At 38.0% G+C, this 72,089-nt stretch overlaps 1 protein-coding gene across 1 annotated transcript; it reads left to right on the top strand.

Annotated features, from left to right (window-relative positions):
• The first annotated feature begins 54,555 nt into the window (after positions 1-54,555).
• LOC148027673 (uncharacterized) lies at positions 54,556-56,214 on the top strand. The gene has a single exon (XM_087689364.1). It carries the CDS (start codon positions 54,665-54,667, stop codon positions 55,328-55,330), a length of 666 nt encoding a protein of 221 aa, XP_087545490.1. The 5' UTR covers positions 54,556-54,664; the 3' UTR covers positions 55,331-56,214.
• Positions 56,215-72,089: the final 15,875 nt, after the last annotated feature.

Here is a 72,089-nt window from a genome sequence, read left to right as displayed (position 1 = left end):
TTTTGTGGCCTCATGGATGGAATTTTTAGACCGGAGATAGATATCTTTGTCATTATCTACATAGATGACCTCCTAGTCTACAGCAAGACCTTAGAAGAGCACAAGCAGCACTTACGCCGAGTTTTTGAGAAACTGCGGCAGCATTAGTTATACACCAAGCCAGAAAAATGTGAGTTCGCAGTGAAAGAATTGGAGTTCTTAGGCTTTATTGTAGGATTAGATGGAATCAAAGTGGACCCTAAGAAAGTGGAAGCTGTCCAAAGATGGCCTGTACTGAAAACTATAAGAGAAGTGCGGGAGTTCCTCGGCTTCACAGTATTTTGTCGGAGGTTCATCAAAGATTACAGCCTCATCACTGCCCCCCTCTCCCACCTCACCAAAGAAGATCACTCTTTTACATGGTGTTACGCGCAACAGGAAGCCTTTGAGCAGATGAAGAAGTGCATGAGCCAAACTCCCATCCTAAGGTACCAAATTTCACAAAACCCTTTGAAATCTCTACAGATGCATCCGACTACAGCATAGGGGGTATACTGGTCCAAGAGGGTCACCCCATTGCGTATGAATCAAAGAAATTTACCGATGATGAAACAAGTTGGAGCACACATGAGAAGGAAATGTTGGTAGTCATCCACTACCTTAGAAAATGGAAGCACTATGTTCAAGACAAGCATACAATAGTCTTCACCGACAATATCTCCCTCAAATACTTCCAATCCCAACCCAAGTTATCAGCAAAGCAAGCCCCCTGGCTAGACTTCCTAGCCGAATTCGACCTGGAGATCAAGGCTCTACTAACAAGATAGCAGATGCCTTGAGCTGGAAAGCTGACCTGAAAGCTGTCAGTGTGGTCAGCATCAACTTCATAGAACTTGTCAAAGAGACCCTAGAACAAGATCAAGAAATGCACAAAATAATCAAAGATGTGGAAGCAGAGAAGACACCACATGGAATGTACACCTTAGAAGAGGGCATTCTATTTTTAGGCAAGAGATTGTATATCCCCAACAATGTGGAATTAAAGAAACTCATCCTGCATGAGATACACGACGGCAAGATTGGAGGCCACAAAGGGCAAAGCAAAACCTTGGAGGCCCTTAGGAAGCAGTTCTTTTGGCCGAACATGAAGGAAGAAGTGATAGACTACATCAAAACTTGCCCCACTTGCCAAATGGTCAAAGCACCAAGATCAAGACCAGCCAAACTACTACAACCATTACCAGTACCTAATCGCCCATGGGATGTCATCAGCATGGACCTCATTGTGGAACTACCTGAGTCCCATGCGTACATAATCATCTTTGTAGTGGTGGACTATTTCTCCAAACTGGCCCACTTCATCCCGGCCAAACCACCACTGAATGCCAAGGAGGTAGCACGCCTCTTCTTCACACATGTATTCAAACTGCATGGCTTACCACTGGCCATTGTATCAGATAGAGATGGAAGATTCATGAGCGACATGTGGAAGGAACTTTTCAAGACTCTGGAAACACAACTGAGATTCTCATCATCCTTCCACCCGGAGACAGATGGACAGACAGAACGAGTCAACCAAGGCATCGAAGATTACCTCCGCAGCTATGCTCGAGTGGACTAGAAAGATTGGGCCTTGTACCTTGATGTCTTGGAATTCCACTATAATAGCTCCATCCACTCGGCAACAGGGTACACTCCCTTTGAGTTAGCCACAGGAAAAGAAGTCATTACACCACTGGCCTTAGCATCCGAAGCGGCCAAAGTGGAGGATCAAGATGCAGAAGAATTCTTGAAGAAATGGAGAGATCGCAATGCAGCAGCTAAGCAAAGTCTCGAGTAGAGCAAGATAACCATGGCAGAGCAAGAAAACAAGAAGAGAAAGGATGTACTATTTGCCAAAGGAGACATGGTCCTAGTGAGCTCTAAGAATATGTCACTTCCCAAAAACATGACCCCCAAGTTCAATCACCGCTACTATGGACCCTATCGAATCACTCAAGTGCTGAACGAAGTCACCTACAAGTTGGACCTGCCAGACAGTGTTTGTGTTCATAATGCATTTCATGCTCGTCTTCTGCGCAGGTTCTATCCCGACAACCAATGGGGACGGCGCGTACCAATGCTCCATTCCAATGGTCCCTTCAAAGTAGAAGCATTCCTCCGACACCGGGAACAAAGAGGCTTCCCCGAATACCTCACCAAGTGGCGTGGGCATCCACTCGAGGCCACTTGGATCTCAGAAGCGGAGGCCCATGAACGCGGAAAGGACGCCTTCACCCTTTGGCTCGAGAAGAACCCCCTTGCTCCTTCTACCGACCCTTGAGCCGCCCCAGCACTCCAACAAATAATGTGATTCTCAATCATAGACCCCAAATGTGCCTCCACTCCTCAAATGTAATCGAGTCGAGGGTGGACTTGCATGGTAGCAATCATCACCAATAACTCCATCAAACGAAAAAGCCCTAATGTCTTAGTGCGGCAGACACTGGCCAGTCTGATAGTATAGACTGTGTTAAGACCCCGCGGTCCCCTTAAACTGGCAGACACTGACCAGCTTGCTAGGAAAAGCTGCGTTAAGACCTCGGATGAGTCAAATAACAAACACTACCCTTAGATTGCTGAGGTCAACAATCCAGTAAGCGGGGGTGAGTGTAAGGGCTTTGTAGCTATACCATGCCGTTGCTACCGATTGCACCTATATAGGGAGTAGTACTGACTCAAAGCCCTGCCTTATTTCCACTCTACGTGTGATTCCCTATACCCAGTGGTGAACCCTCTTATGTGCGGCATCACGAGGGTGTAGTCCTGGGATGTGTCTATGTTGTCCCACTTTTTGAATTGAATAATATAAGAGTATACCTTGAGCTCATATCGTGTTACCTTTCTGTGCCGTGTTGAGTGCGTAACGAGTGTAGGTTTATCACACCCCCCCACCCCCCCCAAATCATGATTGTGGGTTGAAAGTACCCCATGCAACAGACATTGGGCATCAACTTCTCCCTCTTGGCTGATCATATCGCCGGTCTTCACACGAGATATGGCTATCTGGATGAAGAGATCAGAATCTAGTCCTTCTCTCTCCTCCCTCTCTCTCTTCTCTATGGGCTGTTCATGTGCACCATTTTGAAGGAGGAATCGGGAGGGAGAACGAAGAAAATGGTGATGGAGATTGATGGAGATGCTGAAGATTGAAGTGCAGCATTGGATTGAGAGCAATGGAGGCTCAGTTTTCTGGTTATGCAGTCATTCAAGGCATCTCGGACTACGTAAAAACACGGTATGACCATTTTTATGAAGAAAATGAAGGATTTTTTATAGTTTATGATAATAATTACGTTCTTATTGGATGAAAATTTGTTTCTGTGTTGGTTGCATTATGAGTAATTGCTGTTCATAAAAAAATCTTGATTTTGCAATGATTTACATGCTTTATTTAATTCTCATAAACCCGAAATGTGGTTTTTTTAGCGGTAAAATGGTAGTTTTTTCGTTTCAGGTAGGTAAAAGGTGTTCCCATGGGGGGGAAATGGAAGATAAATTGAATGTTAGTATGTATAAGTGATTAGAACAAGAAAAACTAGAAAATAGCATATTTCATTGCTAAATAAATCAAGAAAATAAAAAAATAAGGAAAAAAATAGAAATACATATTACAAAAATAAGGAAAAATATAATGATTGTTTGTGGATGTGTGGTAGTGGTAAAGCATGAGGTTTAGCCTCATTTTGCCCTATCTCCTTGTCAAAGTTTGTAATTTACCGCTTTTATACATCAAAACATGATAAAATGAACCTCTACACCTATGCAACGAAAGCAATACCTAAACGTAGGGGGTTGGGATATTTGAATGGTGTGATTTGCGTGCTGATTATTGCTGATTTTCTTATGCATATCATGACATACAGTTCGTTGTATTTTAATTAAGAGGACAATAGCACGAGTGTTGTCTCGGTGCTATCCTTATATCGCCACAACAAGTTAGTGACTAAACATTGAAAAGCCTGGTTGTGCACCACATGTTTCTGATTTAAAATTATGTTTGAGCACTTTAGGATCATTCACTTTTGCATGTGCATGTCAACCATGGTGTCAGAATAAGGACTAGATGCATAGCACCTGTTTTCAATGACGATGACCCACACTTGAGTGTGGAAAGGCATCCTAAGCCGTAGGATAGACATTCGTTTCTTGGGGGATTATTTAGTAAGGACACATGGTATCTCCTGGAACACTTTCAAGATGAAAGAGTGGAGTTTGTTCGTTCGTTCTATATGTTGAGCAACGCATCAAGGGGCTAATCCCTGCGATGCAGGAGAGCTATAGTGGGGCTGTGGTGATTCCACCGAGAGGTTGCCTCCCATATATGTGATTATCGTGGCAGTTATTACCAATGTGTATGGGTTCTCCCTTTGTGGAGTTTATAGAAAGGGAAACGTTGGACTACAAAACTATAAACGCATAGATTAGGCTTTAGGATAGATAGCCCTTTAGCATTAAATAGACGCTCCTGGCCCGCGAGGCTGTGAGGGTGTGTTTTTCTATTATGAGCATGAGATCCGGCTAGTGCCATAGCCAGTGCGGGCCCATTTGAGGTCCCATCAGTGATGCGTTTGCCGGGAGCTACCAACAAGTGGTGGTTCTTGAATCTAGGGTTTTTAGGGACCAAAAAGTTGGTTTATGTCCTCTGACAAGGACCATCAAGCCGAAATACAAAAATCAGAACGTGCTGAGAGGGCTAGACGGCGGTTGGAGATTGTAAGTCGCTATTCTCCTCAAAGGAGTAGCCCGATACGCATAAGAGGCAGTGGTCTTAGTAACCCAACTGCTGCACATAGTTCTTTAGGTGAAGGAGGAAGCACGAGTTCTTCCTCTCTTCCACCAAGTCAACCCACTTCAAGTGGGGGTGTGATTTCATCAGTCCAAACTCCTATCGTCATGGCACAACCCATTGCAATTCTTGCAAGGACGCCGGATTTGCTAGATTTAGGAGTTCCTTTGCCCATTTTTAATGGGTTAGCCGAAGAAGATGTAGAGTTTCACATTTGTGAATTCCAAAGATTAATGTTTAATTACCGCATCCAAGATGAGGGACATCTTATGATGTTCTTTAACATGACATTAAAAGGAAGGGCTGCAATATGGTATCATGGCATAGAGACGGGAACCATAACCACAATCGACCAATTTTATGCAGCTTTCCGAGGAGAATATGCCCCTGAAAGAGGTGGCCAATATTGGTTGCATGTTTTGAATGTAAGACCCCAAGACCCCCATGAGAATGTGAAAGTCTATGCCAAGAAGCTTAAGGAAGTGTTTCGTAAGTTACAAACTTACATTCCTATTCCGTCGGGTGCCCTGTTGCAATACTTCTTGCATGGACTGGATTTCAATATTCAGGTGGAATTGAGTAGTGTGGCTTTGGCTGATATAGACACCGCCATCACGCGGGCAAAAGGAGTAGAGTCACAATTACAAACGGCCTACTCCTCTCAAATAAATCTTAATGCAGGCCTAGTACCTGGAGGCAATTTACCATTGATAAATGGAAGTCAAGGAATGCCTATGAATAACCCTAATGGGAGAGGAAGCATGGTTCAAAATGTACCTTTGCTGCTAGCTCCTCCTAGTGTGACTATGCCTATGGCTGGTCAGTTGGCTCCACCAAATGTTGGAGGCCAAGTTTTGAATCCTAATGTTGTTCTTGTGAGTCAACAACCAATGCCCAATCAAATTGTTAGGCCAATTGAATGACGAATAGACGATCAAGGCTATGAGTCAAGTGCATCTAATGTCCCTGGCGAAGTTAAGGATATGATGAAGCACTACACCGACATGATTTCTAAACAATATCGGCAAATAGTTGTTGACGTCAATTTCCTAAAGAAGCACCAGAATCTGATAGGGAGTTGATGCCTTGAAGAGGGTGGTCCCTCAAGATTCAGCTGTAAGTGGTGTGGCGGACAACATTTCCCTAGAAACTGTCCAAATGTTAAATGTGATATTTGTGGGAAGTCGGGCCACTTAGCCACTACCTGTTGGAGTAAGATTAGTTCCCTCCAACAAGGGAGTAAACAGCCAGGTCCAGTTAATCATAGAGCGCAAGGTAATAACCTCTAGCAAAATGATGGACCAAGACAAATATTGCAAAGGGGAAAGACCACTATAGAGGAGTTGCCACAAGGCAATGGAGTCAGCCTTATTGAGCCTGTATGTGTCAATGGCGCTGAAACCTCTAACCTACGAGCTGTGACAAGAGACCAAAAGGCTAAAGAGGATGATAAAGATAATGCAAAACCGGTCAAGGGAAACCCTAAGCAAGGCAATAAGGGGACGCAACTCCTGAATCCTAGCATGGAAGGTGGACCTCTAAGACCTATTGATAGAAAAGTCGATCCTAAGAAGGATGAGGAAGTGCCAAGAAAGAAGGCAAGAGCTAAAAGAGAAGCACCAAAGCCAGTCCCGAGACCAAAAGAAAGGAAGGTTTGGCGAGAAAAGAGAGCTTTGGCTACCTATCATGATTTTGATTTAGCAAGTTCTCTTTGCGAAGTAAAACCAGATGTCAACCTCTTACAGTTGATTAAATTATCTCCAGGAGTACACAAGAAATTCAAGAAGATCCTACGTATTGGGTATATTGTAGAACCTTTGGGCATAGCACGTGTAGGGGAAGATTGGTTTGATCATGCTGAAAAGAATTTCCCTAAGGTTCCAGCATACGTGGATGGAATATTAGTGGAGCATGCTATTGTAGACACTGTGTCATTCGTCAATATCATGAGTTCAGAGTTGATGGAGAGGTTGGGTCTAGGCATCCAAAAAGATAGTTCCACCCTTCTTAGAATGGCTGATGATAGTCTAAGGCAACCAGAAGGTTTCGTTACTAGAGTCCATGTTACAGTTGCAAGTGTAGAATGCTTCTTGGACTTTAGGGTGATAAGATTTGCAAGATTTCCTAGCTATCAAGTTTTGCTAGGTAGGCCTTGGATCTTACGAACAGACTATCAAGTTGATATACCCGCCGATCGAGTGGTTCTAGGTAGGGGTGCTAATCGAGTAATAGTCGATGCTTACCCTAAGTCTCCTTAGAGTGAGAGAGCTCCTCTATCCTCTACTAAATTAGAGATAGCAGATGATCCATCTGATAGTGAGACATCATCTAGTGATGAATCTAAAGAGGGGTCCACTACAGAGGATATTTATCAGATAACTCTAAACGAGTCGATAGAGTCGCAAGATAGGCTAAGAGACGTGGATGTGATTGAGTTAAACCTTAACACGCCGAATGATTCGCGGCCAATTAAATTAGGTTCCATGCTCAGTTTAGCAGAAAGGGAGGACTATGTGTCCTTGATTCAAGAATTCCACGATATCTTTACGTGAAATTATGATGAGCTGAGAGGCATTCCTCCAAGCCTGGTTGTTCATACTATTCCTGTAAAAGAAGGCAGTCATCCTGTGCGTCAGAAAGTACGGTGTATGCCTTTCGAATTGAGGGACGGACTGTTTGAGGAGTTACAAAAGTTACGAAAAGCTGGTTTAATCTTCCGTGTATAGCACACAGAAAGGTGTTCACCAGTTGTTATTAGGAAGAAGAAAAACAACCAGATCCAACTATGTGTAGATTTTAGAGAGTTGAATAAGCAAACGATTAAGGATTACTACCCATTGCCATTTATTGACCAAATTTTGGATCAATTAGCGGGTAGGGAAATATATTCGTTTATGGATTGCTTTGCGGGTTATAACCAGATGACAATTGCAGAAGAGGACAAGTTGAAAATGACTTTCATCACTGTCTTTGGTACTTTTATGTACCATGTGATGGCCTTTGGTTTGTGCAATGCACCTAGATCATAGCAATGAACAACAGACAAGACCTTTGGTGACATCTGCCCAGATGAGTTAAAAGTATTTATCGATGACCTGGGGGCAGCCACTGTAACGGAAAGGATGTTGATTATCTTAAGAAAGTGCTTTGAGCGCTGCAGACAATTTTGTATCGCTCTTAACCCACTAAAGTGTGTCTTTGGAGTGCCTTATGGGCTATTGCTAGGCCATGTAGTCAGTTCAGTAGGGATCGCAATTGACACTGCAAAGATCAAGGTTATAGTCACTATGAGTCCACCACGCACTCCGAAAGAGGTACATAGCTTTCTATCATCGATAGGGTACTATCGGAGGTTTATAAATGCCTTGGCAGAAAGGACGTTGCCATTAACGAACTTATTATCATTTAGCTGTCTATTTGTATGGAGCAACCCTTGTAAGGTAGCTTTTGAGTATGTAAAACAGGAGCTAGTAAAAGCACCAGTTTTAAAAGCACCTAAAAGAGGTGAGGTATTTTACATATTTTCAGCAGCCACCATGCATAGTATCAGCTGCTGTTTAGCCCAAATTTGGGAGGAAAAGTGGTACCATCCAATAGCTTTTGCTAGTCGAAAATTGGGCATATCAGAAATTAACTACACCTACATGGAGAAGTTGTGCCTTGCGATGGTCTTTGCGACTAAAAAATTCAGGCACTACATCCTCTATCAAAAGGTAGTTTTCTATACGAAGGCGGAGGGGCTTAGATTGCTTATGAACAAGCTACAACCGCCTGATCGTTTGGCAAAGTGGTTAATCACTTTGCAGGAGTTCGATTATGATATTAAGAGTAAGGCATCGAGGTTGGAGGGGATTGTGGAATGCCTTGTGGATTTCGGGGAGCTGAAAGAGACTTTGGTTGAAGGAAGTGATATTGAAGAAATATTTAAAATTGATATAGCTTCTATCCCATCTTGGTATGCTGTTATCACCCATTATCTATCAACGGGAGAGACTGGAGCTAGTTTATCAAAATCAAAAAAGAGGAAAATCGGACAACAGGCTTTGAAGTTTTCCTTGATTGTAGAAACACTATATTGGCAGGGTGTTGATGATATCTATCGCCGATGTGTGATGCCTGACGAGGTTCCTTTCATCTTGGAAGAGTGCCATGACTCTGCATGTGGAGGGCACTTCATTGGATGGTTGACGGCACAGAAAGCTTTAAGAGCTAGATATTGGTGGCTGTCCATCTTCCAAGATTCCTTTGAGTATGTTAAGAGATGTGATACCTGTCAAAGACATGACAGCAAAGAGAATAGGAAACGCCCATCTACGCCTATCATGGCTATCCTTCCATTTGAGAAGTGAGGCATTGACTTTGTGGGTCCTATCACCACGTCGTCTACTACCCAGAAGAGGTACATTATAGTAGCAACTCATTATTTTACAAAATGGTCAAAAGCGCGGGGCGACGAGGTAGGACAATGCAAAAGAGACTACAAGTTTTCTTTTAGAGCAGATTATTTGCCGTTTCGGTCCACCGAAGAAACTAGTATCGGACTGTGGAACCCACTTTTTGAATAAAGTGATCAAAAGCCTGACTGAAGCTTGGCAAACCAAGCATAACAAAACGACCCCTTATAATCCGCAAGCAAATGGGCAAGTCGAAAGTACTAATAAGCAGCTTGTGGGTATCTTGTCTAAAATAGTCTCGGAGAAGAAACGAGACTGGGACAGGAAGTTGTATGTGGCAGTATGGGCATACAATACAACGTTCAAGCGAGCTACTGACCATATTTCATTTAAATTAGTTAATGGGGAAGAGTGTGTGTTACCCCTCGAAATCGAGTTGCCAACCATACGGTTTGCAATTAATCACTCTTTGGGAGATGAGGATTCACTCTTTGAACGTTTCACGACCATACCCCACCTGGATGAGTTGAAATTGCAGAGCTTATTACACCAAGAGGTAGCTAAACGTCGGATGAAGCTGTTGCATGACCTTAAAGCGAAGAAGTATACCTTTAAAAAATGGCAATTAGTTCTGTACTACGATGCGCGTAGGGAGCTATTTCCAGGGAAGCTGGAACCTAGATGGGATGGCCCCTACAAGATTATCAGGATAGGGAAAAATAGGTCTACAACTCTACTAGCTGATCTGCAGGGAGTAGAATTTAAAAATAATGTTAATCTTAATAAGATTAAACCTTATTATTTTTGAGTATGCTAACATGGAAAAATGCATTGCAGGTCCATGCTGGGGCTGATTTGAGACCTGCAAAAGAGCTTAAAGCTAGTTGATGGGGCGGTTAATTTCTTATTTGGAGCACCCATATCTGGAGCAGAGATACCATCAGGGGAAACTTATCTGGTGGAGCAAAAGATACAAAGTGAGTGAGCAAGAGGACGGAACCTTTGTATGGGAGATCAAAGTCTTCTACCATCACTGCTTATGAATGTTGACAAGTATCCCTGTTGAGTTTAATGAAGAAGATGGGATGGAGCCGTCAGTTCATCCTCTAAACATGCTAATTTTGACTATCATAATTACGAATAGGGAAGTTCGTGATGGTAGGCTATGTAAACCCATTGTGGACGTACACATTATATTTTGACGGAGTGTCTAGGGGCCCTAATAAACAAGTTAGTGTTGGAGTAGTAATCCGAGATCCCCGACGTAGAGTTATGATGAAGTTAGTTGCTTATCTCGGGGTAGGATTCACTAACAACATAGCGGAGTATAAAGCCTTGATTCTGGGACTGCATATTGCCAAGCAAGGTGGTATTCGGCAGTTGTTAGTAAAAGGGGATTCCCAGTTGATCTTGAATCAGCTAGATGGGACATATACAGTGCAGAATCCCATCCTTTGTATGTATCATCGAACTACCATGACCCTACTTGAGGAGTTTGAGAGAGTCTCTTCAGCTGATTCCACGTTACTGGAATCAGTTTGCGGATTCACTGGTAAACCTTGCTTATGAAGAAGACATTTTCTTCAACTGTGGTCCTAGTTTGGATATTGCTATCAATAATGAGACAGGACCTTGTCCCTTGTGGGGAATGTTATTAGAACATGCAATATATGGCAGGCGATGGCTGATATGGGTGATGCAAAGAGTAGCTAAGAACCATCTACCTTGTTATCCTGGACCCATAGGCTGATTAGACAACATGTTATGCGTACGCCTCTTGCTATATATGCAGGAGGGATGGGTCATAATCTTATGCATTTAGCTTAGGGCTGTGAGCCCTATTTTTTCCTCCTTGGATAGGAGCCTATTATTGTATATCTGTACTATTTCGGGGAGGGATGTGTACGTGTTATTCTGTTTGATCTCGTTAGGCCAAGAGGGCCAATTTTGCGAGGTTTTAAATGTTTTATTTCATTAGGCCAAGAGGGCCAGTTGTCTGTTTAGTACAGGTGCAGTTAATGGTTTCTTGTTTTAGTTCTATGCTAGACAAGTTCAAAGAAGAGCTTGGAAGGAGCCTATGTCGCGTGGAGACTTCTCGTGGCCCTATCCAGGTGATATCTCTCCTTTACGAGTACCGTGTTTTTATGCTATATGTGCATGTGTACTTATAGGGGATTTTCTTTTCTTATTGGGGACCGGAGTCCAAGGCATGAAGTCCCAGGTTTAGGTTAGGTATGTCTAAGGGAGGTCTGAGTAGTTGTTGCCTCCTGTAAAGACATTGCCAGGCATCGAAAGACCTGTTTTAGAAAGTAGTCCTAGTGACCCTGTTCTGCTAGCCTACTAGGCAGCCGTCCTAGGAATTCTTGTTAGTTGTGAGGCAGTTAGAGAAGCCTGCCGAAGAAAAAAATGATGATAGAAAGAAAGGAAAAAACCCTGAATATCTCAAAGAAAATAAATATATACAAAGGTGTGTAAAAAGGGGTTCTAGCCCCTATAAAAATAGAAAAGAAAAGAAAGGAAAATGTGTAAGCAGTTGATCATCGCCTTGCGAAGGCCTGGTAGGTTCCTGGGAACGAGTCAGACCCGGGGCCGATGCCTTGTCTTCCTAGGGGTGGCATCTTGCTGGAAAAGAAGAAAGTAAGGAAGGTTGGAGCAAAAATAAAAGTGAGCGTCAGAAAAGGATTAAGTATTGCCTCGCAAGGGCTTGGTAGGTTTTTGGGTACCGAGACAGGACCTGAGGCCGATGCCCTGTTCTCCTTGGGTCACAAAGCTCAGCTCCCTCCTTTTTACATGCCCAAGTATGGGAAAATAAAAATCTAAAAGAAGAAATGTGCTTTAAAAAAAACTTCCTGATCAAGCTATAGGAGTCCTCGCCTAGTAGGAGCTTTTGGGGTGTGTTGTCCTTAGTTAGGTAGGTAGTTCAGACCACCACTTAGGGAGATCTCTTTGATAGTTCTTTTTAGTTTGGCCGTGTTGGAGCAGTCGGTTAGTGACTAGCTTCAGACCTTCTATTAGATTATGCTAGGTCTACTCCTTGTGGATTTCATGCCTTGGTTTTGTTAGGGGGTAAGGTGAGCATTGTGCTTTGTTTTAGTATGTATCTATTTTGTATCAACTTGATGCTTCCTTCGGTTGTTTTGTGCAGATCTGTTGTGGGATTCGACGGGCTGAGTTGCCCTATCCCATGGTCGCCAATGAGAGCGGAGTTTTGAGCCCGGGTGTGCCTAAAATTTGCCAAAAAAATCCGAAATTTAGGGGAAAAATATTCGACATCGAAGGCGGCAGCTGCAGCTAGGATGATTTTAACCACCAAGTGAAAGACGGATTTAAAAGGTGCCCCAGCGATACTTGTAGATTTTTGAAAATTTTTCCGACTACCATATGGTTTACTAGGAGCTAGAGTCAGTGCGGGATGTCAAGACAGATGCGCAGGATTTTTCAGAGGCTGAAACAGAGCCCCGGATGAGAAAGAGGCCAAAAATTGGCCAAGATATGAAAGGGTGGATAAATTTTAGGCCAAAGGGGGGGTGCCCTTTGGGACTTTAACCCCCCCTCAAAGAAAACATGGAGAGAGATGGTGGCAGCACGCTGAGAATGGTGCCGAAAAATGCGCCCTCCCCTCCCCCCCCATATCATGATTGTGGGCTGAAAGTACCCCATGCAACAGACATTGGGCATCAACTTCTCCCTCTTGGCTGATCATATCACCAGTCTTTGCGCGAGATATGGCTGTCTGGATGAAGAGATCATAATCTAGTCTTTCTCTCTCCTCCCTCTCTCTCTTCTCTATGGGCTGTTCATGTGCACCATCTAGAAGAAGGAATCGAGAGGGAGAACGAAGGAAATGGTGATGGAGATTGATGGAGATGCTAAAGATTGAAGTGCAGCAATGGATTGAGAGCAATGGAGGCTCCGTTTTCTGGTTATGAAGTCATTCAAGGCGTCTCCGGCTACGTAAAAACACGGTATGACCATTTTTATGAAGAAAATGAAGGATTTTTTATAGTTTATGATGATAATCATGTTCTTATTGGATGAAAATTTATTTGTGTACTAGTTGCATTATGAGTAATTGCTATTCATCAGAAAATCTTGATTTTGCAATGATTTAATGCTTTATTTAATTCTCGTAAACCCGAAAAGCGGTTTTTTTTAGCAGTAAAATGATAGTTTTTCCGTTTTGGGTGGGTAAAAGGTGTTCCCATGGGGAGAAAATGGAAGATAAATTGAATGCTAGTATGCAAAAGTGATTGGAACAAGAAAAACTAGAAAATAGCATATTTCATTGCTAAATAAATCAAGAAAATGGAAAAAATAAGTGAAAAAATAGAAATACGTCTTACAAAAATAAGGAAAACTCTTTCTAGTTGTTTCTAGGTTTGTTTTTTAGGACAAAAACTTTTGGGAAGGGATGGATTGTAAGAAGCTGGGAATAATAAATAAGTGTTAATAATGTTGATATTATGCCATGTCACACTAACATTGGTATAAAAGGAGAGAAGATGTAATTTTTCACATCTTTTTGACACATTAATACAATTACAGACTTTCTCTCCCTTCTTGCTCATAGCTTCTATGGCTTTCCCTTCTTTCTTGTCTTTCTCTCTCTAAATCTAGTCTTTCTCTCTCCTCATCACTCTTCTTCTCTCTCTTCCTGTAGTCTTTCTTTCTCTTCTGCAGTCTTCTCTCTCCTCTTTCTCTCTCCCTAGTTCTCTCTCTGACATGAAATGATGAAGAAAAGAATAAAATCCAATATTATTTAAGAGCCCATGAAGCATGTGTTGAGATTTGAAGGGGAAAAAATCTCTATCTTTGGTTAGAAATAATGTTATATCCCAAAGATCCCATAAAAAATAACACACCTCCTTGGCAAGATCTCTTCTCATTGATGAGATCCATTAGTGATGGTTATACTAGTTTCTTATGATATATATACTCAATCTTTTTCTAGATAAAGATATTCTAGATTGGAGAATCTATTATTAAAGAAACACAATGATCAATTGTTACAAAAATAATAGGTTGTCAACAAAATATCCATTAATTAGAGAACTGTGTCAAATCATGTCAATAAAAATGGACTGTCTTAGGTCTTCAAAATTGATAAAGAACACTAAAAAAATGTTGGAAATCTCAAACAAGGAGGAGATAACTACACTAAAAGGATCCAATATAATATTTCTTACTTGAGAAATGTTCAGTATGGTTTCATTTAGAATCATATTTGATTAATGATATTAATCTTATTCAGATTTCTTCTTTAGCCAAGTATATGCGAGTGAGATGGTTGAAAATCATCTTAGTTTTATTATAACCTTCTGCCTTTGATATTTTTAGAGGATATTCTTGAGAGGAAGAAATTCAAAAAATCTAAGAGACAATGCTTGAATTCTTTCATGAAGCATCATTCTTTGGATAGTGAGTTATAGGTGTAGAAGACTCTAGACAGTATTGGCATTAGTGGAGATGTATTACACAAAATTTCTGGCTAATGCATGTTGGAGCTATATATATCTCACCCTATCTAGACTAGTTCTCACCTATATATGTGTAGATTGTGATCAATATGATGTAGTCTTTGGAAGTGTATATGGTGTGTCTCGTCTCTCCCTATCGTGTCTCTACATATCTTCTCTTTCTACATCTCAACATGGTATTAGAGCTATCGCAATCGACTACAAACAATTCCTTGAAGAAGATAACCAAGAAGTATATCTATGTAGTATCTCTTCAATTATTGATTCATGTTCTTTTCATGCTTAAATTTGATGTATTGTGTATGTTATGGGCATCTTATGTTATGAATTTTAAGCATAGAAGAAGTTCACTTGATCATCATCGATCATCATTTAGATTGCAGATATGTTGAATTGTAAACATGCCTTGCTTGGACACCCTAAAGTTTCTATTTGGGAAACTCTTAAGGAAACATCTTTCTCAAGAAAACTAGTTCTTGTCATGTGCTAGGACTCACAAGCTTTCTTCCTATCAAATCCATGCTCAATTTGGAGTTCTTCGTCAAAAGTTATGTTGGTTTAGGTAAACTCCACATGAAACAGGAAAATAAACATGACAATAGCTTTTCGTGTAGACTTCTATGACACAGGTTTTGTCATGATTACTCACTCTTGCATTTCTGCATTTCTGCCAAAATCAGCTAAATCATCATCTATTCTTGGCCAAAAAGTAAAGCGATAATGTTTTGAGTATTTTTCATATTTCTCATTTATGTTTGACTGATTTCTTCTCTCACATGTTTTGTCTATTTGGGTTGCTTTATTCTTGCCCACGTTTCATCTATCTTGGGTCTCTTTCTTTTGGAGTATGTTTTTTGAACTGAACGTCTTTCCTTATAGCATAGCTTCTGCGTATGATTTGTTATGCTACGCTTTCATATCGTCGTTTCATATGTTGTGTCTTATCTCTATGATCTTATATTGTACATATTCTCTCAGCTAGCTATGCCAAATTTGATCATCATCAATGGATTTCCTTCTGGACAATGTTCCATTCCTTACTTTTAAGAACAAGGATTCCTTGGGTGGAAAGTAAAAATGCTGCTAATTCTTGAAGGCGATGATTTGCATGATATTGTTCTTGGTAATTATGAATGTTCGCCTCAACCAATTGATCAGGTTTGGTATATTCTTTCTGCTTTTCAAGAATATCTTATGCTTGATGTGTGTAATCTTTCAACCTCACAAGCTATATGGGAGTAGTTGACAGGAAATTTTTAGAAGAAACCTATTACAAAAATACTTTATTTTCATAGTCAACTCACTAAGTTACAATACAACATCCGAACTTCTTTGACAACACATATGGAATCATTCAAGAACATTATCAATCAGCTTGCTACTGCTGGTGATGCTATTCCACGAAAGCAATTGGTAACAGAGCTTCTTGATACTATAAAGGGTTCTACTTATGATAATATTGTTACCATATTATCTAAACAAGATGGGATTGATTTTGATCAAGCTTGTATATCTTTGATTGAATATTCACAATGACATGAACAATGACACATAAATCAAGAAATAGTTATGATCTCACAAGAGGACACACGATTAGAACAAATTGACCAAGCTTTACTTGCTCAAAGGTGTCCCTTTCCATGCTCTGCACATAGGAATTATTGTGGTGGTAAATTCTCTCCTCTCAAGTTTCCTAACACACATTGTTCTTATTGCAATACAAATGATCACACTACAAATGATTGCTTGGCAAAACAATATGACGATGACAATAGTATTACAAATAAACAACTGTGTTTATCCAAAGATTATTCTTCTTGTGACTATTGCAAAAAGAGTGATCATCCAACCCATCTATGTTTCAAGTGGCATTTTGATTCAGATCGTAATAGAGCATATGCTACTACATATAACAACAATAATGAAGAAGAAAATTGTGTGAGTTATTTTATCTCTCTGGGAAGGATAATTAATATTTATTATTGATTCCGATGCTACAAAAAACATGACATATTACTCCCAATGGTTACATATTATCATTCTATTCCTGTCAAGAAATTGGTTTATCTAGTTGATGACACAACCTACCAAGTCAAAGGTATAGGTGATTTGTATCTCAGTACTCTTTATTTAACAAGAATTTTGCGTGGAGTTTTACATGTCCCATATCTATAAAGGAATCTTCTTTCAGTTGCAAGACTTGTGGATCTTGGTCTCTTTGTCGGTTTTGACCATACCAAGTGTCACATTGAGAAAGATGGCCAAACCATAGTTGTTGTACCTCAAAATAGTAATCTTCTTGAGTTATCTTTAAATGAAGATGTTGCAAATGTTGTTACAACTCGTGGCGATCTTAACAACAAAATATGGCATCATCCCTTTGTTCACTTAGATTTTTCAGAGCTTATCGATCTTTATCGGTGTGACCTTGTTCAAGGTATGGAATTCAAAGCTCGTCCTCATATGGGTATTTGTGAATATTGTGCACTTAGAAAGCATTTTCACAAACCCTTTTCCATTTCCATCACAACTCATTCTAGAGATTTGCTTGATCTTCTGCACACTGATATTTGTGGACATTTTCCTCCGTCGAAATCTCAATATTGGTATTTCATGACTTTTATTGATGACTTATTAAGATACACCACTTTTTTTCTCTTATGACACAAATTAGAAGTTTTATTGTCTTTTAAGAAATATCAAAAAGTTGCAAAACTTCATACTGGTCATCGCATCAAGAAATTTCATAGTGATAATGGTGGAGAATACATTTCAAATGATTTTGATTATTATTGTAATAAGTAGGGTATTCATCATGAATACATGGTTATCTACTCTCCTCAACATAATGGTATTATTGAACATAAAAACAAGAGTATTCTCAATGCCATGTGATGTATGCTCATTCATTATGGCTTATCTCGATGTTTGGGCTGAAGCAGTCTTAACATCAGTATTTGTGCAAATTCATCTTCCTACAACTACTCCTTTTGGTAAAATATCGATTAATACTTGGATATGTGAAACTCCCTTTATTTCATATTTTTAAACTTTTGGATGTATTGCTTATATTCGTATACCCAAAGATACTTGCAAGAAACTTGATCCTCCCGGTTTGAAAGTTATTTTTACTGGATATTCAACTTTTTCTAAGGGATACAAGTTTTATTATCCATTTTCTAAGAAGCTAATCATAAGTTGTAATACTAGATTCAATTAGCAACTTATGGGCTGCATAGTCTCAGGAGGATGCTGGGAGGATGTGGTCACTAGAGGAAGTTGATGATACAAAGTCATTACTCACTTATTTTCCTTTTCTATATGATGATGAACCTCCTTCATGTGATAATATTGACTCTTCAAATCAGGATTCACAACATTCACCTATTATTGTTGATGATCATCTTGGCATTGATCTTTATGTTGATCTTCCAATTGATAATAAGCATGGTACTTGTCATGTTTATGATGTTGATATTCTTGAGAATGCTCTCAATATTTATGAAGACCCTCTCTTTTATAGTGATGCCATGTCATCCCGTGAAAGCTGAGTATGAATCTCTTCTCTCTAAAGGAACATGGGTTCTAACTGAGTTACCACCTCGACGTACTTTTATTAAAAGAAAATGGGTTTATAAGACTAAAATGAAAGTAGATGGAACATTTGACAAATTCAAAGCAAAGGCTAGTTTGCAAAAGCTTTTTGACAAATTGCATGAGTTGATTATCAAGAAACTTTCTCACCTATTGTTCATATAACCAGTATTCGGGTGTTGTTAGTTTTTGCTATTGAGTTTGATTTGGAGGTTCACCAAATGGATGTGAGAACTACATTTCTTAAAGGCGATTCAAAGGAAGAGATATACATGGGGAAACCAGAGGGATTTGTAGTCAAACATAAGGAAAATCTTGCTTGCAGACTTCATTGGGCACCCTATGGTCTCAAACAATCCTCATGAGCTTGGTATCAAACGATTGATCTCTATCTCTTGTTCTTCAGATTCTAACTTATAAGTCAAGCATTGCAATGATAGTTTTGTTATTCTTGCTCTATATGTGGATGATACCATACTTGTTTCTAACAATCTCAACTTCCTTCAACAACTAAAGAAGGTTTTATCTTGTGCATTTGACATGGTCGATCTTGGAGACATAAACTCATGTCTTGGTATTCAGATTCAATGCTATCGAGAAAAGGGTGTTTTATTACTATGTCAAACAACGTTCATTGAGCATATTATTTAGAAGTTTGGTTAGGGTTCTACACATCATGCTAGTACTCGTCTTCCGAGCTCTACCAAAAACTCTCACTTTTTTGCAAAATGATAGACAATTAGCATTACATCAACCTTATGCTAATCTTGTTGGATGTCTTCAATTTATTAGCTTAAATTCTTGCCCTGACATTCTTTTTGCTACAAATTTTCTTGGACAACATCTTAATTCTCCATGCCTTAAACATTGGAATGCAGTTAGACAATTTTTGAAGTATTTGAAAGGCACTAGGGATTTTGGGGTTGGTTTATCGACGCCAGCAAAACTCTTATTCTCTACATTCACTTCAAATTTTGGGTTATACAGATGCAGATTGGGCAAGCTCTCACTTATCTATGTGTTCTACAAGTGGAAATTGTTTTTTTATCAATGGTTGTCTTGTTTCTTGGACTAGCAAGAAACAACGTTGTGTTGCTATTTCCACTACTGAGGCTGAATATATAGCTGCATCTTTAGCGGGTCAAGAGTTAGTATGGCTTCGACAAGTTCTATCAGATATTGGCCATCTTCCTCTCTCTAGCACACTACTTCAATGTGATAACCCAAGTGCTATTAGTCTTGCTAAAAACTATGTTCAACATAACAAGTCTAAATATATTGCAGTGCATTATCATTATGTTTGATATGAAGTAAAGAAAGGCATGATCATGATTGAACATTGTCCAAGTGATTACATGACTATACATATATTCATCAAAGGACTCAATGAAGCATGCGTTACTGTGCTGTGCTGGGAACTTGGAGTTGTCTCAACTTTAATCTTTGGTATTTAATCTACTATGACATTGTAGTGCCATTGTATATACTCCTTGTAGGTGTCAAGATTGTGGGAGAGAAGGAAGGAGTCTCGCTTGAAGCTTTCTTGCTTGCACAATGGGGGAAGACACACAAGGGTGGAGGTTGAAAACAGTTTTCCTCTTCTTAGTTGTGTAAGCCAAAACAACTCTAGTACAAAGAAATAGAAGAACCCTATATATGGGTCTCAAACCAAACTCAACTAACTAAGGTGGCATACTAACTGAGCCACGAACTAGAGTAGATAAGGATAGCTATCATGTAGCTATTATTCATGGGCAGTGTACCAACCGCGTCTGCAACTGACAAGTCGGTGACATAAATACACAACGGTCACCCTGGCGTATCACGAGTGGAGCTCGATATCTCAACACTCCCCCTCGAGCTCAATCCCAATTCCTACACACCAAGCAGGTCTCTGAACTAGCGCAGCTTCTCTGCGCCCAATGCCTTCGTGAATATGTCAGCTACCTGATCCTCTGTGCTGACATAAACTAGATCAATAAGACCTAGTAAAACCCTCTCTCGCACATAGTGATAATGCACCTCAATGTGCTTTGTTCTAGCATGATAGACTGGGTTATTTGCCAAGTGTATACTACTCATGTTGTCACAATAAATGACAACTGGTCCATCTGTAGACTGATGCATATCATAAAGTAGCTTATGCAACCAAGCTACCTCACATGCAGCCATTGCTGCACCCCTGTACTCAGCCTCTGTGCTCGACAAGGCAACTGTAGGATGTTTCTTGCTGCTCCAAGTGACTGCAGCACTCCCAAAAGAGAACACATATCCACTGGTAGATCGTCTATCAGAAATACTACCAGCCCAATCAGCATCAGTATATCCATGCAACTGTATCTGAACCCCAGTCTCATAAAATAGTCCATACTGCAATGTGGACTTCACATACCTGAGTATGCGTCTAGCTGCATCCAAATGTGGTTTCCTTGGAGCCTGCATAAACTGACTTACCAATCCAACAGCATAGCTCAAATCTGGCCTGGTAATAGTCATATAAATCAAACTTCCTACTATGCGTCTGTACATAGTAGGGTCTTCTAGAAGCTCACCTGCATCTGTGCTTAGCTTCACATTTTGCTCCAAAGGAACTGAAATAGGCTTACATCCTGTCATCCCATATTTGGACAGCATGTCCAATCCATACTGCCTCTGCAAGAGCTGTATCCCACTTGGTGATCTAATCAACTCAATGCCCAAGAAATAACGCAGCTCTCCCAAATCCTTCATCTCAAACTTCTGCTTCAATAGCATTTTCACATTAAGGATATCTTCATCACTGTCACCTGTCATAATCAAATCATCAACATAAATGACAAGTAGCATAATACCTTTCTCTGTTTTTCTCACATAAAGTGAGAAATCTGCCTTGGAAATCTGAAAGCCAATAGTGACAAGATACTATCCTATCTTGTCAGACCATGCTCTAGGTGCTTACTTCAAGCCATACAAGGCTTTCTTCAACCTGCAAACAAACTCAGGATGAACAGCATGCACATAACCTGGTGGCTGCTCCATATAGACCTCTTCTTGCAAATCACCATGCAAGAAGGCATTCTTTACATCCATCTGATGTAAAGACCATCCCTTTGATGCAGCCATAGCAATGACTGCTCTTACAGTTGCCATCCTTGCAACTGGACTGAATGTTTCTTCATAGTCAATGCCATATGTTTGTGCATACCCCTTGACTACTAATCTTGCCTTGTATCTGTTCACAGAACCATCTGCATTGTGCTTCACCTTATAAACCCACTTACAGCCAATTGCATTCTTACCTTTAGGCAAAGGTACTAACTCCCATGTAGCATTTGCTTCCAAGGCATCCATTTCTTCATCCATGGCTTTCTCCCATTTTTCTTTTCCCATGGCTTGCTCAAAAGATGTGGGTTCTGGTTCCTGTATCACTTTGACCATATATGCATAGTGAATGGCTGTAAATCCATCATATTTCAGCCTATCCACAGGATACCTAGCTCTCGTAGACCTGCGCAAAGTAGGTTCACTCCCAGGTGCTCTCAAAACATCCCTGGTCTTCCTTACTCCAGGTGTAACAATAGAAGGAATACCCAACTCATCATCAATGCTCTGTTCTGAGCCACTGGATTCACCATCCACATAAGAGTGACCTGCATTCACATCAAACATGGACTGATCAACCTTCTCTTTTCCTTTTCGTGATACCTGCATACCACTATCTACATTACTTTGAGAAGATTCTCCTGATCTCAATCTGCCTGTCCATGGTGAAGAATGTGAACCACTACTAGAGGACGCTCCAGGTCCACTAATATTTTGTGACTGCTGCTGTGAATTTTGTGCATCTACATCATCAATCACATTTACTGGTTTATACCAGCTACTCATCTCATCAAAAACAACATCTCTGCTCACTATAAACTTACGAATAGAAGGGTTATAGCATCTATACCCTTTTTGCTGCAGAGAGTAACCAATAAAGATGCACTTCTCAGCTTTTGGATCCAACTTGGATCTCAACTCATCTGGCACATGTACATAGGCAATGCAACCAAAAATTTTCAAATGAGAAATATCTGGTTTCCTACCAGTATACCTCTCCTCTGGAGTCATTCCATGTATTGCTGCAGTGGGAGTCCTGTTCATTATGTAGACTGCTGTAGCAACTGCTTCAGCCCAATAAAAATCTGGCAAGTCTTTTTCATTGAGCATGGCACGAGATACCTCTCCAATATGCCTGTTTTTCCTTTCTGCAATTCCATTTTGTTGTGGGGTATAACTGCATGAATATTGCTGCTTTATGCCATGCTCCTGCAAGAACTTTGCAAACTCATTTGAGAGGTACTCTCCCCCTCCATCTGACCTTAGGCATTTTATTTTCAGACCTGTTTCTTTTTCATCCATAGCTTTAAGGGTTTTGAAATGCCCAAAAACTTCACTTTTCTTTTTCATAAAATACACCCAAACTTTTCTGCTATAGTCATCAATAAAAATGACAAAATAATGACAGCCTCCAAGAGATGCAGCTTTAGTAGTCCACACATCAGAGTGGATTAATTCCAATGGCTTCTCACTCTCTTGAACATGTCTAGGAAATGGTTTCCTTGCCTGTTTTCCAAACTGACAGGCTTCACATACCTTATGCATTTCTGCAACCTTGAATTTTGGCAACCCTGCAACAATATTTTGGGCCTGCATTGATTTAAGTCGCTGTACATTAACATGACCAATGCGTTTATGCCATATATCAATATCTGCAACTACACCGGTCCCATGTGCAAACATTGCTGCACTCAATTCAGACATGTCTGCATCCAACGTAAACATTCTGCCCTTCTTCTTTCCTTTTGCTATCAAGCGACCTTTATTTTTCATATCCTCAACAAAGCATCCATGAGGATTAAATCTGACCTGCAAGCCCTGCTCAACCATTTGACCGACAGAAACCAGATTCTTGGTGATATTCGGGACATGAAATACATCGGACAGGTATTTCTTTTTCCCATCCTGCATAGACAAGGGAATTTTTCCAATCTGCACAATAGGATGTGCAGTATCATCACCAGTCTCCACAAATCCTGGTTTTTCCATTTTCCTTGCATCCTCCATCCATTCTGCATGACCTGTCATGTGGTTTGATGCACCTGAGTCAACATACCATACATCATTGCTTTCTTCTGCACTTGTCACAGAATTGTTCATGTGCTGCACCATGAACAAATGCTCATTTCTGTCATCACCCTGTCTGCTAGAAGATGCATAATTCCCTTGTTGCAGTTTTCCATTCATGATGTCATTCTGCTTTTTATAGCAGTCTTTAGCCATATGACCCATTTTACCACAGTAGTAGCATTCAACATTACTGTTTGCATTTTGACCTCTTTGCCATCCACCACGACTTCTTTGGCTCCCCCTGCCTCTAGAGTTACCACGTCCTCCTCCATAGGACTGGTTTTCTTGAGTTTGCTGCATATTCTGATTTCTGCCACGGCCTCCAAATCGGCCTCCTCTACCTCTGCCTCTACCTCTTCTAGTATTTGAGTAGAAGACAGCTTCTTTTGAAGTTCCTCCTGAAGAAGATGCACCACCATTTCTTTGCTCCTCAGAAATTAGAAGAGCAATCAGCTCCTCAAAATCAAGAAATCTTTCACGAACTGAAATGGATGTCTGAAACTGTGCATAATCCTTTCCTAGACCATTCAAGGTCACAGAAACTAAATCATCATCTTCCACTGGCGACCCGATGGAAGCAAGTGCATCTGCAATCTTCTTCACTTTCATGTGGTAGTCATTGATGCTCATATTTTCTCTTTGCACATTATGCAACTCTTGCTTGAGCTGCATTTTCCTGGCTTGTGTATTTGTGCTATACATTTTTGACAAAGTATCCCATGCCTCCTTTGGCGTACTTGCATCCTGAATATGCACAATCATAGAGTCTGAAATGCTGCTAGACAGCTAGTACATAACTTTCCTGGCTCTCTCATGCCATGTTTTAAATGCCTGCATTTGCTGTTGATTGGGAACATCAGGAAGAACTGGTTCTTCTTCATTTCCTGCAACAAATTCCCAATATCCTTTTCCCATAAGGAAATTCGTCGTTCTAAACTTCCATGCTTGGAAGTTGTTCTTGTCAAGCTTTTCAGTGACAATTTGTGAAAGAGAATCAGATGCCATTACAGAACACTGCAAAAAATTCTGTCACTACAAAAAACACAGCTTCACCCTCACAAGGGAAAATCTGCAAAACTGGCGAAAGTGGTATTTGACCACACAGTCACTTCCTAGTGACGATTTTGCATCAACAGGCAACAGGGATGATTCTGTAACTCCCAATGTCTCTGCGCACAAGCATACGATGCAATTTCTACAGTAACTTTTCACCGACCTGTAGAACAGTGGCTGCACAGCATAAAACTGGGTCTTTTTCTGAGTGCGTGCAGAGAACTTCCGCCTCCAAAACAGGCCCCGAAATGGCCTCAAATAAAAAAAAAAGGTCGCCAAGGGCTAAAGCCCTATCCCGCAGCATATACTGCCCTCTTGCTTCACCGCGAAGGGCGTCTCAACCTGAGACAATACACTTCTGCACTTTCCGGCTATGCTACCTGCAGAGATCTGCTCCCAAAACAGAAAATGAAAGCAACACTGCTCCTCTTACCAGAACACCGCGAGCTTGGCTTTCTTTCTTGAGCTCCTTACCACGAACAAGGCTCTGATACCATGTAAAGATTGTGGGAGAGAAGAAAGGAGTCTCGCTTGAAGCTTTCTTGCTTGCACAATGGGGGAAGACACACAAGGGTGGAGGCTGAAAACAGTTTTCCTCTTCTTAGTTGTGTAAGCCAAAAGAACTCTAGTACAAAGAAATAGAAGAACCCTATATATGGGTCTCAAACCAAACTCAACTAACTAAGGTGGCATACTAACTGAGCCACGAACTAGAGTAGATAAGGATAGCTATCATGTAGCTATTATTCATGGGCGGTGTACCAACCGCGTCTGCAACTGACAAGTCGGTGACATAAATACACAACGGTCACCCTGGCGTATCACGAGTGGAGCTCGATATCTCAACAGTAGGCACCATAACTTCACATATACACATACACCTCGGAGGGATTTGTAGTCAAACATAAGGAAAATCTTACTGGTAGACTTCATTAGGCACTTTATGGTCTCAAATAATCTTCACAAGCTTGGTATCAAAAGATTGATCTCTTCCTTTCAAAACAAGGTTTTATCTCTTGTTCCTTAGATCCTAACTTATATGTCAAGCACTGCAATGATAGTTTTGTTATTCTTGCTCTATATGTGGATGATACCATACTTGTTTCTAACAATCTCAACTTCCTTTAACAAGTAGAGAAGGTTTTATCTTCTATGTTTGACATGGTCAATCTTGGAGACATACACTCATGTCTTGGTATTCGGATTCAATGCTATTGAGAAAAGGGTGTTTTATTACTGCGTCAAACAAAGTTCATTGAAGATATTATTCAGAAGTTTGGTTTGGGTTCTGCACATCTTGCTAGTACTCCTTGTCTTCTGGGCTCTACCAAAAAATCTCACTTTCTACAGAATGATGGAAAATTAGCATTGCATCAACCTTATGCTAATCTTGTTGGATGTCTTCAATTTGTTGGCTTAAATTCTTGCCCTGACATTCTTTTTGCTGCCAATTTTCTTGGACAACATCTTAGTTTTCCATGCCTTAAACATTGGATTGCAGCTAAATAGTTTTTGAAGTATTTGAAAGGCATTAGAGATTTTGGGGTTGGTTTATCAAGGCTAGCAAAACTTTAATTGTCTACATTCACTTCAACTTTTGGGTTATACATATGCAGATTGGGAAAGCTCTCACTTATCTATGTATTCTACAAGTGAAAATTGTTTCTTTATCAATGGTTGTCTTGTTTCTTGGATTAGCAAGAAACAATGTGGTGTTGTTGTTTCCACTATAGAGGCTGAATATGTAGCTGCATCTTTAGTGTCTTGAGAGTTAGTATGGCTTCGAAAAGTTCTATCAGATATTGGCCATCCTCCTCTCTTTAGCACACCACTTTTATGTGATAACCAAAGTGCTATTAGCCTTGGTAAATACTATGTTAAACATAACAAGTCTAAATATAGTGCAATACATTATCATTGTGTTTGATATGAAGTAAAGAAAGGCATGATCATGGTTGAACATTGTCCAAGTTATCAGATGAGTGCAGATATATTCACCAAAGGACTCAATGAAGCATGCTTCACTTTGGTCTACATTGGGAACTTGGAGTTGTCTCAACTTCAATCTTTGGGAATTAATCTACTATGACCTTGTAGTGCCATTGTACATACTCTTTATAGGTGTCATAACTTCACATATACACATACACCATTGAAAATCTCAGATGAGGAGGAGATGGCTATCCTAAAAGGAGCCAAGTAGAAAGATAATCTTTCTTACTTGAGAAATGTCCAGTATGATTTCATTTAGAATCATATTTGATTAATGATATTAATCTTATTTAGATTTCTTCTTCAGCCAAGTATATGTGAGTGAGATGGTTGAAAATCATCTTAGTTGTATTATGACCTTCTACCTTTGACATTTCTAGAGGATATTCTTGAGAGGAATAAATTCAAAAAATCAAAGAGACAATGCTTTAATTCTTTCATGAAGCATCATTCTTTGGATAGTGAGTAGGTGTACACGACTCTAGACAATATTGGCATCAGTCGAGATGTATTACACAAAATTTTTGGCTAATGCAATCAAATATGAAATAAGGTTGAGTGCACATCTATTTTTCTCTAAGACCATCTTTGGTAAAGATGATCAAAAAACAAAATCAATATCCTTCTACTAAGATAACCCTTTTCCATAAGTCTAGCTTTGTAGTGATCAACACTACCATCTACTTTGTGCTTTATGTTATAAGCCCACTTCGGTTCCAATGGCCTTCTTGCCATGAGGTAAATCACACAAGAGCCAAGTACCATCTTTAAAAATATCATTATACTCAAATTGCATACAATAGCCATCCAATGTTTTGAATATTGTGCTTGTTCAAAAGACACAAGCTTATTCTCATCATACTAACTAGAAACACCCAATGCACAACAATTTGATGCATAAGAGGCACTATGAGAGCCCAAATGAGTATTACTAGTAGCCAATGACTCATCCAAATTATTGTCACACAATGTTTGCACTAGCCATTTTGACATAGTTCTAGATTGCTCAATCTCTACTACATCCTTAAGAAGTGCATCATTCACATGTGTGTAGTAGAAATATGCTTATTTTTATTAGCATGAGAAACCTATGTATGTTGAGAAATGGACTCATTTGGCATTGCATGTGGTTATACACCATTGAATAGAGGTAGTAAAGTGTTGTAGATTTCCAATGAGTCTAGATATGTCTCTTTTATACATGAAACTAAAGGTTGAATAGCAACTTCCACAAAGACAATACAATAGTTGACCAAGATATACTTACTTCGTGGATAGTATAGCTTATAACCTTTTCTTTCATTATGATACCCCCAAAAAAAGTACATTTTTACAATATTGTCATCCAATTTTTGTGTTGTTTTCTATTTTAGACCATTTTACTATCATTATATGGACTTATGGACTCTATATTTAGACTATCATTAGTGAATCTATTCACATAGATCACCCAATATTTGACCCTTTGGTCCATGACCTCTTGTGCTCATCTCTTGGCAATCTATGCTCTAACTTAGGTCATTCCTTAACCTCTTAACCCCATCAATACCTTAGAATGACAACTTATAATCAATTATTAGCATTATAATCAAACTATTCTATGTATTTTATCTACTCAAGACCCTTGTCTTTACATTACTTCCCCCCTTTTAGAAGGGTTTTCATTGTGGAAAATGGAAGCAGAAACTTCTTGAGTATACTAATAATTTCCCAAATTTAAGAAACTTCTTCAAGTCTATCCTTCTACTTGACCAAATTTTTTTTACAAACATGATATCATGTGTAATGCTCATGAAAATCCAAGATCCATTCTAGCTCATGAGGTTGAACTAGCGGTTAAATAATAATATCTACCAAGACTCATTGGTCCACTAGACTATCATCATTATTAAGTTTCTTTCACAATTTACTTAGCATGAATGGCTAGATGGACTCTACTTGAGAATTGTAGATCAAATTTATAGGTAAATTTTAGCAACATATTTAAGAATTGTACAGGGCCACAATACTGTGGAGATAACTTAGGAATTGGTGCCCTGCTGGCGGTGGCTATGTGGGTATGATGGAAAATATCGTTGCTAGCTTTTTCTTTTTTGTTACTAATGTACATCAAGATCAAAATGATGATTGCTAAAATCCAGACTTTGCATTCAAAGACTTGTTTTGCTTTGGGCACTCTTCTTATGAGTGTCTCAAGTTTAGCTTTATTGAGGAAAAGGGAAAATTTCATATGCCTTCATATTAATTGTTGGAGTAAGGCTTTAATTATGCTAAGAAAAGAAAAGGCAAAGCTTAAAATAATAAGGCAAACTAAAGAAAAGGGAAGGCATTTGTGCCCAATTTTTAGGGGAGAGAACGTCGAAAATAGGGAAAGGCTATGGGATTTGAGAAAGAGGAAGGGGAAGCTTATTTTGGGGGGCCATGATGAATATCATGACAAGGGATTGTGAGACTTTTTATCATCAAATAATTTAAGTGTCTTTTTGGATCATGAATAGAAGGAAACAAGAAGAGGAGGCTGTATAATCAAAGCACCTATGGAGGGATTTTTTTTCTCGAAGAGGGAAACATGAGTAATTAGATTGATGAGTGCAAAAGCATCATCTTCTAGAGAGGTTGGGTACTAAATATCAAAGAAACGAGTAGCAATCGTCATGCTACAAAATTGTAGTGGCAGTGTTTACACCTTGGTGACTTCTTCTTCTAGAGGTGACATGCATACCTTGCATATTAAGGAGGGTCCCCAATTTCTCTTATCTTGGAGGTAGCAAAGATTTTAGTAAACATATTTTAGATCAAGAGGACACAATAATTACTATGGAGTTGATGGCAGAGCATTTTGAGTATGCAACATTTCCTAGGTGTAACAAGCGGATAGTTGGTAGCCCTTTAGGTGCTAAAGATAGTAGATTTCATCTTTCAAAAGTGGTAGTATAGGTAGTGGTTTAGAACAATGATGTTGAACCCAAGCTAGGAAAGTGAAGTTTGAAGGTGATATTATTTTCTATAGTAGCAACAAAAAATTCAAAGAGAATATATTCTATGCTAGGATTTCCTTCACAATGGGTCACCATCTCTTATAGTGATGTGTTTTGGAAGATATAAAATTTAGATCAACTTCAGAGAGAATATATTCTATGCTAGATTTCCTTCACAATGGATTGCCATCTCTTCTAGTGTTGTTGCACTAACCAAATCAAGTATTCAACTCAACTACTATCCTGATAAGCATCATCTACTACTATATCCATAAAAATTGGTCACCAAATATAATAAATTATTGACTTCAAGCTTCATGCCATTGCTTGTGATGATGTTTAATCTTAGACTATTGGGCTCACTCGTCACTTTTTATGATGAATGGTTGTAATCTTCCCAATCAACATCAACCAACGTCTCCAACTAGTTTTGAAACATGTCTAGCAATTGGCACTTTGCATGATCATATCACCTTCACTGCACTATTTTCACCTAGTATTTTGCCACACCAAAAGTGCCAACTATAGCAATCAACATTGTCTATTCCACAAACACCCTCTCGACAATTGATGTTGCCACTTCCTCTTCAGTCATTCAAAAATAATTTCATAATACAATTTTGTATATGGAGTTGTATACAAAGAAGAGAGACAAAGATGCCAATTTTTTAGTAGCTACTAGAAGCCATTCCTTTGACACCGACGGCAAATTCTACCATTTCCACTGCTTAAGTTTTGTTCAATCCATAAACACATGCAGTTCCATCCCCGACCGTTATCACTCAACCGGTCTCATCCACTGACAATTTAGTATAATAGTCGGTAATTCTTCTTTCCAAGATGGTTATTTTGTTGTTATAGCTTTTAAAAATCTCATTTTTTCTTTGATTTGTGTTTCTCTCTTCTTCAATGCCATAAACGTTCAAGAGCTAATGCATATTGAGCAATTCTTCCTGCATGTCCATTGACTTGTAGCCAGAACATTTCATCATAAAAGGCCTCTATTCAAGGATTTCCTCCTAGCAAGGCATGTTTGTTATTCCATTTATGGCTCGCATTGGAGTAACGAAGTCATGGGGTGGTTGAAGATTTACCAGAGATACCGTAACTGATGCAAGTATTTGGAGTTATGAGGTGTACCTATCATACTATCTGGCTTGTTGTTTCTTGCTGTTATCTGGCACTGGGTATATTGGGACCTGGATTTTTTTTGTGATGATCCCATGCTTGTGGTGTGAAAGAGGACTCATTTTCCCGCGTGTAGGTTCTTATGGCCTTTCAAACTTCAATAAAGGAATAGAGTCGTACCTTTTTGATTCACCCCTAGCCACTTACGTAGTCCCGGATACTTAATGCTAACGCTACAACACTGCACAAGTCGATACGCGCAGCACTTAGTATCCATTGTTTATGGCTTGGACTACTGGGGTATCTAATCCTATTCGCTCCCCTAGCTTTCATCTCTCAGTGTTAGAAAAATAAGAAAATGAACGCTTTGAATAATCTCGTTTCCTTTCTCTTTTGTTGAATCCCTTTCCTTGGTGCTTTACACTAGCAGGCAACATAACAATGAGAAAGGATAAATTTGTAAGCCTACCCAATTTTGGAGTCATTTTCTAACAAGAAAGTTGAAGATGGTGACAATCTTCTTCAATCGGCTTCATCCTACTCACCCAGGATAATAATATTGCAGCACCGGCAAACATAGATTGAAGGTATTGATTGCAATAACATGATTACATTTTTGCAATCTCGTAATAATAACACATCATTAACTCTAGGATTTTATATTAATAATGTTAACTAGGTAAAACTTTTGAAGGAGTTTCTCTATATATTGGTGGGCACAACAAAACCACATATTGAGGAATTTGGGATTTTTCGTAAAGTTTCAAAATTCCTAATGTGATTGATATTTGGGCACATGGTCAAATCTTATCCCCTTACTTGAAGGTGAAATTTTCCCTGAATACTATATAAGCAATCCCCCCAAGTCCCACTCTCAAATACGGTGTTAAGATTTAGCAATTTAGTCAAATCTTTACTTCTTATTTGAAAGTGGAACTTGGGAGATTTCCAAATTCTCTAATAGGGTATTCTAAGGTTTGATGGGGCCATTGAGGAATGTTGAAAATCTAACGGCCATAAAATCCTAAAAATCCACTATATATAGAGGACCCTAGTTGTATTTCTTACTTTTTCAACTTCCAAGCGAGTCTCTTGGAGATTTCATCCTTCTTGAGTGAAGAACTCTCTTACCGAACAGCCTTAATAGTATCTCACACATTGAGTGGATGGTTCTAAGAATCTTTCAATGAGTCATGTTTCATTGTTTATATAGGGATACATAAAAATAAGGAACCAAAGAATGTGTGAATAATATTGGGTTACTTATTCTAGTGAGAGCAAGAGGTAATCCTTGATTGTTTGCTAGTCTTGGTTCTTTTTTTAATGGGGTAATTGCAAAGTTGGTTAAATAATAGAAATTAAACATGCTTGAACTTTTTCTAATGGGCCAATATCCTAGCTTTGGCATTGTTAGTTCATGATATGGTTATTGTTTGATGCTATTTGGACTATGTAGTCCCTAACTAGGCACAATCCCTAGATTAGTGTTTGTTTTCCATTAGTTTAAACAAGTGCTTTAATGTTATGCTTATTGTTGGTAAGTTGTCTACATAAATTGTTTATGGATTAATTACATAATATTACAATAAGAGTATATATACACATGTATCTAAGAATGTTCATATATAAGAGCTATGAATGTTTAGAATGCTATTGCATATTTACTTTTATCTATGCATATTCTTAAGATATGAAAGCTTTCAAAGTTCATATAGTTTTGTTATATCTTTACATATCTTTTTTCACAATTCTTTCATATCATAACTCACACGTATTATGTGTTTATTAAAAGTACACAAAAGATTTATTTCAATTTTGTACTTTAGTATCAAAATGAATATTGTTTGTGAATTTTATATAGTTATTGAAATGATAATAATAATAGCAATTGCATGTGAGTGTATGTTTCTTTTTTTTACTTACACTTAATTTTTTGTTAAAGATTAAAAATTTGAATGACTAATTATCTATGAATTGTTGTATAGTTCATTTATTTCTCTATATGTTTGTTTTTTCCAAGGATTGTTACATGTATTACTTCTTGTTTTTTTTGTTCTATTTCGAGGATTGTTGTGAACTTGTAGCTACTAACATTGTAGAGCAGTGAGAATCATTGATCACTTGTTACCTCAATGTGCATTGGAGTATCCAAGAATATGAAGGCACCAACTCCCAAGTTTTCAAAGATAATCAATGCTTCTTTCTCTAACTAGCCTAAGTTAGTTCAATTTGTAATCCCCTTGAATTCCACAATGATAATGTGGTCTTCCTTGGTATCCTATATTTGTATGCTCTATTCCAAGATGATTGAGGAGAGAATCTTATTGGTACCTAAAAGCCTCTTTGTTGTCTATTATCAGGAATTATTTGATGTACTTATACTGGCTCTCTCAACCTCATTCTTAGATACATAATAGGTGGTGACAAAATATTCCCAAATTTTGAATTATACCAACATGTTGTAGTCTCATGCCCATTCTTCTTACACCTGCAATAAAACTTCTCCTTTTTAGTTTGTCTACTTACTCCCAAATCTTTTAATTTCTTTTTAATGTTAACTTCCAACTTTCTTTCAATTTTCTTTATGATAATTTTCTCCTCATTTTTTTCTTAGATGACTCTCCATCCCTCCTACTTTTGCTCTCCTTGGCTCATTTCTTCTTATTGTCTTTGTCATTTGAACCCTTTGACTCCTCCTACAATTAAGATTTAAAGCTTGAGTCCTTTCCTTTATCCTTTATCTCTAAATTTTGAATCCTCCTTAGGTTTTAAAACCATCTCCTTTCATATTGTTCCTTGATCGAAGCCTCTTTTCCACTCTCATTGCAACTTACACTAGATCATTAAAATCAACACTTTGTGGGTTAATATTCTATGTTAGCTATAATACTCCCGATTCTCCAATTTGGCCCTTTAATAATATAAGAGATACTCATTTCTAGAGAAGGTTTATTTGTTGTGTTCAAAACTTTGTGTGCATAGTCCTGCACCAACATAGACTTTTGCTTATCAATAAAGTGGCCTAATCCATATCCAATAAATCAACCCGTTGCCTTCCTATTGAATGTTGATGCAAAGTGTTTTTTCTTCACATAGTCACCATACATTATATCCATATTACACTTGCTCATTTTAAATTGTGCATTACTATAATAAGGGTCTTGTTTCTTTCTCCTTGAAAACTTTACCGTTTGGACTATGGGGTTTCGCAGTTGTTGCTAAGCCATCTAGTTAGATGCGATCTAATTTCTTTTCTTCAATGGTGGTAAAGAATCAAAATCCAACCTTTGATGAAAAAATTTGACTCAATGTAATAGTGCTACTATTCCACAATCAAGCTTTGTAATCTTCTCTATAATTTACAAGGTGTGATATTCTTAAATAATAAATCCTTGCAAATAGACATGATATTCTCTCATTCAATTCATCATCTTCTACTTTTGATTCCATCAAACCAACTCTTTGATATCTTGTAGCATCTTAAAATTCCTCATTGCTTCCATTATCTAAAGAGGCATCACCAATTTCCCTACATGTTTACTTCTACATTTACATTGTTCTAGCTCTAGTTAATACTCTAGTAGGAAACAAACCCTCTTTTGACATTCTAACAAAGCAACACTCCCTTAAAGGTTTAGCTGCCATAACACTCTACACTTTAAGGAAAAGACTCGCTTCTTCTTAATAAAAAATATGAGAGGTTAGCCCATGATAAAATCATGAGAAATCTACATGATCACTAAGCATTTTCACTTGCTTTATGACAATGAGAAAATGACCTACACAAGGATATTTTGGGTTGGTAAAAATAACATGTTTGAAATCCAAACTTCTTGATTACACATTTACCAACAAAATCTTTTCAAGCATTTTAATAGAAAATGAGAACATAAATGCTTAAAGCAATGCTAAAACTTGAATCCGATTATTCATATGACATTACATTTATCAGGATATACAAAATGCATAAGTACGAAACATTGTTTCTAAAATAAAAAGGTGCAACCTTTGATAGTTCCTTTACACTAACTCCTAGATGCTTATTCCTAACATAATAGGGTAAAGGTATAGTAGTTCTATACCTAACACAACCCAAAATATAGTGTATCAAATGAAATAATTGTATTAAAATATGAGAGATGATGAATAGTGCATTTGTTATCCACAAATTTTGACAACCAAGATCTAAAACTAACATCAAATTATTTTTTAACTCTATTATATACAATGCATCTAAAAATTTCAAAGTAGTTTCAATATCAATAGTTAGCACAATTTTACCCCATTCATCAAGATGATAAGATGTTTCTTAGTACATGTGACACTACTATCCTTAAGGGTAGACTCAAGAGAAGTAAAAGTCTACATTATGAAAAAGTAATATTCTTATTAACACCACTATCAAAATATCGCATATCTAAATCTAGCATTGATATGAAAAAAACATGTATTAGAGGATCATAATTGCATTGCAAAATAAATACCCATTCTCTATTCTATACAATATTTCTAGATTCTAAGGGAAGGAATTTGTTATAGCTATGCAAGCCCCTTTCTTCATGTTGGGCTCAACATCTAAGAAGAGGGCCTTGATGGAGCAGTTATTCTTTCAAGAGTTCAACTTAACTTGAGAGAAAAGCTACCTCTCATATAGTTAGCTCGTATTCTTGGCCCAAACCATCTCTCTCTCCCTCTCTCATCCATGAAAAGAAAGAAACCAAGAAGTTTCATGGATGCTTGTAAATGAGTGTACGAGCATAGTCTTTTTATACTCATTGTAGTCAAATGTACCACATATATTTTTAAAATCTCAATGATACAATTACGTATCCTTTTGATCTATTACCACTACTCCCTTGATCCATATACTACCACCACTCCATTGCCAAGAGGAGAATAGAGAAAAAGAAGAGGATGGAGAATGGATCTTTTTTCCACAAGCCTCTTATTCCCAAACTCTCTCACTCATCACTAACTCTCTTTCATGCAATCCCTCATTCTCATGCTCTCAAGAAGAAGAAGAAGAAGAGCAAGAATGATGAGTAGCTTGACCTCTTTGAGTCCACTTACTCTCTATTCCTCACTCACAAGCTATGGTGAAGCAAGCAAGAGGATAGAGATAGAGATGAAGAGGCTCTCAGAAATTTGCACACATAAGAGACTCTAAAAAATTTGCACACATAAGAATGAGATATCTACTTAAATTTTCCCATTACATACACATGGATTCCTCTTAGGTGGAACTCTTAATCATTATTAGCTCTTAAGTCCAATCTCTCATGGATGATGTTGGTGATCATGGTAGCCATATATAGACAAAAAAGAAAGAATTGCAAGAACTTAGTGGACCAATGACATCCTTTGCATTAGGAAAAAAATTAACTCACATTCCTTTTTATATTATCTACAAAGATGTCCTCAGATTCCTTCTCTCTCCTCATTCAAGAAGTCTTTTTCCACCAAATTTTATATTAAAAAATGAGTTAGTTATGGGAGTGCAGTGCTTTGTTTTCAATGCAAAATGATTAGTAGATACGAGCTAATTGATTTTCTAATTGAGAACAAGGAAAATGAAAATTTGAAAGTTCCTTTTAAGATATTTTGGGGATTTTTATATTCTAGATTTTGGTCAAAAGACAAACCAATAGGTCAAATTTTGTTTTTGTTTGGAAATGTTTTGGGAGGTAAAATAGAAATGTCTAAAATACAAATAGTCTTGGGCATCCCTACCCTCTAAGCTATTTTCCCCCATATCTATACTCTCTCATGGCTCTCTCTCATGGATCTATTGTGACCTCTTCTTTGTGTTTATGTAACCTTCATTAACACAGTGAATTACTTACACTCTCCTTACCCTTGGCACCTTTGTGTGTCTCTCTGTGCATCTCCACTCTACCTCCTATGACAACCAAGTAGGCTCCCTGTTTCTATTAATAGTAAAATGAATACAAGAAAGAAGGAGCTGCATATTAAGGTAGAGATTGAATACACCCAATTGTTCAAAAGAACCTAGCATACTAGTGTCAACCCTCAGGTTTTGCAGAGTACAGGAAAATGGGATTGAAACATGTGGACTTGTGGGTTGATGGGGGAATCTACCCAATTGACCCTTAAATAATAGACCTCCAAATTTATTGGGAATCACAAATTTGCTGAAGTATGTGTGTGAGGGTGAAAATGGGTTGCTTGGTTACACTAGACCACTCAATGATCAGGCATTCAAAGTATTTACAACTTGCCAAGCAACCATAAAAAATTGTAATGATGCAATCACTTCACATCAACTTCATATACAACAGCTCATAGGACAAGTGGTACAATTGAATGACACTATAATTCAACAAATTAATCAAATTATTTCAATGCAGGACATTATCCATGACATTGGTATCTCATATGAGGAGGGAAAGGCACAATTGCACGACCTAAGAAAGATCAACATCAAGCTAACACAGGAGCGCAAATGAAAGAAGAAGCCAATCAATGAGTTAATTGTGAATAGTAGCTAGTGGAAGTGACATATCAAAGCATGTAAGGTAGCTCAAAATGAGAACCTAGGTGAGGGTGAGGTTAGATCATGTATTAGTCAATTGTTGAAGGCAAGTACATTGGAAAACGCTTTAAGTAATCCTAAGTTTAAGGATCTAAAGGAAAAGGTGATTGAGTTCACATTCAAAGATGTGTCACATGAGTTCTCATCAAATGTGGATGCACAATCCATTTGTGAAAGGACCGGTCTTAGCACAACGATTTACTCAAAGATATTCAAAGGTGTGAAGGTTGGGTTTGGTTGTGTGCTGAAGAGAAATAGAATCGTGTCTCTTCCTCGACCTTCAAAGTTAATAGAGGCCCGACGACAACTTAATACAAAGGTTTTGGAGCTTATAGGAGATCCCATGCATGTTCAATGCGTGGAAATACAAAAGGTTGGGACAAAAATGCATATGAGGTGAAGTTCAATGAACTCAACAATTACTATTTAGATTTGTACAACGTGTAGTCGGAAATGGTAATATACTACAATATGTCTGTTGAGGAATGTAATGGTAAATTGCAGTTTGTTATAGAATTAGATGAAAGTGAGGTCATCAAAGGAGTAAAGCTTGAAAGAGTTAGTGTAACTCTGATGAATAGAGCTTTATAATTCAACAAGAACAACCTAGGGAACTTTAGTATTCAATCCATGCACCATGTGTGGTGGCTCACTGCATTTGACGTTCCTAAGAAAACATTTGAGGTGTTGCAATTGTTCTTTATGCACACAAGCATTCCAAGCATCATCGGTCATCAGGAACATGGTGAGATGCTCTCAGTTGAAGGATATGGTCAATACTTGGTTGAATGGCATCTTGTAGGAGACTTGAAAAATTTAGAATGCATGTGTGGAATCTCTAATGGTGCAAATACAAATAATCCATGCCTATATTGCTTAACAGAGAGGGTGAAAGGAAAGGATGGAAAGAAGAACTAGTAAAGGGTGATAAGTGCTACACCGAAGCGCAATAGAGAAGATTCCACTTGGAACCCCATTTTCAACATTCCATTGGATCATATTCACATTTTTTCATTGCATGCATTTTTCAGAATCATGGAGAAACTTGTATATGAATACATTTACTTTTCTTATAGGATTAGGATGCAACTAGAAAAAAAGCCATTGCAATGTGTAGGAATGTGAAGCGAGTGCTATCAGAAATTGGGCTACACAAGCATCAAGTGACGATTGAAAAAGATGAGAAGAGATCATGAAAATCCTGTAACTTGCCAAAAAGTCTTGCTTTGGAGGAGCAAAGGCTAGGAAGTTTCTCTCAGCACACCCATCAATGAGGAAGGGAATGTCATGGTTCGTAGGCCATAGGACTACGATGGGTGGAAAAAGTTACATTTTGTAGTTCCTAATCAAAGTAATGGAGGAAAAACAAGGTTGGCCAAAGCTAAGATTTGGATAAGTCTTAAAAAATTGGCTCCCTTACTTCGCAAGATGGTGTTTAACAATGAAGATGAGCAAGAATTTATCGATGCTGTGCATAGCTTCTACGAAAACATGGTGGAAGCGTGGGGGTAAAAGCTCTATCACACATTACATGGTACATACTAAAGTTAATATTTTAAGTTGTATGAATTGTATAAACTATTGAGCATAGTTTTACTCATGTGTGATATGTGTCTTTGTAACATATCCTTGAGGCACATGGGCCATACTTTATAGAAAAGGGAAGCATCGGAATTTGGTCCACACAAGGGATGGAAAATTCACATTGGATAGCGTGTGGTGCATACCAAATAAAAAATGATCATGGTGGAGGGGTGAATGGTAGCAATCCAATGATCCAATTGCTATCTTGGTGGTATAGGATTATAGTAGCGGATGAAGCTAGACTCTCGCAAAAGAGAGCAAATGAAAGTGCTAATGAATTGGCTGTAGACATGATGGAATCATGTTGTGTCACTAAAAGAGTGCGTTATAAAGTCTCAACTACCAAAGAAAACCATGCCAACTCGCTAGAAACAAATCTTCGACAAGGCAACAAATGGGTTCAAAGAGAGCTAAGATAGTAAGATGAAAAATTTGTTCAGTGTGAATGCAATTCATAGTTTAAGAGAGAAAGAGAGAGTGTGCATCTATGTGAATGAGTCTTACAGTTTAGGGTTATATAAAACAGGGTTTCACTTTCTATCTTATTCATTGAGTTCTCACATCTCTTGTGTAGGAAAGATGGCTAGGTCTAAGGTAGTTGCAAATAAGCTTCCGCTCAAAGCCCCATATCGTGTTCAGTCCCTTGGAGCATCTACTAGCTCAGATGCACCCCCTTCTCAACATAACTCAACTTCCTCAAGCTGCCCTCACAAGGGTCCTCCTCAGAATCCCCACAAGAAATGCAAGTGGAAGCTAGGTACAGTGGCCTTGAGAGAAATTAGGAGGTATCAACGCTCTTTTGATCTCTTCATTTTAAAGGCGAGCTTCTCGAGACTTGTTCACAAGATTGTGCAAGACCTCTACCGCACAGAAAGCAGGAGGTGGTTTTTGACACAAGGTTAAGTAGACCTGATTACTTCACTAAAGAATGTTTTCATGCTCTACAACGTGCTAGAGAGGCCTTTTTAGTTGACTTGATGACTGATGCTTAGCATTGTGCAATACATGTGAAGCACATCATTATAACTCCCAAGGACTTCCAACTTGTAAGAAATCTTCAAGTAGTGAAGGATGCATTCATTCCAATGGAATGAACATAGTTTGTAATGTTATCTTTTTTGAAATAGTGTTCTTCTTTTGTATTAGACATATGACTATGTCCCAGTGCAAAATTATTGTATGCGACCTTAAAATATGATTTAAAATTTTTCTCTTGTCCTTAGCTCTCAACTTTGACTGTACATCTTCGCTGTATTTTCAATTCTTACTTACAGCTTTTGCTAGCACTGCCAATTTCAATAGAAAAAACATGTAAAAATTTTCCATTTCTTGTTGCTAACTTTACTCGTGATGCCTCTGTATAGTTTATGTGGTGGGAAGTTTCTAAGGGCCATGATGGGACCTCAAATGGGCCAGCAATTAAGTCTAACCTATATTCTTACAAAGGAATTCACCATCCAGATGATTTACATCAAAGTGCATTGATAATAACTCTCTTCACATCTATGTCCTTGGAGAAATGCATTTAGTTCAATATTTGGGCAGCATCATATGCCAATTAGATCAGTGAAAATATAAATGTGGCAGCTCATCAACTATATCCACTGGATCACCATAATAGGGTTTGAGCTGACTAACATGGAAGACATTATGAATCTTTGTAGAAGAGGGAAGCTCTAGTTTGTATGCCAAATCTCCAATTCGCTTAAGGATCCTGTAAGGGCCATAAAACCTGTGGGCAAGCTTATTACTGGATCCATCTTTTAACGTAGAGTACTTGGATTTGGGCACCTTCAACAAAACCAGCTCTCCTTCTTGGAACTATAAAGGCCTCCTCTTCTCATTAGCATACATCTTCATTTGATCTTGAGCATTCCTTAGATTCACCTTGCATTGCTAAAGAAGGGTCTGCATTCTTTCCAACTCCTCCTTCCCATGAGGATTGATCATTTCATTAAAGATGACTGTGGGTAAGGGCACCTTGTAGCCATACAAAGCCTCAAAGGGTGAAACTCCTATGCTCGCATCAGTGGAATTGTTGTAAGCAAACTCAGTCAAGTGTAACCAAGAATCCCATGAGGTTTAGACATCGTAGCAAAAATGGCGAAGATAAGTCTCCAACCATTTATTAACTCTCTCTGTCTGTCCATCAGTTTGGGGATGATAAGCCGTTGATGGAGCCAACTTAGTGCCCATAGATGTAAATACCACCTGCCAGAAGTTACTCATAAACTTTGAGTCCCTATCATGGACAATCACCTGCAGTAATCCATGTAGTCTAAAAATATGCTCCATAAACTAGTTGGCCAATTGAGAAGCAGTAAACTTAATTTTTGTTGGGATAAAATGAGTTGCTTTGGTGAGTCTGTCAACCACCACATAAATACTATTCCACCCCTTCTTAGTAGTAGATAAGCCAGTACTAATGAAATCCATAGTAATATGAGTCCATTTACCCGTAGGAATAGGCAATGGCTGTAACAAACCTCCTGGCTTATGGGTGCTATCCTTATTTTGCTGACAAGGCATACACTTCATAACGAAGTCCTTGACATCTTTCCACAGTCCTTTCCAATAAAAGCTTTTGCTGATCCTGCCATAAGTCTTGAAAACTCCCAAGTGTCTAGCTAAAGGCGAAGAATGTAACTCCTCCATAATTTTCCGCTTAAAAGAAGAAGTACAGGGAATAACAATCTTTCCTTTCCACCAAATAAGACCATTTTTAAGCTGGTAATGCGAGTTTTCTTCCATAAGACCTTGCTGTAATTTCTGAAAGATTTGGCTGAATTCCTCATCTAAAAGATAGGCCTCCTGTAGTTCTTCAATCCAATCATTATGTAATTCTATCATGGCTGAAACTTTGCAGGCCCACATACGAGAAAGAGAATCAGCCACTATGTTATCTTTGCCCCTTGTATGAGTGATGTCAAAGTCATAATTCTGTAATGTAGCTACCCAGCGACATTGCTTTGGAGTGAGATTGGACTGAGTAAGGAAATACTTGAGTACTCGGTGATCACTATGTACTCTGAATCGGCTGCCATATATATAGTGCCACTTCTTGATTGCATGCAAGATAGCCAACATCTCCTGGTCATAAACATTCATGGCCATCTCCTTATCTGTAAGCTTACGGCTCTCAAATGCAATTACTCCATGCTCCTGAAGCAAAACAGCCCCAATGCCACGGCCACTAGCATCACACTGTATAGTAAACTCTTTGGAGAAATTTGAGCATACTAAGATAGGAGCAGAAGTAAGGAGTTCCTTTAACTGGTTGAAGCTGCTATCTGCAAGAGCATCCCAAAAGAAAGCCTCCTTCTTCAACCTGTCAGTCAAAGGAGCTGCAATTGCCGCATAATGCTTTATAAATCAGCGATAGAATGAAGATAGACCAAGGAATCCTCTAAGAGAGGTAGTAGTAGTAGGTGTTGGCCAATCTCTTATGCACTGCACCTTCTTGGGATCAGCCTGTATTCCTTTTTCATTGACTATATGTCCCAAGTATTCCAGTTCAGTCTGCATAAAAGAACACTTCTTCTCCTTAACAAAAAGCCTATGATGTCTCAATACATCAAAAACCCTCCTCATATGTGCCAAGTGATCCTGTAAAGTCTTGCTATAGATCAAAATGTCATCAAAGAACACTAAGACAAACTGAAAGAGGAAAGGTTGCAATATCTTATTCATCAGGCTTTGAAAGGTAGTAGCTGGAGCGTCTATAAGCCCAAATGGCATCACCAAGAAATGATAGAGCCCACGATCAGTCCTAAAAGCAGTCTTGACTTTATCACCCTCTCGCATGCGAATCTGATGATACCCTGATCTCAAATCAATCTTCGTGAAGAATCGAGCCCCCTTAAGCTCATCAAGCAAGTCATCAATCCTGGGTATAGGATACCTGTTCTTCATGTTATCTTATTGAGATCCCCATAGTCAATGCACATTCTGAAAGATCCATCTTTCTTTTTGACTAACAGGACTGGAGATGCATAAGGTGAAGAACTTGGTTCAATGAATCCCATTTTAAGAAGCTCTTTGATTTGCTTGGCTACTTCCTCTCGTTCACATTTTGATAATTTGTAAGGTGGCTTATTGATTGTCTTTGAGTTGGGCTCCAAATCAATGGGGTGATCCACCGCTCTCTTAGGAGGCAATGAAGTAGGTACTTCAAACAAATCTCTATACTCCTCAAGAAGAGTTGTCAAGGCTAGATGGTTTGCTGAATTATTGGGCTAATCCTGTGTTTCTTTGTTCAAATGCAAAACAAATATTTGTGAGCGCTTCTTGTACTCTCTTTTGAGTTGTTGAATGGTGATAAGCTGAAAATCAGATCTATTAGGAATTCCCTGTAAATGGATGAGCTGTCCATTGGAGATAAACTCCATATATAACTGTGAGAAGCCCATAGTGATCTTGCCTAATGTCATCAACCAATCACAACCAAGTACAATATCTATGGGCCCCATTTCGAGAGTGATCAGGTTTACTTTGGCTTCAAAATTTTCAGCCAACTGCAAAGAAACCTGTGGGAAAATCTATGTGCTGATTTCTTCTTCACCATTAGCCACTTGTACTCTAATGGGCTGCTGTAAGTCTGTGGAAACACAATTTAACTTGTCCATGATGGACTTATTGACAAAACTGTGAGTACTGTCACTGTCTATCAGGATGAACACTGGCTTTCCACATATGCTTCCCTTCATACGAAGTGTATTAGGGCTCTTAGATCCCGTCCAAGCATCCATAGAGATAGAACAATTAGTTGCAGCAAGTGACTCATCACAAGATCCACCAGGGTCAAACTGAACATTTCCACCTGGATCAAAAGGAAAAGAGTCGGCTGGATCATAAAAATACTCCTGTCCAACTTCTTCCTCAAGATCTTCATTTTCAGCATTGATTGCCACTGCATTAGCTTTATCTATGTCATCTTCAAAGCCCTCAAAAACTAGCATACTTTGAAGCTTTGGCTTGACATTTTTGTATACACACTTTGAAGCATGATTAGGTGTATACTTTTCTCCATACTTGAAGCATAAGCCCTTGTCCTTCCTTTTCTTGTAAAGATCCATGGGAATAGATTTGGGATTTGTATTAGCCGAAATGGACTTAGGCTTATTGTCCCCTTGTTTGAATTCAACCTTTGGACTGTTTGCTGTCCTGAAATTACTTTGAGGCCTAGAAGCATTAAATGGAGGATAAGTTGGTACCCGTAAGCTCCCATTAGGCACATGATTGCTGCCATAAATGTTACCAACTTGTCCCTGCTTTAAAACAGTCCTTGGCTGTCCATAACTAGGCTGAAATGAAGACTCTTTCCTATACTTTCTTCCATAGCGCTCCGCAAGCTCAATAGCCTTGAAAAGTGAAGTAGGATTTTGTGCCATAACATCAGCTGACAAAGATGGCTCCAAACCATACATAAACTTGTGAAGCTTAGCCTCATCACTGATGCTTTCAACATACATGGTCAAGTTGAGGAATTGGTTTGTATACTCTCTTACACTTAGGCCCCTTTGTTCCAAACCATATCATCTCCGTGCTAGCTTCTCTTTCTCAAGAGGCGAAACAAAGACTTCAGCCATAAGTGCCTTGAAAGCTTCCCAATTCTGTACAAGTATATTCTCTTTCTTGATATACCTCCACCAAGTATGGGCAAATCCTTCTAGATGCAAGGAAGCAAAGTGAATCTTCATATCATCAGTTTTAGGGTATATATCAAAGTAGGACTCCATCTTAGAGGTCCATTCCTCTAAATCTGATGGTGAAGATGACTGGCCATTAAATTTGGCCAAAACAATTTTGTCCTTAAACTCTCTTTCATGAAAGGGTTGCTGTCCCAAAATTGGCTGATCAGGATTACCAAGTACAGAACCTCCAAATTGAGACTGAAATCTTCCAACAGGTGGCTGAAATTACTATGTAATCTTCCTGTTGGTAAAGTACCCCTGGAATTTTGAGTATGCAGTCCAAAAGCTTGAGTATTGGCCCAATTCAAACTGCCCAAATAGTCATCATGCCTTTGTGAAGCTTCTCCTACTTCATACTGACTATTTGGAATGCCTTTTCTTCCAATAATCCCATTTCCATGACCATTTTGGTTAGATGGCTGAAGTGGGACTGGAAGGCCACTGTTTGAAAAAGCCTTCTCATTAGCTTCTCTTAATCCCATTTGCAACTGCATGAATTGAGAAAATTGTGCAATAAGTTGAGCATTAGATTCCACCAACTTATCAATGGAAGCCTTGGTTTGAGTAGTTGAATCCACCAACTTATCAATAGAAGACTTCGTTTGATCAGTAGATAAAACCATCTGCTCCATTCTTGACAAAATGGCCTCATGTCGTTCCCTATGTCTTTGTTCATGGGCACACAAAGTATCATTGAGTATACTGACTTCTCCTTGTTGTTGAAGCTCTTCAGGGTTCTCTTGAAGTGTGCTATCCATCATGGAATCCCTGATTTGCTGAGCATAATCCTCCTGGACCTTATTTTTGCCTTTATGTCCTGCCATATTAGTGCAGTACCCCCTGTAAGAAAAACAGCTATAACTTTGGCTAGGAAACTCCGATTTCAGAACTTTTTTGTGCGAATCGAAGCTAAGAATTCCCTCTTCGAGTTGAGTTATAGCATGCTATAACAGGTTTAGGATAAAAAATTCTGTAGCTGGATTTCAGAGTCTGATTTGTCCAGTCCTGCACCCTATCTAGACCTGTAAGTGCCATGTTTTGACCCTGTAATGCAAGATAGTAACCCCAAATGGCTACCAAACCCTGCAAAAAGGTATATAGGACCTGTGGGTGCCTTGTAGTACCTGCACTTGTGCTTCAGCAATGAATGATGTACTTGTAACCACCTGTAAATACCCTGTAAGTGACCTATAAATTCCCTGTTTTACCCTGTTTTGGTCCTGTATGTATTTGAGCCCTTGGAAAGTCTTCAATCTTCAATTCTCCACTCGTTGTACCTTTGTGAGGGATAAAACGGCATGACAGGCTCCCTACACGTTCTCCGAATCACCGGGCGGTGGGCAAAGTTCCCCCTGGGTCGGTTGGTTGCACCTCTTCGGGATCTTCGATAGTGAGGGAGGGTCACCTCTCTTTTGTCCCACTATCTCCCCCAGCATCCACCTTTTTCCTCGGTGGGAATATCAACATGGCAGAGGCTAGTGTTCTAAGCAATCAGCATGATATGCATTTCTGAAATATTTATTCAGCCTTTCATGAGATGCAATTTGAATGAGATTTGAAAAATTGGGATAGGAGAAGGGTCTTACCGATGCAATTCAGTGACTCACTGATTGCTAGTACATACCCTTTTACAATATTTCAACTTGGGCAAAAGAAATTCAGCCAATCAATCGAATTAGAGTAAACAAATTCATCAATCAATGGATTCAGTCAATAGGATTCAAGTATTATGCTGAAATTTCAGATTGAAGCCTCTAATTTACTGATTGGAACTAATATGCATAAAGCAAGCATTGCATTCATGAACAGATGGATTCAAGCAAAGGTTGGCTGAGAATTTGATGAATAATGTTCAATTCTTTAATCTCTCAATCAAATGGATTAAGCTCAGCAATTGGATTAATGAGAGAGATTAAGAATTGAAGAAGAGTACCTTTGACATGGCTGAAGATGACTTGATCAATCTCATATGCTTGATAGAGCCCCCGGTTGTCCAATGTTGGTAAAATAATCCATAAGGCTTGTTTATCCGGTGCTTAAGAACAATCTTGGAGCCTCAGATTCTTGAAATTGAAGCATTAAACCCGTTTCCCCCAAATTTTTGCTCCATAGAAGCTCTTGATCTTCAATCTTTAACCATTTCGTGCTTAATCCTTGCAATTTGTTGAAGAATCCTTGCTGAGATGATCCCACGGGCTAAAAGGATGAAGAATCTTCAAGAAATTGTTGAAAATTGAAGGTCGGGCTGAAGCTTTCATGGCTGCCATGGACTGTTCACCTAGGGTTTATGAAGAGGCTGAGAAACCTTTAATGGAGCTGAATCTTCTCATCTAATTGATGATTTTGCTTGCCAATGATCAGGAAGAAGTGCCAAGGCTGAAGATGAAGCAAGCTGAGCAAGAGGCAGGGCTGGAATCAGCCCGAAAATTGCGCCGCAATTTTTGGGGTTGTTTCTAGCTGCATGGCTGAGGCAAGGTTGAGCAACCTTGTGCTCATTCTGAAGGTCTTGATCAGAGGAAACTATTCCAAGTGATTATTGGCCAAGAAACTCAGGGGTTTGAGAGAAATGAACAGATCTTTAGGGCTGATCTTCCATGAAAGCTGCAGGAAACTCTAGGAAAGGGGAAAGAGAAACCCCTCTTTTCAAAGTAACCACAGTTTGTTCCCAAACTAAGCCCGATTAACCATCCTTTACCCTAATTACCTTCAATTTTTCATAAAATTTGATGACGTCCATCCATTTAATCCATTATCCACCATATCTGACCTTGGATATCTCCAGATGTAGTCTTTTACTAACTGTAGATGTCCTATAGCACTCCACTAGTCCTGTCTTGTACCATTTTTGTCTGAAATTGATTTTGAAATAGGAAAATGGGACTGAAAATAGAAGAAATTAATGGATCAAAGACTCAAGCTCTGATACCACTTGTCAGAGAGAGAACTAGGGAGAGAGAAAGAGGAGAGAGAAGACTACAAAAGAGAGAGAAAGACTGCAGGAAGAGAGAGAATAAGAGTGACGAGGAGAGAGAAAGACTAGATTTAGAGAGAGAAAGACAAGAAAGAAGGGGAAGCCATAGAAGTTGTGAGCAAGAAGGGAGAGAAAGTCTGTAATTGTATTAATGTGTCAAAAAGATGTGAAAAATTACATCTTCTCTCCTTTTATACCAATGTCAATGTGACATGGCATAATATCAACATTATTAACACTTATTTGTTATTCCTAGTTTCTTACATTTCATGTCACTTTCTAGCTCAATATGAAGATAATTAAGAGCTATTTTACAATTAGTTCAAATAACATTCGATGATTGGTCCTAGCTAAGGATGTGATTTCAAGATCAATTTAAGAAGACTATTGTGCGAATATGAAAAAGAGAGTGACTAAGAAACTAGAAAGGAGGAGGAGAAAGGAAAAAGGCAACGAGGATGGAGGGAGGCAATCAAAAGAAAATACAATCAAATAGATGATTCATTTTCACTTTTATAATGAAAAGTGAGGACACTTGTTGGGCCAATCGTTGACACCTTTATGAAGAGCTAGATTTAAAGGTTTGATATAAGCCACATGAATTTAAGGATAATGATATCTCATAATTTTGTAATGCTTATTTCACAAAACTTAAACTTTTTAAAAGTAATAAAAAAAGTAAAATTTATTTTCCTTTCCATGTTCTCTTGTAGATAAAATATTTCAAGACCTCAAAACTCTCTTAATATAAGAGTAGCATAATTCTAAATAGTACTAAAATACTACCAATGCAACGATGATTTAGTTCTAAATAGTATGAATGTTGTTGAGGCAATGAATAAATAGTACTAATGTACCAAAAGGCTTTATTTCTACCTAGTAATTAGTATTTGACAACTAGATAAAACAAAACTACTAAAGGGCTTTCTTTTTTGCTACCCATTAGTATTGACAACAAGATTGCCAAAAAAAAAAACTAATTATTGATTAGAGCATAATGGACATAAATAAAAATGTTTTATAGTATTAATCTCTATTACTCAAGGTAAATAATATTAGCATGCTAGTACTAATGAGACCTAAGATGGTGGTAGTGAAACAAGGTCTAAACTAGAATTATCAAGTTCTTAAAACTTGGCTAATAAGATTTCCTACGTAGTGACATCTACAAATTGAAAAGCTTTATATAGTACTAAAAGAGTAGTTGAATGCAAAGTATAATAAACTATACTGAAAGAACTGTAATGTTGCTAAATTGGTATTTTAAATAGTAATAATATGATATAAAAAGGGTACTAAATTTAAATATTCAAAACTAAAAGTGTATGAAACTCTACTAAATAAGTTGAGAAAAATAGATAATTATATATTCTTAGTCCATATCCCATTGTAGCCATCTAGTCATAGTTTATAGTCTTGTTGCATGATAAAGCTATGCATAGTATAGCATCAAAGAAGTAATATGATGCATGGCAATGTATGTGGTATGTGTGCATGCATGCATCTAGCTTAAAACCTAAGCTACAAAATATATAATTCCATGGACAATGTATACGAAGCTTAGCATAATTTTTAAAAGTATAGAAGTACAAATAACAAAAATAAAATCATATACCTCATGAATGCTACTCTTAATTGCCATAGATTAAGTTGATAGGGGCTACTAGATGCTCAATTGGAGTAGTGTGATCCCAAAATATATACAAGTACTCCACAACAAAAATTGTGTTATGTAAAAATCCATTATTCCCCTTTATTAGCTCTATAATCATATTACAAGTGCATTTTCTTACCTTTACCTCACTTCTAGCAACATTTAATTGTTATTGTATCTCTTATTAGGAAAACTTGAACTAAAAATGCCATTTATCCCCCCTATCTCCTTCCTAAAACAAGAAAAAGTGGAGAGAAGAATAGTAAAATAATCCTATTCTCTCTCCACTTTTGCAAATTTATTTCGTATTTTTTATATTGTCTACAAAGTATTTGTTTAGATTCCTTCACTCTTCTCATGTAAGAACCCTTTTTAAACCAAATTTAATATTAAAAAAGGAGTTATTTTACAAAGTATGGTGCTTGATTTTCAATGCAAAATGATTAGTAAATATGAAATGATTAATTTTTCATTGAAAAATAAAATAAAATAAAATTTCAAGAGTTCATTTTAAGATATTTTGGATTTTTTTAATATTATAATTTTTTTAAAAATATTTTAGTTGAATTTTTATTTTTAAAAAATATTTTTGGAGGTAATTTTTTTTTAAATTTAAAAAATATTGAACATCCCTTCTCTTTGAGCTATTTTACTCCATTTCACTACTCTCTCATAGCTCCATTGAAAATAATGTACTAAATCTCTAAAGAATAATTATCCCCCAAAAAATAATTCCAATGCTTGCACTTTGACTTTGCTTTGATTTTTTTGCCACCTTTGTTGTTATTTAACAGTTGAATTTTTATTTACCAAAAGATGATGTTGTAAATGCATGTCTTTGTGCTTTAACTCCATCAAAATCTATCTCCTTGTAATGTGCATCCTACTCAAGCACCATTGGGACTTACTCCTCTCATGGAATAGTATCCCTCATACCAAAGATAAGAAGATTGGTGTAGAACATGTTATTATTTGCTAATAAAAAAAGTGGGAGAAGTATCACAACAACGTCATCCAAAGACGATATTACCAAGGGATGCAAGGTCATCCCAAATCTCCTCCAACTTATTGACCCTTCATCACATGGGAGTTTACAATAGGGACGCTTCAACTCAAGGTTCATGCAATAATTAAATGTTTGAGCCTAGTAAAGAGATGCCAACGTCATCTAGACCTCTACAACAGTGTAGATAAATCTTACATGCATAAGTATAGAATTAGAACAACTCAAAAAGAGAAAAGACTAGGATTTGGTGTTGAGCCTATCCCATAAATTTTGAATAACATGGGGATCCATGGTAAATTGGGAAATAGGGACTACTACAAAATCCCAAGGTTACATAAACATGGAGGGTAGTTTATTCCACCGATATTTTCTAAGGTGCAAAGAGAGGGTAGGGCATGCACCCTACAAGGGCATGCCATTATAGTGAATCATGGACTCATGTCCATGAAAGATGAAATCGAGATAGAATGATATGATGGTATTCGAGGAGGATCCTAGTCATAGTCTCTTTGCCATTCTACATCATGGTCAATGTGATGATAATGACAATCTAAATGATGATCAACACAAGTATAGTTTTTTCACTGCTAGCCAATATTCTAGCTCTTAGTCATCACTTGAATAATCCTCATGGCCTTCATCCACATGATCCCCCCATCCATGCTTTTCTATCATTTATAAAAATAAGATTAAAATCTATGAAAAATAAGAAAAATGATTGTTGATGTTATGGAAGATGACTTAGATGATGATTACATCAATTAGTTTAAGCTTGTATTATATAGGATAGCAATTTTTAGTGTACAACCATGGAGAATGGGGAGTATATAAGGATGGGGTATCAAAATGAAGTTGTCTAAGAATGTTGATCTATAAAACACATTCAAGTATGGAGACTAGATTAGCAAACATCGGCTATAAATAATCTCGATCTGATAAACCAAGTAGAAGTTAGGGTTGCCTTCTTGAAAAGAAAAAATATAGTACTTGCACAAAAAATACCAGACATAAATAGTTGCCTAACAGATGTTGATGCCACCAAAAAGGTGCTAGAATTAGGCCATGTTGCATGCAAAGAGACAAGAAATCATTGATTGGCAATTTTCTTAATGATGTCTAGCTAATTGGTGTATGGATAGATACCCCTTTTAAGTCGACTTTAGCTCCTACCAAGGTGAATGATACCTTATGAGAGCGTATAGTGGTGGAAAGGAAAATGAACACAATGCAAAAAGAAAAGAAGGAAACTAAAAGAAATGTACATGAGAGAAGGAACAAACCAACAAAAGGTTGCAATAGTTGGCCCCAACATGTAGCTTGGAGCATTAGTGTGAGTACCAAAAAAAGGCAAATAGATGAGACAAGAATGAGGAGGGTTGACTAAATAATGGATGAATGGATTGAGGGGAGCAAACTATATATGAAAAGGAAAATTGAGGTCAAAATTAGTATATAAACTAGCTAGGCTCGAAATGTGGGCAGCAAGGTTAACTTGCCCAAATGACCTAAATGACTACCATGACAAAAATGAAATGCACTAGTATCATCTCCACCTAGACTATCCAAAACACATAAAATGACAGGTAAACTCAATATCTGAGCTCCAAAAGCCCTTGTCTTAACTAGGACTAAGGCTCACTAGTAGGAGATAATTAAACATGGAATACATGACTGCTAACAAAATGAGGTGTGCCATCTTTCTAAACCAGAATGGAACTAAAACCTTGTGAAAGAGGTAAGTATTGATAGAAATCATTGATATTAATGACCACAATTTGGTCTAATAGGAAAGGGACGAAGTAACTCCTTTGTAATACAACTTATTAACTTCTTTAAAATATTGAAGAGCATTGCCTCTCCCTTGTTGTAACTATCATATGATATTTTGGCCAAAATTGTATCTAAAAGGATACTTTATTTGCTTTAATAAGAAAAGCAATGTCCTTATGGGCTTTATTGGCCACTACAAGTAGATTGTGTTCTTGAGGCTTTAGGGTTACAAAATCTTGTCTCTTTTGAGGCTAGGCATCTATGTTTCCTAGCCTTGATGATGGAGTTCCAATGCACTGCACCTTGATCTCTCTTTTATTGGAAAATTTTTCAACAATATGCATAGGTCCTCCATAATAGTACGTCATTGATTGGCTTCTGGTCGACATAGTTCTTATTGTGGTAGAAGTGGTTTAAATCATGTTGTGGAATTCGCGTGGGCTTAATGCCAAATACACACCTTGGGTCTCAAAGCAAGAGATAATTGTTGTCAAGTTTCTTATTAGGATTGCTCCATGCCACTTTTCTTGCATCCATTCAAATAATTTATTATCACACTCTATTGGTTGAGAAATGAATTCACTCAATGTAGGAATCTTAGCGGACATAATACCTTTGATACCACCTCTCATGTCCCCCAAACCCCTTTGCTCCCTGTCACACTGCTCCTCCTCCCCCCAAATGAAATTTGAGAATGAAATAATCCTCGTGTTAGGTTAAGTCGCAAGTGAGTAGCCAAAACCTGAAGGCATACATGAATGTTGAGCATGACACTTTTGATAGATTCTCGAGCCTGGTCTTAGCCAATTTTTCCCTGTCTGCTTTTCCAAAGGTTGCACATCTCTCGAACAAAGGCTTCAAAGTAGTAGAGTAGTGGCGAGTGCCTCTCAAGTAAGGATGCAAACCAATAGAGGGTCATATTTGTGGGGAATGTGGCAACAAGACCAACTTGAAAGATATTGGGATAGCATTATCAGTGCATATCAATGAATAATCCCACTTGTTTTAGAAACCCTTTGAGCTTTTATGTGGTCCTATAGAGTTTTTTTGTTAGGTCAGTTATCGATTTCTCCTTGTGTCCAAGAAGGGTTAGTGAACATCACTCCCTAGATTTGACCTAAGCTAGCCTCACAAAGTTCTTAGGCTTACCTCACAAGACATGTTCGCAACATCACTTCCCGGGAGAATATTGCAAAAAAAGCATTCACTGAGGAGGGGGGTTTTTTGAGAGCAATATGTGGTTGTAGTTTCTTAGTGGCTTACACATTCCTCACAAAATGACGTGTTCAAACGATCACACTTGATTGCTTCCTAGTAGGATTTGTTAGCATGTGTGTAGGAAAATACTAGTTAAGTGTTGGATGTGTCTTGATTGTTGCGTCAAGTAGTGCATTGGCCTTAGCTCTAGATGAGAAGCTCGGGTGCTCTACCACCTACTTCCCTTCGCTTGAAATTGGAGCAAGGAAGAAGATGTGTGATGGAGAAAGACAGTAAACCGAGTGGTATGACAGTTTCTTAGTGGTCTGCATATTCCTCACAAAATGACATGTTCAAACGATCACAGTTGATTGCTTCCTAGTAGGATTTGTTGGCATGTGTGTAGGAAAATACTAGTTAGGTGTTGGATGTGTCTTGATTGTTGCGTCGAGTGCAGCAGCCTTAGCTCTAGATGAGAAGTTGGGGTGCTGTACCACCTACTTTGGAGCAAGGAGGAAGATCTGTGATGGAGAAAGAAAGACAACAGGAAGAGTTTTTTCGGGGCCGAATAAGTAAACGGAGTGGTACGGCGAAAGGCCCTGACAGTCGAGCTTCAAAAGTTTACGGGTGGAGGTTTCTCTTACATGTTCGATTGGGAGGTTGTTCTCTTGTGCTGACTTGACTCGGACATGGCATTGTAGAATTGCTCTCTTCAAATCTCCAAGCGTAGGGAGGGACGGTACTGACTTCTGACTTGGATTGGTCCTCTCGGGATGTACAAGTGTAGGCTCGATGACATGTTCCAATGGGTCAGACACTGCAACACAGGCACAGCCCTGTCTCGCTAGTCACAAAATGAAACAAAGGAATGTGTGTGCACAAAGGCCTGAAGCTAAGCTTGCCCACAAGCAAGCCCTACACCATACCCCCATTTCACCCGACACCTCTCCTTGCAAGGGAGACCCAGTCTAGACCAAACGAACCTAAGCTTCGGCTCCAAACCCTTGGATTGCCTTCATCTGACACAGAGATGTTGCATCTGGATGGTGTGGTTGGAGACACTGGCACCATCCTTTTCCTGCGTTCGCGACAGTGCAATCACACTCCTGCACCCTTGGTAAGGGTAAGGGCCCTGCAATTCTAGGTGGTTTTCATGGGTTCAGTTCACCCTTGCAGACAAATCGCCGGGGATGAAAGCCACCCAGTTCCATGTGAGAGAAGCGAGAGCTTGTTACTGTGACGCCGGACTGACTGCTGGAGGCTGGAGCTTTGTGATATTCGCGGCAGACTGATAAAGCTGCTTGTCATTGTAGCTGTGGGCTCTAGCTCTGGTAAAGCTAGCTTGTTTTGATGGCCAGGCCACATTGGCTGCTTTTGCAACAGCAAACAAGATGTGCTGTTGCATTGAAGAGCTGTACACTTCCTGTCTGTTAGAGTTTGGCTCATGTTTTGACACTCTATCTGTCAGTCATTAGCTGCATGTGGTTTGCTCCCGACCTATATTTCAGGCGATGCGTCAGCTTCTTCTTTATAGACTCCTCACAGCTTCCCAGCACAGTAGTTGGGAGCTCTTCATAAGACCACAACACCAGCCAGACACAACACCAGCCATACAGACTCTCAAGTCCATCAGAGCTTACTGCATATCTCAGATCATAAGCCATGGGCAACTGTATGTACATTGGCCAGAAAAACATCCCTGCCTTTAAGAGAGCCTCTCCTGATCATGGCTGCATCAAGGTGCTGCACTCATGTGATGGCCGAATCTACGAGTTCTACGAGCAATCGCTAAAGGCAGCCGAGCTGATGCTGGAATTCCCCAACCGGTTCTTGGTGGAGCTCGAGAAGGGGAACCATCGGCCTTCACCGATCTCGGCAGACACAGACTTGAAGCCCTGCCACGCTTACCTTCTCCTGCCCATGCACAGGATGAGCAGCAGCACCAGGATATCACAGGAGCAGATGGCCTGCTTCATCTCTGCCCTGTCCCACAAAACAGATGATGCTTCTCCAGCCCCAAGTAGTGCCAAAAAGAGCAGCAAAGGCCGCAAGCCTTCATGGTACGGACAGAGCAGGGTAACTCCACTGGTGGAGGATGTAGATGATGGTGATGATGATGCCTTTAGAAGAGAACCAAGCAGTGAGAGATCAGAGACCAGCTCTGTCAGTATTATTCAGAAGAGCTACTCGTCCGGCCCTGTGGTACCCCAGGAGCTGCGGGATGCCATGCTTTCTGCTGCTGCATCATCGTCAGGAGCAGGCAACAAGAATCACCTGATACGGAGATCAAGGTCGTGGATGCCCAAGCTAGAGACCATCAGCGAGTGAGACGGCGTCCTTCTACCACTCATAATTGCGTGTGTCTCTCTCTCATCTCTCAGGGAATTCGTTCGCCAGAGCAGGTCTCCTTTCTCCTTTTCTTATGACGGGCAGCTGCCGACGGAGCAGAGATCAGATCAAAGATAGGCTTGGAAGGTGCGTGCCATGCCTCAGAAACGGAAGCAGTCACTCACTTGGGAATGAATCTTCATCTTCCTTCGCTGAGAAGAACCGCATGCCCAATCTTCCTTCGCACAAGAATCGCATGCCCCATCAGAAGAAGGACCAGCTCAGCTCGTCTCCCCATGGCTGCCTACGAAGCAGCAGCAGAGCCAGGCTTATCAGCTTTCTTACATCAAACATCCCAAGCCTTTGGGCCTTTGAACATTCATTCTTCACAGCTTTCTTCTTCACAGCATTGGGTTTAACAATGCCAGCTTGGAGGATCTAGGCGCTGTGTTAGTACATCCTACCCAAGAAGGATGAACACAAGCAATTGTAGACAGCACATTTTTGTCCATTTTCCTCCTCCTGCCCATCTTGCTATGAAGGGGCCCCTTCCTATACAGCGGACATGTTCACAACTTGGAACATGGCCAAACACGAGAACTACATAGAACGATGGAATCTCATTTTTGCCCCTCGATACACCCCCAACCACCCCTCCAAGCTTCACAAGATTGAGGCCCTGAAGCATGCCCATCACCTGCTTACTCGCTCACATTCAAACTAAGCAGACATGTCTTTTCACACGAGCAAGCCACATTCTTTGTTTCACACCACTTTTGTAAGGTGTGCAATGTAGCATGCCCTCTATTTAGGCCAAGCCCAAAATCCCCTTTCCCTCCAAACACTAAACACTACATCTCCATGCTATGGAATGACATGGAAAGTTTCCTAATATGAGACTTTTTGCATTCAACTAATGTTGTGCTCTCTTTGCCAATTGTTTGCACACACACACACATACACACACACACTCTCTCTCTCTCTCTCTCGTTTGTGACTAACCAACCATCTCTTTTCAAGTAAATCATCATTAGGACCAGAAACGCTTCAAAAAAAGTACTTGTAATAAAATGATTAAGTTATTAATTAGTTGAGATTTTAGAAGAATGAAACTGCTAAATTTGATTGCTCAGATGTGATTAATGAGAGAATATTTGGTTTGTTAAAAGGGTAGGCCATTAATTGTCGTCATCTTTTAATTTATGTTAGGGTCTTGAGAGTTTTTGTATTTTTGAGATATTTGCACCAAAGTCGCATTCATTTGCTCTCGCGCCTTCTTTTCACACATGATTCTCTTTCACCATTCTTTTCTTTGTGCTTATCTTCTTATCACTCTGAGATTCATTTGTGATTGATTTGCTAAAATGTTTAGCAATACCTCTTCAAGTAACATAGATGCAAGCACATGCAAGTATTGTTCAACTAGATATGATTTATATATCTAGGAAAAGTAATACATCATTGAACACTAACACATGAGATGGAGGCTAATAGATTGTGAATACAAAGAAATAAGCATATATATTTATGGTTGGATAGAAATGTTTACCCCAAGAAACCCTTCTATAGGTAAACCTTCTCTTTTTTTCAATATTCATGATTACATAAGATATATTGGAGAAGGTTATGACGGGATGCTTGGCTACTGTACAAGGTTATGCTCAGCATCTTATACATACATAGCTCAATTGCACAAAAGGAAAAAGCATTATTAATTGCATAAGCAAGCATTTTCAAGCTAACAAATAAGATTGATATTTTGGAAAGTAGTAGTAGTCATAACAAGACAAGCTAACACTCTTGAAGGAAACTCCAATGGGATTCAGAGAGAGGAAGAGACTATTAAAAAACATAACTAGCTTGTGTGTGAGAGAAAAGAAAATAAGACTAAATCTTGCAAAGAAATATGTCTCTAACATATCGGGCATCAATATCCAAGAGAGCAAGGAGATAATCAATCTTTTAAAAGAGACCATGAATAAGTATATTTTGAGGACTCTTAAGTCACCTCAAAATATGGATTTGAGAGATCCAACTCTCAAAGATTTGGTAAAGGACTTAAAGGAGGCAGTAAACCCAAATGAAATTGTAGAGACATGTGATACTATGGGTATTAGATGAAAAGGCTATCATGGTCTCTCTACATTATAGTTTAAAAATCTTAAGTGTAATAGAATAAGTGCATTTGGATTGCTTTAGGCCCTTGCAATATAAGTTGCAAGGACTACTATGAATCGTAAGATTCCACATGTTTTTGATCAATACATTCATATTGAATGGTCTATGCCATACAAAAAGCCAAAAAGAAAATCTATTTTTGAATACAATGTGTTTAACAAAATATGGATTGATGTAAGAAGAGTGTAGATTGTAATGGTCCACATGTATAAACACACAGTGGAGGAATGTTATGGTGTTTTGAAGTTTGACTTAAAGTTAGATGAAGCATAGATTTAAAAAGGACAAAATATGAAAAGAGTCAGCATCTGCATTATGAACAGGATATTGGACTACAGCAATGGTGGAGGTCAAGGACTAGTGCATACGTTCGAGTCCAAGATGGAGATTTGGTGGGTTGATGCAATTGAGAATCATCAAACATTGAAATGGTCGTTCACTCATATATGTATTTAAAATATTATTAAGTGGTTGATGGGGTTCGTAATTTTAACATGAAATGGCTTATGAGCACCGATTTAAAAACTATCAAATGTATGCTTGGAATATGCAATGGGACAAATGTAAAATATCCTTGTATTTATTGGATGGAAAGTGTTGGTCTAAAGATTGAAGCAACTTGTGCTTCGCAACAAGAGCCCCAACTAGAGACTCTATAGGTTTGAGTAAATTTAAAAACATAGAAGATATATGGGATCATATTCTTTAAATTACTCTTAGAAATGTTTATTTTTATAATTTGCATGTAGAGATTAGAATAATTGACTAACTTCTTAGGTTACATCTCAACTATGCATACTCAGTTAAGCCCTATCCTTATCAAATGAGTGTATTGACAAATGTGAGGCATTACTCTAAAAATTGGGTTTTCATGGGGGTCAAGTTCACTTGAGAAAATATCCAACACTTTCAAGAAAAACAAGAGATCTCTTGGCTAATGTCCTATGGGAGGCTCAAAAGCCAAACACTTTTTAGGAAATCATACAAAAAAACATATGAGCATTACTTAGGAGTATTAGAGAGAGATGTGTAGGCTTGCATTTCTAAGGATGGAGGTTTGGAGACACATCGATGTCTTTTCAAAGCTCTTCAAGCAATAAAAGACAACATACACGTATCTAGAAGAGTTCAAATATTCAATTACAAATGTTTTTCAAGCAATAAAGAAGGCATGGGAGAAAATGATATCATGTTTTATGTGGTAAGGGAGACATATTTAATCAAAGTTTTATTTGATAATTTTTAAAATAGAATCTATTGTTAGTATCTCAAGTATACTCATAAATAGTGATAAAAAGCAGGTATGAAAAAATGACTTTATTATAATAGCTTTTACTTCAAAGAAATTATCATATATTTTTTTTTCACCTCATGATATTACTCTTGGTTAGAGTTTTTCACATAGTCAAATGTCTCTTTTCTTAAGACATCATTTATTAAGTAGTACCTATATATGTATTTGTCAATGTGAAGTTAAATTGCTTTAGTGTTCTATGCCAGTTTATAGCTCAAACATTAAGTACAATGATGAGGAAGTAAATGAATATTTTTCTTCTTTGTAACTTCAACTAAGACATCTATGGTTGGATAACAGTAGAGCACAATGATGTTATTGATGTGTCCTTGATAAGAAATGCAACACAATTATGTGTAGTACTTGATCTCAATGGTCTTCTTTTACAATGATGCTTTGCAAAGTCTAAAAAGTTTCAAAGATTTCAAATGGGAAATCAATGACTTGTTCTTCGACTAGGATGTATGGAGTTTCTTTGAAGCCTTATTTGCAAGATTCCAAGTGGGAGTTTGGTGAATAGATTTACATAAGAATGTCATGGCAATTATTAAGTGCTTGGAGATCCATGCAAAAAGGAAGTATCATTTTTTCATGATTTGGGGCCAAGAACAATGTCATAGACATCAACTCAAAATCATATATCGGCCAAATAAGATGGGAGTAGAAGCAATATTCAAGCCTCTAAAGTATGTATGGGATCAATATGGAGATGTTTATTAGCATATCAAGACTATTCTCATAGATGATAGTCCTTATAAAGGATGTCCAAATCCTATTGAAAATTGCATTTATCCAAAAATATTTGATATTGATCATGGAGACTCTATCGTGATCAAAGAACTTCTACCATACTTGACTCGCTTAAGCAAATACCATGATGCACGTAAAGTCATCAAGTTTAATCGATATGGACAGGAGCCAGTTCAATATGGACATGAATTGTATGCTCAATTCAAGGTTGTCATTGATGAATGGACTAGAGCAGAGAATGATGGTATTTCATCTTCATCATCAGCACCACATAAGACCATGATAGATAAAGATGGTATATATGTTCAACCTTCAATTACTTCTTACATCAAGAGACCATCTATTATACAAACATCCTCAACAAATGCCCCACATCATCCATCTCTTACATTGAACAGCTCACAATTATCCATGTTGAAGCAGACTCTTTTAGTCTCTACTTTGAAAGATATGGAAGCAACGCAACTTGCTCATGAGTTAGGATATCACAAACATTTCATAAATGGTAGTGATGCTAAACGTTTTACACAAAATCTACAAAAGTTGTATTTTCCCAATATACATGATGTAACAAGGCGGTGACTCTATATGGACTAATTTTGATTTTCATAATAAAAATATCCCTTGCATTAAGGGCTTTTACATGGCTATGAAATATATGCTTGTTAGAAATTTAAAGTGTTTTATGTAGCTACCTTGGTGTTTCTAAACACCACCAATATCAATGAGAGAATCTACTTAAAAGCTTTTTATTCTTTCAATAACATTAGTTAATTGTGTTGAAATTTCTTATAAAGTGGTTTAAGTCCTATTTTGTACTTTGACCGTTTATTATACAAACATACTCAACAAATGCCTCATGTTGTCTATTGCTTACATTGAGCAACTCACAATTATCCAAGTTGAAGCAGACTCCTTTAGTCTTTACTTTGAAAGATATGGAAGCAATGCAACTTGCTCATGAGTTAGGATATCACAAACATTTTATAAATGGTAGTGCAGTTAAATATTTTATACAAAATCTACAAAAGTTATATTTTTCCAATATACATGATGTAACAAGGCGGTGACTCTATATGGACTAATTTTGATTTTCATAATAAAAATATCCCTTGTATTAAGGGCTTTTGCATGACAATGAAATATATGCTTGTTAGAAATTTAAAGTGTTTTATGTAGTTACCTTGGTGTTTTTTAACACCACCAATATCAATGAGAGAATCTACTTAATGTTTTTTATTTTTTCAATAACATTATTTAATTTTGTTGAAATTTTTTATAAAGTGGTTTAAGTCCAATTTTGTACTTTATGTCTTAGCTAACAAATAAGTTTTAATTAATAATAAAATTCATGTCTATTTCTTTGGAAACACAAACAATTGGTCAAATGTTAAATCGTTGGTCTTAGAAAAATCATAAACTTCTAGCTTGGTATATAGATCTTTATTTTATGATATGAAAGTTCATTTAGCTAGTCAAACTGTGAAGCTAGTTGATTTTGGCCCCAAAGCCAAATATCCATCTAGTCCATATATTGTCAAGATAGATAGAAATTTTGAACAAAAGATATTTATATATCATGCACATACATACAAAAAATGCAAATGGGGTCCAACATACACTTTTTCTTATCAATAAAGTGTTGACAATGATAATAATTCCACTTTAAAATTTTTTGATGAGTTTGTAGTTGTATCCATGTATGTCCCTAACTCTTCTTTAGAAAGTCGAAAAGTTTGGGATTCCTTGTAGGTTATAAAGTGCCCCATCATACTAGCTGGGGATTTTAACATGGTGGAGTCCATGAAGGACATGTTCTTAGAAAAGGGACATTGAATCTCAGGTGCTAAGAAGGAAAAGTGGATCGCAACCAAGGCCTTTCATGAACCAGTGGACATAAGTGATAGCCTAAGTTTCAATTGGTCTAATAATTAGGTGATGTTGATGCTAGTCCATCCAACTAAGTTCACTTGGAAAGAGAGAATCTTGGGTGAAATGTATGGCATATCTCTAGTAGTTTGGAATTGGATAAGAAGCCTCTGTCTTTGGAATATATGGATCTATAGGAATAAAAAAGTCTTTGAAAATGTCTCTATCGATCCTATTCATGGATTTAAGACAAATTTTTTGTTGCAAGTGGATTAGCATGCTGAGAAGCTACAAAGTCTCCATGAGGAAGCTTATCTTGGAGGCTTAGAAGATGAAGTTGTTGCCATGTTGTTAGATCTCAAGAAGAAAATTGTGGATTCCAAGAGGATCTAATTTTGATACATGTTGTAATCTAAGACCTGTTGCATAAGGTAGCTTCCCTGTATTGAAGCTCCTCTTCACTAGCAACTGTAAAATTTACACTCCATTTTAATATATTTTAATGCTTTGTCCAAAAAAAAAGAAAGAGCATCCCTTCTTTTGATAGAGCCTCTCCCCTCCTCTTTTTCTTCTCCTTTTCTCCCCATCTCTTTTTTGATATACACGCCATGTGTGTGTGCTGAAGAGTAACTGGTTGTTAAGAGTAATAAGCAAGAGTATCAGTCCAAAGTGAGGTGGAGCACCACCGCTGTCGTGATGTTATGAGGACACAGTGTGAAAAAGTATGGAATGCATCATCATCTAACTTCTTTATTGATCTAGAGAGTCAATGTGATCTGAGCCATCAGTACTAGTGTGAGTTGCATGGATTATCCGAAAATACTAGATTTTTGGATAATATTAGCCTATTTTTTATATTATTTATTGTAAAAATACAAAAAAGTTAGAAAAAACTTCTAAATTAGGATGGCATGCAAAAAGCTAGTTGCTTTTTCAGCCAGTTCGGAGATTTTTCATAAAAAGACAGATTGACAAAATCACGTGCATCGCAATCGTTGTAAACAGGCTAAAAACTGTAGATTGAACTAAAAGAAGGAGTGATCTAGGAGATCCGTGAACAAGTGTCTTGAAGTTTTACCCCCCTTTCGAAGCCAACGGAGCCATCAGATTTGGTTTCCGAGCAACAGAGAAGGAGCTGTAATTTTGATGCACATTTTGTCCTACAAAGGAGCTCCAGGAGAACTAATGCCTCGAGATTGCTTTTGAGTAGTGCAATGATTCCAGGTTCTTTCAATACATATTAATTTAATTCATTGTGATTTATTTTTATAGTGTTTACCACTTGGGTATTCTCTATCTTCTCTTCCATCTCCTATCTCTACTTTCTTCTACTTCTAATCCCTGGTGGATTCGACCTTTCGACAAAAACCCCTTCGACATTGGTGAACCCGACGTGAAAGGTCATCAGAAGAAGGAAAGACAAGATGGGAGAATCTTTGAATACATTCTCCATTGATGTTTTGCAACATTTGGTACAAAATATGAATATGCTTGTGCAGGTACAACAACAACAACAGGTGATGCAAGCTTCTGCTCAAACAGAAAGTGTTGTGATGAATGCTTTGCAAGAAGTTGAGAGTGAGGTGAAGTTATTCAATGGTAAGAATGTATCTGCATATGTACATACCTATGCTCTGAAGATGGAATTCTTTGGAGTGGCTCAATCTGCATGGAGCCGATATTTTATGCGTGTTATTGTTCATGAATTGAAAGCACGGATTTCTGAATTATACTTGCAGGATGCTGACTGGGTAGCCTTCAAGAAGACACTCAAGGAAGAATTTTATATTGAGGATACCAGTTTGATTACGCGCAAGACTTTTCAGGAGTGGGTTATACGACCTAATAAGGGTCTTGTGGCTACAGAATTGTTAAGAGAATTTGAAAGTTGATTTGAGCAGTTGGATCTCACAAAACAGCAAGCTCTTGCAAGTCAGAAAATTGAATTGTTTCTACAAGCAGCTGATCTTAAGCTTCAAGAGAGCTTGATGATTTGCTGGAGGTTCAAACTACAGAGACAGGTTTGAAAACAGAGTGGAGACATGTCAAGGAAGCTGTTACTATGCTTGTGAAGAAGCATAGAAGAAGAGAAAGATTCCACGTCTCTAACTTGCCCACTGTTACGGGCAAAACAATTGAAGTATCCAGTAAGCCACCCGCTTCTGTGGATAATCCCTTTGCCACTTCCACCAAAGAGTGAGGGTATGTATGAAAAAGTGTCAGGGTAGCCAAGCTTACAGGATCCTAAAGATATAGGTCATCAGTTTACATCTGAAACATTACAAGAATTGAAAGTTGGTGCAGAAGGGTTTCTCTTGCCTGTTGAGAGAGACTGTTTTATACGGATGTTGGCTAGACATGGGAAGGCATTTGCATTTCAGCCAAGTGAAATAGGTTGTTTGGATCCAAATGTTGTCTCTCCTATGGTCATATTTATTGTGCCACATGTACCATGGAACTTGAGGCCTATTCCAGTGCCTAAAGCTTACTTGCCAAAGCTGATGGATTTGCTAAATGAAAAGATTGGCATAAAGATCTTGGATCCTTCTTCAGCCCCACACTAAAATCGTTGGTTTATTGTGCCCAAAAAGAATGGGGCTTTGAGATTTATTCAAGACATGCAACGGTCAATAAAGTGACCATAAGAAATGTGGGTGCAGATCCTGTGGTTGATGAATTTGCAGAGGCTTTTGGAGGCAGTGCGATCTATTATTTGGGTGATCTTTACACGGGTTATGATCAGTTTCAGCTTGCAATTGAAAGCAGGGATATCACAACCATGAAAACTCCTTTGGGGTTAGTACGAATGTGTACTCTCCCACAGGGTGCAACAAACTCAGTATGACACACATGACAAATGCTATGAATAGGGTACTCAGGGATTTTATACCACAATTGACCATGCCCTTCTTGGATGATGTTCCAATCAAAGGGTGCGAAATGGATGAAAAGAATGAAGACATGGAGGCTCATGGATGTAGACAGTTTGTTGCAAACCATATTGTGGATTGTGAGAGGATTTTGACACGTCTAGAAGAGGTGCATTTAACTCTTTCTCGACAAAATTCTTTCTTTGGAGTTGAAGAGGTTTTGATTGTTGGGCATATGTGTGGGCCTTATGGGCGAAGGCCATCACCAGCAAAAATAGATGGGATTGATAGAATGCGAGATGTATGCACGAATGTATCAGAGGTGCATAGATTATTGGGTGCATGTGTGTTCTATTTGATATGGATTCCTCACTTTGCACATGTAGCCAATGCTCTTTATTAGCTTCTAAGGAAAGGTTAGAAATTTCATTGGGAAAGGAAGCATCAGAAAGCATTGAAGAAATTGAAGCAACTCTTAAAATCTGCTCCTACATTGAGAAAGGCTGACTATTTACATGGAAAGCCTATCATTATTACTATTTATACAAGCCCAGTCGGGATTAGATGGGCAATTGAGCAAGATGATGAGGAAGGGCAAAGATATGCAATACGCTTTGGTGCAAAAGTATTGACTGAACGACAGAGAAGATATCCACAAGTAAAAAGATAATTATGGGGAATTGTGACAACCCTTAAATGTGATAAGGAGTATTTTATGGGTGCTCATGTAGTCATTGAGTCTGATTGTTTGCCGATATTGGGTATGATTACTAGTTGTGCTACCCCGGACATTTCTATGCTCTGGTGGATTGCATACCTCAAATCTTTGAACCCTGAATTTCAGCATATTGCAGGAAGAGATAACCTAGTGGCAGACATGTTATCTGGAGCACGTTATGAGAATGAAGATGGGATGATGGATGAGGAGGAAGAAGATGACTTTCTTATGGCTGAAAATGATGTTGCAAGAGTGAATTTAGCAATGCAAGGTGTTGCTACAGCATTAACAGAAGCATGGACAACAAAGAGAAGACACTTTAGATGTTTTGTATCTTGTGTAGAAGTTTTTCTGAAAGACAAATATGTAGGAGAGAGGCTGAGAATTGGTCAATACCTCAGTATATTAACAAAGAGAGATGAATGGTTAGATGAGGAGTTTAAGAAAATCAAGAGGAAAACATATGGTTTTTTTTTTAAAGATGGATACTTATGGAAACATGCTAAAAACTCCATATTCGGGATTTTGGGAATTTCCCATCAATATGGGAAAACCAAATCAAAATGGATTTCATGAATTTTGGGAATTTTGGGAATTTCATTAATTTGGAACTTAGTGCAATTCAACATATTATGGTTGTTTCCAAGAGATTGAAAAAAACTCAAAAAGGTGGTGTTAATAAACACCTTAGTTTTAATATCCTTGAAAATATTCAAGGAAAATCTTCAGTCAATGGATTCTTGTAGACTTTCTTTAGCCTTCAATACAACCTTTGGGGGAGTTTTAAAATTTTTGGAAGATTTTGTACCTTTCTTCATCCAAGAGAAGACAATGCTATCTATTGTTTCCCATCGTTCAGGATCTTTTTTGTTGCACATCCAATATTTATCCCAACAATTAAAATACACCTCTGCATCTGTAGCATTTTGACGACTACAAACTAGTGCCCAATATTGTATATGTACCTTGTTGACCTCACTTTGGAATTTCTATTTGTATCGACCTCACTTTGTGCAACACCAAGCCTATTGGATATACTGGATATGAAGGTCTAACAAGCACAAAGTCATCTTTCTTAACATCAAGCATTGGTTCAAAAGCATGTTTGGGTTGTTTGCTTAGAGGAACACAATAGTGGTCATTCAACTCTTCCAATCCAATGAAGTCATCTGCATTATCTACATCTATATTGGTTACATCCCTTTGTGTTCTTGGCCAAAAATCTATGGAAAAAAAATATTCTTGGACATTTGGAGTTTGAAGAGCATAGATCATATGTTTCCAATAATCAATCACTAGTGTTATAAACTTTGTGAACTCTGCTTCAGGTCCTTGTACATTTGACCATCTTTCCCAATACTTCAAATAATATTTAACTCCACTTACTACTTCTTGATGATCCTTAACGTACTCAAACATGGGCAGCACCATTGGAACACCCTTTGGAAGAGTAGGCTTTCCTGCAAGGTATCTCTTCCATAATTCAATACCACCTTCTCTTAGTAACCAGTCTGGGGACTTTGGATGCATCTTGTATTGCAAGACAAGTGTATCTCCTTGCATATAAAACTGAAATTGAAGAGGTTTTGAGTGACCAACAAGTGTATCTTTCGAATCACACAAGTATCCCTCAATGTATCTCTTAAAGTCAGGCACATGTTTCAATAAGAAAGGTGTAGGACTTGTCATCTGGCATGACTGAAAATGTTGCATAAGATGAGGAAAAGTGAAGGTCATGCTCGTCCTTAGCTTCTCTGAAAATTTGCTGAACATTGCATCGATGTCTTCATGTGTATGACCCACCATGAGAAACCCAAGCTGGATCATCTTGAATTTTCCTCGTGCAACAAGCAATGATAGATATGCAAAGAGATAGCGATTTTTGTTTTCTGATCCACAATTATCAAGTTGAAGTAGTAAGTTCTCTTGCAATCGCTTGAAATGATGATGGTCATTTTGTGGTGTATTATCTTCCATGCATGATTTATTTTGTGCCACACCTTGACGGTAGTCTAGTGCTTTTTTTTGAGTTGAGGGAATTTAGTAGCACAAAGGTTGATCTTGGCATTCCATCTACTTGTAGATAACCATTTGCATGCCTGTGTAGTCACTCCAAGTTCCTAAAGCACAATGACAATGAGGCAATTGTGAAATTAGGACCATGAGGCCATCGATCGAGTGAGAAATGTCCATATCTACCTTCTCCATGTCCATGTGTAATCATACCTATTAAAGAAACTAGTAGTTGAGTAGATATTTTAGTCTCTTTTGATCGAAGCCTTAACCTAGGGACAACTGTCTTTTTCTAGTCCATTTTATCATGTATGATGCACAAATTTTTATCCGGATCTAATGCTGAGGCCAAGCGCCAACTATAGTATATGTTCCAACAACTTTGTTGATGTAGCATGTGACATTGACGCTTCTTTAGAAGCACATTTCACTCTTGAAGACACTTTGTTGCTGCAAGTTGCTCTTTGATCTCTGAGCAAATACTACATTTGGAGAACTCACTTGTCTTTGCTAAGGTTACATGCTTGAACTCTGTGTTCCAAATATGATTGAAGGTGGACAATGACATTTGCTTACATCCAATACCACTCAATGTTGTATTTACTTCTGCCCATATATCTACATGCTTGTAAACATCTAGGATGACCAATTGTGTCTCCCTTGACCCATCTTGCATTGTTCTACTCTTGTGTGGCATTTGCTATGCATTCTTCTTAACAAAGTCTCTAAGGATGGCTCTTCCCATGTCTGTTTGATCCCAAGCTGCTCTTATTACCCCCTTTTTTCCATGCATTGCCCTCCTCACGCCATGCTCAAATTCTGTTTTGTACCTATAAAAAGATGTCTTTGGGATTCCATGAATCTCATACCATGCCCTTCCACATACCACTTGTCCATTGAAGATAAAGTTGTACTGATAGAATGAGTCTAACTTCCATAATAGAAAGTATTAATGGAAACATCATACAGAAAGGGGATAGATTTGACCATATGGCCAAAAACAAACTTTCTCATGAACTATGCCACCCTAAAGTAAATAAGAAAAGTTTATTCTATTATTTTTAGTTGCCCTTGATTTTTCTTTATTTTATTAGCTACTCTTTGAGCAAGCAAAAGCTTCCTTGTGTGTTCTCATTGGGAAAAGATATAGCAGATGTTCAAAACTTGTACTATATCTATTCAACACGAAAACAATGATTAAAATTATTTATAATGTGTATAGGAAAAGATTTAGCCACCTGGTCAAAAATCTATTGTATGTATCCCATACCATAGCAAATATAAAAATTATTTGTGATCCCCATAGGGGAAAATATAGTCAAATGATTAAAACCTTTGTTGTATGTATTTCACATGACAAAAAGGATAAAAGTTCATTGTGGTCTCCATAGAAAAATATTTAGCCAAATGGTCAAAACTCAAGCCAAATACATACACAAGGATAAAAGTTCATTGCGATCTTTATGGAAAAAAATTTAGCTAGATTGTCAAAATCTCTATTGCAACTATTTTACATAAGACTTAGGATTAAAATTCTTTGTGATATCCACAAGAAAAGATTTATCCATATGGTCAAAACATGTATTTAACCTAGATGATAGCAAGAATAATAATTTTTTGTGATGTCCATAGAACAAGATTTAGCCAAATGTTCAAAGCCTTTATTGTATGTCAATACGAATAAATAATCTCTGTGATCTCCATTAGAAAATATTTTATCAAATGATCAAAACCTTTATTTCATGTATTCCACATGACAACAAGGATAAAGATATTTTATGAGAAACTTTGACCTTATGCTTAAATATTGAAACCACAATGACCTCTAAAGAATAGGAGATTTCATTCCCTATGACACGAAGTTATAAAGATTGAGAAAATTTTAGTATCAATTAGAAGCTATTTGAGAAGGAAATATAATTTTTATCATGGTTAAATATTTATAAATCTTATACTACCTACTTGTTGATAATAGTAAAATGTATCATATTGTATTTTATTTTTAAGTTATACTATTTTATTCTAAATCATGTTATATTAGTATATCGTACTATGTGCATATTATGGAACATATTATCAAAATATTTTTTAAAAATATATATATTAAATTAATTTATTAATAATTAATAAATATACTTTAAATATATTAAATCATATTTTGTAAGATTATGTATATTTAATGTATCTAATATGTAATGTGTAATATCATTGAGGATTTTGAAGCCACCTTAGTGATAGTTCGAGAGTAGAATCTCTAGCAGGGTAGGATAGAGAGTATGTAGGCAAAATCTCTAGCTGTGGAAATAGGGGCAATATCCCAATGGTGGGTTCTTAAGGAGAGGCGAGGGGATAGGAGCTGGTCTAGGAGGAATATCCCTGGTGAGAGTTTGAGGGCAATGTCTTCCTCGGTGGAGGTTTGGGAGCAATGCCCCCAGTCGGGGTTTTCGAATAGCACCCGTTGTATGGATTTGGGGGCAAAGCTCCCAATGGGGGGTTTAAGCGGTAGGGCCCCTTGGTGGGGGTATGCGGGCAACACCCCTAGTAGGGGGTTGGGGGTAGTGTCCTTGGTGGGGGTTTGGGGATAATGCCCCTAGTGGGGGTCCGGGGGCAGTGCCCTCGATGGGGGTTTAGGGGCAACACCCCCAACAGGGGGTTCGGGGAGCAGCGCCTCCTTGTGGGGGCAGTGCCATTACGTGATTTTTGAAAAAATCGTGACTTAAAATATTTAATAAAATTTAAAAACAGACACAAAAATAAGATCTAAATTTAGTCGTATTCCGTAACAAGTTATGGTTATTCGAATAGCGTGATACATTAAATGATCTGTTTCATGAGTCGGTATTTACAACTAATCATAACATTTTTCAAAATGAGTTTCTCTTCCCCTTCCTTTCTCTTCTACGCAACTCTCTAACCTGAGTGTTTTCTCTATTGCGTTTTTACAGTTATAGGTTTTTCATATCTAATCCTCTGCGTTTTTATCTCTGCTCCTGTCACCCCTCTCTTACTGCAGGTGGTGTTGCAGCCCTAATCTTTGGCGGTTCTATCCCCCTCCTCTTCTTTGACTACTCTCCACTATTTCATTTTCTCAAACTGAAACAGATTGTGCAATGCAAATTCTGGTTCGAATCAGTGTATTATGACCAAAACTACCTGCTTCTTCAAATCAGAAATCTTGCTCCAAGGCTTCAGTAATTCAACAGGGCAGTGAATGATCGCCAGTCCACACTATGTCTGCTCTACTTCACGGGTGACTTTTGTTACATTGGCACACATTACTGACCTACTAATTACAATAGGTTTTCAACTTTTCCCTACTTCATTTCTGATTTTGAGTTAAACTACATTGATTATGACTATTTCAATCCATACAATTACTACAAATCACACTACTATTCTTTTGTATGATTAGTATTGAATAATATTAAGATCAAACACCAAAAGTATTTTCTAAATAAGAATCATGTATGAAAACTAAATGCAATATGTATTTCTGTAGCAATGAGATTAGGCACTCACTCTTGAGAATTCAATGTCTTCTTCTTCTTCTCGATTGCTTGATTGATCTCCTAGAGCGCTTGTCTTTTTTGTTGTCCAACCACTACCTTGCAAATGATAGCTTCACTCTACATGAATATTGAAAACATGATTTCTTGCACTATTGAAAATACTCTTTTTGCTGTGAATATGAAATATATGATTTGTGTAATTTTGAAAAAAGTTTCTTAGATATGAATATGGAATAAATGGTTTGTGCAATGCTTTTATCAATGAGTGCTTTCAAAATATTAGCCTTTCTTTCTATTCTGTGATACTATATACCTTAAGATTTCGCCTCAAGGCTAAACCTAGCCTTATATTTCTTGTATCCTTCCATAATATTAGAGCATTTTATCAAGTTTTTATACATCGTATTATACTTTACTATATACAACTTTCCATTATACTGTATTTTCATAGTAAAAGCATTACCATCAGATTTTATGGTTACACTCTTTATAATTTTGTAATAAGCATATGGTTATACAATACTTACAAATACTCAATATGATTTTTCCATAGGATGTAATTTGATCTTCTAACAACACATATCATGATCTTGCATCAATCTATAGATTAGACCATATGGTCAAAAAATTCCTTGCAATATAAGAAGTACTTTTTGTTATTTTATTCAATACAATCTAAGATTTGGCCATGAGGTCAAATATTTTCTTATAATATAATATGTAATTTATGTTATTTTTTCCAATATATTGTGAGATTTTTCCATGCGACCAAATCTTCTCCTTAAGCTATCTCTTGGCCAAAATAAAGACTCTTGTAGTATCACAATATCTTGCAACCAATCAAGTACTTTGTTCATTTTACTATAAGAATGACATTTTTCCATTTGGTCAAATGCTTTCTTATATTATCAACCCTTGCTTACTTCCAAAAGGAAAGGCTAGTTCCTACTTAGAATTCCTTACTTTCTATAATTTGGCCATGTGGTCAAATCTTGTCTTGCAACAAACAAACCACTTTTTTGGAATTTGATCCTAAAAATTTAAGACTAAATCTATGGTGGGTTCAATCACACAAATTTTGGGTATGCAAGATTTAGTTGTATGGCAAAATATTCTAAGAAAAACATCTTCTATATTATCTCCAAAAAGGAAGACCATGTTCTACTTGGAACTCCTTGATTACCTACTATATTTATAGGAAGTTTTGCCATGTGGTCAAAATTTATCGTGCAACAAAAAAACCACTTTGTTTCCATAAACCATTTCTTTCATTTCAATTTTTCATAACTTCCTGTCTATATGTTCATATATAAATATCATATCATTTTGCCACAAATTAGCCACTTTTGCCGTTCACTACAAAATAAAAATTGGCCATATGGTCAAATCTTTCATTTTGTTATCAATGCTAGCATCAAAGAATCCCCCATTCTTGATTAGTTCGGCCATATGATCAAATCTAATCTTATAAATCTTGCAAACCATGAAACCACTTTTTCATTTCACTATAAAACAATATTTGGCTATATAATCAAATCCAATTTCACAGCATGTTGCA

Source organism: Lygodium microphyllum, chromosome 12, assembly GCF_053477565.2.
Source record: "Lygodium microphyllum isolate KBCC chromosome 12, Lygodium_microphyllum_v1.1.10, whole genome shotgun sequence".
NCBI lineage: Eukaryota > Viridiplantae > Streptophyta > Polypodiopsida > Schizaeales > Lygodiaceae > Lygodium > Lygodium microphyllum.
This window is presented reverse-complemented; position numbering and strand designations above follow the sequence as displayed.

Coding starts and splice junctions, on each gene's coding strand:
- LOC148027673 (XM_087689364.1), top strand. CDS start 54,665: ATGGGCAACTGTATGTACATTGGCCAGAAAAACATCCCTGCCTTTAAG.